The sequence below is a fragment of the Podarcis raffonei genome, chromosome 3, assembly GCF_027172205.1.
Source record: "Podarcis raffonei isolate rPodRaf1 chromosome 3, rPodRaf1.pri, whole genome shotgun sequence".
Lineage (NCBI taxonomy): Eukaryota > Metazoa > Chordata > Lepidosauria > Squamata > Lacertidae > Podarcis > Podarcis raffonei.
The window spans coordinates 93,143,097-93,214,026 of record NC_070604.1 but is presented as its reverse complement, the minus strand read 5'-3'; the positions used below and the strand labels follow the sequence as shown (position 1 = coordinate 93,214,026).

The window sequence follows — 70,930 nt, the reverse complement described above, 5'->3', positions numbered from 1 at the left end:
TCTTCTTCTCAGACGTAGCTCCCTTTTCAGAATCAGCTGGCCGTTTCCGGCTCTCACTGCTCTCTGGCGAGACCATTGTGCTAGAAGATGCTTGCATGCCTGAAAAGGAGCAAAATCAGTCAACTCTTCCTTCTCCATTTAATCCCTGGCATTTCAAATCAAACACAGACAATGACATAATAAAAAAACAGGTATGAGAATTAAGAAATGAAAGCACAATTTCTATTTATCTCTAATTTCCCACTAAATCAGAGTTTCATTTAGCTTACTTTTCAGCTCTGACAATGTTATTTAAGGCATCACCAGTACGCAGTGCAGATGATAGCAAAATAGTGGTTAGTGTTGAATTTGAACCTGGGTGACCAGGGTTCAAATCCCCACTGAACCATTAATCTCACTGGATGATGCTGGGCCAATTACCATTTCTCAGCCTAACCTGCCCCAGAAGGTTGCTGCAATGATAAAATGGAGAGGGGGAGAACTGTGTACCTTGAATCCTTCGGAGAAAAGGTGGGATAGAAATATAACAAAATCAATAATTTGAAAATCCCCTTTGCTTTGCATTTTATTGCTCTTCCACAGAGTAATGGGGGGGGGGATGTTCCACTAAATTATCTCAGCAGCCTTTTAAAATTTATCGAAATCCAACTATCAAAATAAACACCAAGGAATTTCATTTTCAACAACCATTTTCCAAAACGAAATCTTAACAAGCCTATTCATATTTACGAGCATTCACTGTTGTTGTCATCACAAGGCAATGATATCATTGAACCAATCTGCATTCTGAGGTGCCATTCCAAGGCCCGCAGAGGACTGCCACAAATAAGAGGGTTCAATTTCACTTAGATGTTCACAGACCCCAGAGTTCAAACTCCTAAGGTTCTACAAACTGTTCTGTATGCCTGCAGGTTAAGTCTTGCAAGTCGCGATGATTCTGAAGCAGCTAATCCAGTGACAGCAAGGAGGACACCATGGCAATACGTGCATGGTCAGAGCCACTGTAACAGAGCAGCTCAGTCACTGAGAGGTAGTGATCATGAGAGGTCAGAGACTGGGAAGTGCACCTAGACTTGCCTTCAGCAGAACTCCACGAACTGGATGCTGATGCAGGCAGAAGAGGAAGGAGGCATGTTTCGGCAACCCCACATTCCACCCGCTGAAAATCTGCTTTGGAGGGTTGGGCAAACCCTTCCCCTCCCCTGGGACAGTGAGGGAGGTGGAATGGAAGCTACAGGAGAAGAGGAGAATCACTGACAATTCTCTTCTGCCCACAAGAGCATCCAGTAAGCTGAGTGAGAGACACCTTTGGATCATAGTCCCACCTATAACGGAAGAAAACTTTCTATTGAAGGAGAGAGCTGTCCACCCCAGAGGTTGAAAATTCAAGGCAAATACACAAACACACAGGCACACTGTTCAGCACCAGAGCATCATAATGACAGGCTATTTAGCTGCAACTAATTAAGGGCCCAATTGAGATATGTAATCCAGCATAACGACCAATGATGCTCTCTGTGCTACCTTTGAGAACGGAATCCTCCAGCCTTTCTGCCATCTCGTGACACTGCTGCTGGTAGTCTGGGTTTGTGAAAAAGTGTTTCGGCTCCGCAAGTTTGCGCTTCAGTCTTTCCACACGCCTTTGCTCCTTGTCCGCTTCACGTTCCGCTTGCTGCTTCACCCATTCGGCCATTCTGTTAAGAGAGAATAAGCCACATGACACTACACGCACTTTCATGTGTCCACTCTGCCATTGGCTTGATAGTTTCGGATCAAGCACTCTTTCCGCCTACTGCTGGGAGGAAAAGCTCTGGGTGGAACAGGACAGTAGATGAGTCTGCTGGATCAGACCAACAGCCCATCTAGTCCAGCACCCAGTTCTTGCAGTGGCTGGCCTGTGGGAAGCCTGCAAGCTGGACATGAGTCTGCCCACCCGCAATTAAGAATGTAAGGAGATCAGGCCAATGGTCCATGTAGTTCACCATCCTGTTCTCACAGTGGCCAACCAGATGATTGTGAGAAACCCGCAAGCAGGATTCAAGCACAAGAGCACTCTTTCCCTTCTGTGGTTTCCAGAAACTTTTATTGAGAAGCATTGCTGCCTCCAACTGTGGGGGAAGAGCACAGCCATCATGCCTAGTAGCCTTGCCTTCCATGAATTTGTCTAATCTTCATTCAAAGCCATCCAAGTTGGTGGCCACTACTGGGAATGAGTTCCTTAGTTTAACCGTGTTAAACAGTGAGTGTTAAAAACTCCCATCTTCCTACAAAACACAAGAAAAACATCTTCATGTGCTTCCTTCCAAAACACATAAAAAATTATTTTTGTCTTTATTAATTGATGGAGTTTGGCAGGGATCACTGTCAATGAGACACCAGAAAGGAAAATAAAAATCCTCCAGATGTTTACCGTATTTTTTCGCCCCATAGGACGCACCGGCCCATAGGACGCACCAAGTTTTTTGGGGGGGAAATAAAGGGGGGGAAAAATATTCCCCCCCCAGGCGCTTGTGGGGCCGGCAGCAGGGAGAAGCGCTCTTCTCCCCGCCGCCCTCCTGCAGACCAGGTCCGGGGACAGCGGGAAGACACGCTGCGCCTCCCAGCTGTCCCTGGAGCTTGCGGGGCTGGCGGCGGGGAGAAGCGCTCTTCTCGCCGCCGCCCGCCTGCAGACCACATCGGGAGACAGCAGGATGGCGGCGTTCCGCCTCCCCGCTGTCCCCCGACCTTGTGGGGCTGGCGCTGCGGCTCTCCTGAAGCCTGGAGAGCGAGAGGGGTTGGTGCGCACCGACCCCTCTCGCTCTCCAGGCTTCAGCGAAAGGCTGCATTCGCCCCATAGGACGCACACACATTTCCCCTTCATTTTTTGGGGGGGTAAAAGTGCGTCCTATAGGGCGAAAAATATGGTAACTACTGCAGAGAAGGCCAGGAAGGGTAAATACATGCCTTGTCCACGAAAGTTATTTTAAGCAGCATATTTCTAGTTTGCCCTTCACAAGAGCAGAAATATGTAAAATTAACAATTAAAACCAAAGTTCAAACCAGACCAATCAAACTTCAGCAGGAATAAAAATTCCACAATACTCATCTCAGGCTCACTCCAAGCATTTGTTCTGCACATGTGTTGCTCACCTCCTTATATATAACGTAATAAGGGCATCTGAAGGGGCTAACTGCTTTAACCAACCTTGTAAATAAGCACACAAAAGCTACTAGCCTGCAAAAAAATTTACTAGTCTGCATTTCTGTGGAGAGGAATTTTCTGTGAGAAATAAACGACTCACGCTTTTTCATGGTTAACATCTCGAAGTCTCCTTCCACTAAGATCTCTGCAAGCTTCTCGATTTGTTGTCTTCTCAATTTGAGCACCAAGCGCTCGGAGCATAGATCCAAAACCTAGGAGAGAATTACAAGCTGTCAGCAGCATAACGGTAAGAATAAGAGAACACTATAGCAAGATTATTTGGTAATGGAATGTTAAACTGCAAGGATGCCTACTCAAAATCAGCCTTTTCCAACCAGATGCGGAAGCTGATGGAAGGCGTAGTCCAAAACAGGTTGACACCAGGTTGGGAAAGGCTCATCAAGACTGTGATCTCACCTTTTTTGTATTTATATTTGTCTTCTTCCCACTGCTACATGCAGAAATTTAAGATAGAAAGTTTATTTTGCATCTATGTAGTTAAGAAAATGTTTTGCGCTTGCACAGAATTACTCTTAGCTCGGTTACACACAGGGAAGGTTAAACACTTTAGCGTTGGCAGAAAGCAGCTCATTCTGGGAAAACTTGAGAAACCAGGCTTGGTAGAAAACTAGACTTCATAGCTAAATTTCATAGCTCCTTGCAATGAAAGAAACATATTATAATTTCCACTTTCAGAGTTACATTGTATTCTAATTATTTAGCACAAAGTTGCAACCGTGAACCCACCTCCTTTCCCACCACACAGTCTTGGTTCCAGGCTGTAAACAGTTCCTTCTTGTAGCACATCTTCAGAATTAACAAGTCGACCATTACACTTTATATAGAAGTGATCTTCAGGAAGACCCTAAATACAAACAAGTCAGAAAGAATTAAACATATACTGTAGGTTGAAATGCTACAACAGTTGAATATGTAGTATCTGGCAATTAGATTATTTTCCAATCAAGTTATTTAAAACTGTATGCTGGTGAAAAGATGGGTAAGAGATCTGGTTCCTTCTCTGTGTAAAGATGCAATACTTAGCGAAGTAAATGTATACAAATATGTGCAGCACAGAACACAATATCAGTCACATCCCACTGAGTCACAAATTGCTAGTGCCCCTATTAAAATTTGGAAAGATTCTGTTAACTGAATGGTAATAGATAAGAGAAAAAGAAACTATGAATGCTTATAAGAAATGCTTCCAAGTCACAGAACTGTGAAACTCCGTTCACCTTAAAGTCCAGACTCTGTACACTTTCTAAATGAACTGTAAAACTATCTTTGGTCAAGAGGACTTTGGATTTAACAGGGGGACTTTAGTCTTCTTTTTATCATGTACCATTTTGTTATACTTTTAATGCTGTTACCTGCCCAAGCTCTTGGGAGGGGGCAAAACAACAACAACAGAAAACACATCTACCAAGTGTTGAATTATACACCTCAAAGAATTTCCCAAATCAGTTAACATCAGCCCCATTAAAAATCTCTTAACTGCCGTGAGACCTGAGAAAGCACCATGCTTTCGCTACGTAAGGAAAGGCACCAAATCCCTTCTCCTTGGCCCTCTACCCAGCTTTTAACGCAAAAGGGACTTATGTCCCTTGATGGCAGAAAGTGAGGAGGAATTAAAGAACCTTTTATTGAGGGTGAAAGAGAGCGCAAAATATGGTCTGAAGCTCAACATCAAAAAAACGAAGATCATGGCCACTGGTCCCATCACCTCCTGGCAAATAGAAGGGGAAGAAATGGAGGCAGTGAGATTTTACTTTCTTGGGCTCCATGATCACTGCAGATGGTGACAGCAGTCACGAAATCAAAAGACGCCTGCTTCTTGGGAGAAAAGCAATGATAAACCTAGACAGCATCTTAAAAAGCAGAGACATCACCTTGCCAACAAAGGTCCGTATAGTAAAAGCTATGGTTTTCCCAATAGTGATGTTTGGAAGTGAGAGCTGGACCATAAAGAAGGCTGATCGCCGAAGAATTAATGCTTTTGAATTATGGTGCTGGAGGAGACTCTTGAGAGTCCCATGGACTGCAAGAAGATCAAACCTCTCCATTCTTAAGGAAATCAGCCCTGAGTGCTCCCTGGAAGGACAGATCCTGAAGCTGAGGCTCCAATACTTTGGCCACCTCATGAGAAGAGAAGACTCCCTGGAAAAGACCCTGATGTTGGGAAAGATGGAGGGCACAAGGAGAAGGGACGACAGAGGACGAGATGGTTGGATAGTGTTCTCGAGGCTACCAGCATGAGTTTAACTAAACTGTGGGAGGCAGTGGAAGACAGAGGTGCCTGGCGTGCTCTGGTCCATGGGGTCACGAAGAGTCGGACACGACTAAACGACTAAACAACAACAAGTTGGGTAGCCCCTTGCCTCCAGGTGCGTTTGGGACTACAACTACCACCACCCCCAACAACTAATCATGCTAACTGGGGGTGGGGGGTGGCGAGGGCAGTCTAACAATTCCAGCGGGGCGCCCCCAGCTCCCGCGCCCCCAACCACAAGCAACCCCGAGGGATCTCATCCCGCCCTTCACACAGGGACCAAATCCCACCCACTTCTTTCACACGAGCCCATTTTTTTTACCTGTACCCGGCAACGAGCGCGGAGTAAACCACAAACCGATCGATCTTCGGCCGGCAGAGGTACCGGCTGCGCTCCAGAAGCCAGCAAGTCCCGCACCCACAACGCCATTTTCGCCTTTCCTCAAGCAACACCTTCCCACACGTCGCTCCTTCAGTTTCCCGGAAAAGACGCGCGGCCGCTGGCGCGCGTCAGTGACGTAATGGACGCAAAACAGGAAGTCGGGCACTGGAAGTTCCCTGGCCAGCAGCAGCAGAGTTTCCTTGCAGCCCCTTCCCTCCCACGTGACACGGAGGGTGGGTCTGGGAGGGATGCCTGGTGGAGGCAGATAAAGCGGGTGGGGGCTGGGTGGCAGGCTTGGAATTGGCAGGCTGTCAGGGGAAGGAGCAGGAGGCGGCGGCGGGAGCTTGCTTCATGGCGGCGCTTCAAGTGATTTACCCCTTTGGAGCGAGAGCAGGATACAACCCGCCTTGGTTTTTCGTTCCCTTTTGGCTGCCTCTCCGCTCATCGGCCTTCTGTCCGCACTTACAGTATTTCCAATAACCCAGAAGCTTTGCACGCTCTGCGGTGCGTGGAAATGCATCCGCGCTGCTTTCCCACCACGATGAGGGGGCGGGAGGGGAAGCCCCCCTGTTGTTACAGGAGTGTGCACTTCCTTTTGAAAAATGACGAGTCTTAGGCGGGGTGCGGGGGGAGCTGAGTGGGAAATGTTGCAACCTGGGGTGCATAGCAACATTTGCAACTCTCCTTCCCCTTATTTCGCTAGGCTTGGTATATTTTTAAAACCCGCAAAGGCGAGCTCGCCTTTCCTCCTCCTCTCTCCCCCCACCCCCGCGCTCCTCTTCTCTCTTCCGCACGGTTTATTGTGTTCGCAAACGCCATATTCCCTGGCAATGCCAGCTTGGGAGCAACGATCTGGAGAGCTCCGGGGCAACGATCTGTGTCCTCTCCTCCCCCCCCCCCCCGGCTCTCCAGGTGGTAGCATAGTAAATGCGACTGCCCATGTTACCGTGCCAGTGGCAACAGCAACGAGGCAGGAGTGGCTGTGCCCGTTTCGGAGGCGATGCGCAGCCCTCGGTCTCGCTACAGCTACCGCCTCACTGCCGGCCTTTCCTGAAAAGACTTGTGCAAGCGGCGAGGAAGGGAGGGAGGAACTAAGGCAGGGGAAATTAAGACTTGAATTACACAAGACTCCAGCAACACCACCAAGCTCCTTCAAAGCCATCCCTTTTCTACAAAGATGCAGAACATAAGTATGTGCAAGAGCTCTCTCGCTCTCCCAGCTACAGGCGCGCGCGCGCGTGCACACACACACACACACACACACACAGCGCCTGGGTCTTCAGCTTGTAAAACAAGTATGGCGCAAATCTGAACAGATCTTTTTGAAAGGGGAGTGGGAACAGCCTGAAGATATGGCAGCAACCCCGAGTGGACCTCCATAATGAGTGCTTATGTCGAGGTGTGGCTCGATGTTTCATGTATGGCTCACGCTGTAGTTGAAAGCCAACCAACCTCAAAACAATGAAGGCAGTGTTGATTCAATGCAAGGAAAAGGCCCTGTTGCACTACTAACTCAAAACGCACTTCTCTCCAGCCAGTCTAAGGATGCACATAAATGTCACCATGCATTGTATAAGAGATTCACATTCTAATGCCAAGAAAACAGCATTTTGAATCCATCCCAACGTGTCAATGTCCACTCAAATGGGAATCATGAAAGTGTAGCTTTGGATAAGGACTCTGCATAACTTGATCTGCTATTACTGTACAGAGAAACTGAGGTTGTCACTATCCAGCATAGCGTGAAGGATGGTTTTGATAATAGAGATCTAATTATATGGTCTAGCAAGAAGGGTGGTAAAGCAGTTATAGTTTGAGTTTGAGACCTTGGAGATGATAATTCAATTCTAAATAAAGGCAGCATTGTGCAAGTATATGTGGGAGATAGTCCTGTGAACTGGAATCCCTGGTTCCTAACCTCAAAAATGTAAAAGCTATTGGGGGTCTCCAGTGTGACAAGATGCATATGCTCAGGAGCTCCTTCTGCTATTTTCATATTCTGAGGGATGATTTAGGATTTCATAACAGGGGCTGGGGTCTACCTTCTAGGCATTTTCACTGATGTAAATGTTGACGTTGAAGTTACTTCCATGGGATGCTATCATGTTGGCTGTAAAATCAGTTGGTATGTGTTTTATTGCCCCCCACTCCTCAAAAAGTTCAGTTAAAAAATTGATGATGAAATATTTAATTGAATCTAAAACCTAATTATGACAATAAATGTGCAAACAAAACAAAAAACCTCCCATTTCAATCCATAAACATTTATTCTCCCCTCTCAGCCCATCTGACTGTCTTATGAGACTATGGCTTCATGAACAATGTTTAATAAAATGCTAGCTTCTAAACACAATCCAATGTGCTTGTTCTTACCCTTAGTACCCTGCATGCCTTGGGACCTGGATATCTTAAGGACCTCCTCTGCCCATGTGTACCCCCACATGTTATCCATTCAACACTGACAGTCCTGCTCCATGTGCCCCCCCCACCAACTGAAGCTTGGCAGTGATACCTAGGAGCAAGACTTCTTCAGTTGTTGCACCAACTTTATCCAGTGCCCTCCCCAGTAAGTGCCAAATGGGCCCCAACACTGTGTGCTTTCAGATGCCTGACAAAATACATTATTTATTAATACCTTTGGGATCAGTTCAGTTGATTCTAAACCGCTCTACTCCACCCCAAGTTTATTTAGGACTATTAGACCCACCTACTAGCCAGAGTCCTCTGGTGGCTTCCAATATATTTAAAATACAGTAAAATAGACAAGAGTTACAATGGGTGGTATTCAACAATGTTTTATTCAGAGTAGAACCACTGAAATTAATGACCTAACTTAGAAATGTTCATTAATTTAAAAGGGTTTACTCTGAGTAAAACTTAGTTTAATAGCACCCTGTGTGTATAATCACAAAAAGGCGGCTGCTGATCTTTATCACAGCTTTTGGCTCTGCTGGCAGATGTAGGGGGTGCTGGGGGAGTAATTATGTTAGCATGCTCCCCCCCCCCACTGCCGCCCCAGTGCTCAGATATTCAAACTGCCACTCTAGAATTGAATCTCCTGGCCTGGAAATGGCTGCCAAAGGAGGCAGATGTTAGTCCTTGGCAGGCCAGGACTTCATTGCTGAGCTGCTGTCTCTTACAGTATATAGAGCTGGTACTCAGGAAACACTGAGGAAGCAAATAGCATAGAATCAGATTCGTTGATTTGGAAGAGACCCTGAGTGATATCTAGTCCAATGCGCTGCAATGCAAGGATCTCAACTAAAGCATCCATGACAGATGGCCATCCAAACTCTGCTTAAAAACCTTAATGAAGGAAAGTCCATCACCTTCTGAGGAGTCTGTTCCACTGTTGAACAGCTCCCACTGTCATAAAGTTATTCCTGATGTTTTGTTGGAATCTCCTTTCTTGTGAGTTGAAGCCATTGGTTCGAATCCTTGCCTCCAGAGCAGGAGAAAACAAGTTTGCTCCATCTTCCATGTAACAGCCCTTTAGATATTTGAACGTGGCTATCAAACCTCCTTTCAATCTCCTCTTTTCCAAGCTAAACAAACCCAGCTCCCTCAGCTGTTCATCATAAGGTTTCTCAGATTGTGGTGCCCAGAACTGGATGCTACTTGTCCTTTATTTCTAGGAAGACAAGAAACTATTAGGGTGCACTCTTTGGGTCTGATCAGTCAACCAGCTACAAATCCATCTAACAGTTACCTCATCCAGCTCACATGTTACCAGCTTCTCTGCAAGAATATCATGGGGACTTGGTTAAATGTCTTGCTGAAATCAAGACACACTACGTCCACAGCATTCCCCTGATCCACCAAGCTTGTAACACTATAAAAAATATATATGAAATGAGATTCATCTGGCATTAGTTGTTTCTGAGAAACACACGCTGGGTCTTAGTAATCACAGCATTATTTTCTAAGTGCTCACAGACCAACCATTTAATTATCTGTTCTAAAACATTTCCTGGTGCTGACATCAAGCTGTTGGTAGCTCCCTGGGTCTTCTTCTTTCCCTTTTTTGAAGAAGGGAACAATATTCATTCACCTCCAGTTTGCAGGGACCTCACCTGTTCTCCAGTAATTCTCAAATTTATACAGAGGCTCTGATATTACATCAGCAATCTCATTTAGTACCCAAGGGCACAACTCATCAGGCCTTAGGCCTAGAGATTTGAATTCATTTAAAGTAGCTACGTCTTCCACCTCTTTTAATAGCTTGGGCTTCAAGTCCCTCCTTGCATCGTTTATTCTGTTCTCACCAGGTTGGCCACTGCTTTCCATTTGGGTGAGAGAGAGAGGCAAAGTAGGTGATAAACAGTTCTCTACCTTCTCTCTGTCACCCATCAGCATTTCTCAGTCTTCTCCCCACAGAGGACCTACTACAGTCGTACCTTGGAAGTTGACTTCCAAAACGACTTCCAAAATGTTCGACAACCAAATCATGGCTTCTGATTGGCTGCAGAAAGCTCCTGCAGCTAATCAGAAGCCGTGAAAGCCCCGTCAGATGTTCAGGTTCCAAACGAACGTTCACAAACCAGAACAATCATTTCCAAGTTTGTGGCATTCAGAAGCCAAAACGTCCACGTTCCAGGGCATTCGGGATCTAAGGTACGACTGTGCTGTACTTGCTTATTCTTCATCTTACTTTGAACATAGCTGAGGAAACTGTTAAATTATTTTTAACCTGAGCTAATTCTGAGCTTTGGCCTGCCTGACCTTCCCCCTGCAACTGTTGGCTACTTGTGTGTACTCTTCCTTCATGATTTCCCCTTCCTTCCATTTTTTATATATGTCCTTAAATACTGGCTATGTCCGGGAAATTCTGGACGTATGGCAACCATATTGTACCTACATGGATCAGAAGGAAAGGATTGTATTCAGTGGACTTAGAAGACTTTGCAACTTCCCCCCTAGTCCAACGATGAGAAAGGTCAGGCTCATGCGACCTCTACTAATTGCTAATATGCCACCCAGTCTAATTCAGGGTGTTGAGATTAGCCTATAAAACTCCATAATGAACTAGAACCTAAACACATGCAGGAAAACCTCTGCCTATATCAATCTGCTTCAGCTCCAACCTGCTGCGAACACATTTATTGTCTCTTGTCCTTTCACTTGAAGATACATATGGCACCTTCACTAGTGGGTTTTCATCACTGACTTGCCTTTTCAAACAGGCCTTGCCCGGGGGGGGGGGGGATTGAGTGCAGTTGTTTGATTAGACCAATTAAAATTGAAGTGTTCTGGATGACATGCAATGAGGTCCACTCACTCAACAGAAATTCAGCTGCACGACAGTACCTCCAATTTCTTTTATCCCCCCTTCAGCCCTCTCACACACCCCAAATTTGCTTGAGAATGTCTCCCAACCCTCTGGAACAGATTTAGGAGTCATGGGATGTTGCAGAGCTGGAGAGTAAACCACTATTGCGTGTACATATGCTTGCTTGCGCTACATTGGATCTCACCTTTCATTTGCTGTAGGAATGCAGATGTTGTGACTGGTGTAATTATTTTATGACTGTTTTGATTGTTTTAATATAAATATTGTAGATCACCCAGTGATCTTGACAAAAATAGAGGTTACACAATGAAAAAAACAGATCAGGTTTAAAAGAAACTAGATGGAAGAAATTAATACGTGGAACTCACTGCCACTGGTTCAGAAAAGAACACATGTATGAATCATAGGAAAAACAGTTACTGGTTAAACATATCTGCACACATCTGAAAAAAATATTTGAAATTTTTAATTCTTCCTTGATTTGGAGGAAAGACCCAAAGGTAGGTGTGTAACCACCAGGTTCTATGTGGGGTTAGGCACAACTAACTGCATAGGAAATAATCCTCACTGAACTAAACATGCAAGGATCAGATTGCACTATCCTAGCCTGTTTTTGCATTTGAACTCGTTGTTCATGTTTATTCTACCATCACGTGGGTTTATTTATTTTCCCCTGCGGCGCTTAAATACATTGTATTGCAATCAGCCCCGCACATCTGGAACAGGCAGCTGTCACTATTTCTGGTGGTGACAGATCTGTCTCTGAGGCTGCGCTGGCTGACTTGACTTCTGGAGGCCAGTGCACAAAAGGAAACTCCTTTTCTCAATTATTAATAGCTCAAAAGAAAGAGGCCGCATCGCCGCAGAAGAAGCAACTTCCACCCTGGGAAGATTTCTCTGCTAGAAATGGAGGTGAAATCTTTTGGTGATGGGTCCTTTCCCGCTCCTGCAAAACGAGCCAGCTTCTCGCTCTTTGCTGGGAAACCTAATAACAGCGTTCAGGTTGCAGGCCGTATGCAACCTCACACTGTACAGCCTGAGTTTCAAGGGCAAAACTCAAGTGAACGCTCGCCTGGCCGCGAGTCTGTCAGCCATGGCCTCTCCCCGCTGTGTGGCAAAGCGGCAGCTCGCTGCAGAGCTAACAAGGCGCCTGCGCGGGAGCAGCAGCCGTAGGCCCGGAGCAGCCATGAAACGGGAAGCTCCGCCCAAGCTGATAGCCATATATGGCAACTAGGCCCTCGGGGGTGACGTCATGGGCTCGCTGAACTCTAATATGGGGCAGGTTTTCTCCTGAATGACTGGCTGCCAGGCAGTCGGGAAAGACGCCTCTAGGAGCTTTTGACAGCTTCGCTGCAGAGGTCAGCCAAGGGGAGGAAACGAGGGGCCTGCAGCCTGGGAGAGAAGTCTGCCTGCGGAAGGGGGATCTCGACTAGAGGCACCCCCTCGATGGCTGCAAAGGAAAATCACGTTGCTTGACAATAGGAGGAAAGGAGCTCCACTCACAGGCAGCCTGAGAGCTGTAGCGGGATGTCCTCCCACAGGAATCGTTCTATTTTTAAATCTCACTCTTTACTACAGCTTTACTATGAGCATAAAAAGCAGAGCAGGGACTGCAGCAAGCAAGTCTAAGACCGCCGTTCTCCTCCTAAGCATAATCAAATTTCGCTGAAATCAGTGGGCTTTCTAAGTAGATCAGGATGGAAGGCATACTGTTTTTACAAAGTGGGTTTCCATCATCACTAACAAAAAGCTACCGAGGAATGTGGAATGCAAAAGGAAAAAGGCTAACAAACAGCTCTGGCTGACACAACTGTAATTAGGCTTGTCTGTGCAGAGGGCCTTCAAGAAGCTGCAGCTCTCTTTTATTCTGGTGCATTTAAACCATTAGCCTCAAGTGCAAAGATGTTAATTCATGCTGCCCCCCCCCAATTTATTTATTTTTTACAGTCATCAACTTGCACACCTTTTCAATGAATGCATTTATGATCAATTTCAAAGAAGAAATGATTGGTGTGTTTAGAGATAACATTTATTATGTCATAAACTCTTGTGGTCTACAGACCACTTCCTCGGATGCAAAAATGCTTTTACTGTAATAAATAACAATGCAATCCTCTACATATTTACTCAGAAGCAAGTCTCTTGTAGTTTAATAGAGTTTACGCCCTTGTACCTACACTCTTGTGTGTTAAAGACTGCAGTTTAAAACTGCAATTGCACAATCCTTAGACATGTCTACTCAGAGGTAAGTCCTATTAAGTCCAACAGGGATTTCTCCTGGGAAAGTTAGGATTATAACCAAACTCTATAAGGACTACAGAATTTTGTTTTGTTTTGCTGCAACAGACTAACAGGACTACCTGTTTAGATGTTAGTCAGGAGACGTTATCTTAAGTACCTTTGAAATATTTTTACATGTAAACACTATAAATTTTATTTGGTTTAGTAGAAGAGAAGACTCCCTGGAAAAGACCCTGATGTTGGGAAAGATTGAGGGCACAAGGAGAAGGGGACAACAGAGGATGAGATGGTTGGACGGTGTTCTCGAAGCTACAAACATGAGTCTGACCAAACTGCGGGAGGCAGTGGAAGACAGGAGTGCCTGGCATGCTCTGGTCCATGGGGTTACGAAGAGTCGGACACGACTAAACAAACAAACAAAAATGGTGGAATAGACAGGGCATCTCTAAGGTTACTTACAGTTGTCTACCTCCCTTTCTAGCTCCAAACTCTGAAGGAGGGCTGGAGCTCATCCCTGACATGCTCCTCCACCTCTGAGGCACTTGGAACACCTCCACAGCACAGCGCTGCACAGGCTAGTCCTCCTAATCTTGGAGTTGGGAAGCTGGGACATTCCTGTCATCACACCACATTTCGGACGTGCTCCAAGCATCTCCACAGTCCAGCATGACATAAATGATCCCCATCCTGAGCACTGTTTGTGGACTCCTTGTCCTTACAAGTGTTCAGTAGCACCTTTCACTGAAGGGTTGCAGTAGTCCATGCATTATAATGTGCATTCTTAGATTAATTCTTTAAAGCTGTATTACCTGAGAATACATTTTTCTATCTTAAGCTGCTATGACATCATGCTAGGTGACAAAAATGTAATTAATTCAAGTGTGTTGATAGGCTTCTGCTCTCTGACATTAAAGTGTACAGGAACTTTGTGTTACACTACTGCAGATTGAAGGATGGAAGGATATATGGCTTTTACATCAATATTATTGCAAGTCAACTGAATCTTTTCCAGTCAGGAATCAGTTTTTCAGCCTTTTTTATTAACCATTTCTGGATAACTCGTCAATGTGCCTTAGAAATTCCACATCATTTATCTCCACAACAGCCCTGTAAGCCAGTTGAAATTGAGGAAAATGAAACTTTCCCAGGACCACAGAGCTAAGTACTGTTGATATTTGAATGTGGGTCTCTCACACCTCAAAACAACAATGCAATACACTGACCACCACTGTCTTGATGGAAAACAGCATTCTTGCCTTAACCAGGTCAAACTGTTGGTCCATCTACCTCAGAATGGTCAATTCTGACAGGCAATGGTTCTCCAGTTTTGAGCAGAGATATTTCAAATCACCTGTTACCTAATCCTTTTATTTTAAATAGGAGATGAAGCCTTAGATTAGCAGTACCCGGAGGTCCAGCGGTCCGCCAACCCCGTGGCCAGAGGGGAAAAACAATTCCAGAGACTTCTTGGTCAGAGAAAAGAGATTTATTGAGATCTGCGCAGAGGCAGCCAGTGGAGTCCTCTCCAAAGACTGGCTACGCCCAATTTCACATTTGCAAACTTTCTTATACCTTGAAAACACCCTTCCCTCCCCCAAGCTTCCCCAAAACCTTCTCCAATCAGCTGGCAAGTTTTAGCTTACTTCCTTATATGGCATATGGCTATCTAAACGCCCCTCCTTCCCTTGTTCGTGTGTTCTTCTCTTGCATTACTGCATCAGAGAGCATGTGCAGAGAGTACTGCAGTTTCTACTTAGCTGAGAGAAAAAACAGGAAATGGGCTTCCCTGCTAGCCAGCAGAAAGAGGAAGTAGCTCCCAGCTTGCAAAGCCGCTGCTCGCTGTCTGCTAGCCGGCAGAAAGAGGAAGTGGGCCTCTTCCCAATTCAGCAAAGCAGGATAATATGCAATTTTAACAGAGCAATTTAGAAAAGAATTTATCAGAGCAGAACAATTTACTTAAATATAAAATACAGGGAATACCTTCCCTGTCCCTTCATTCCCTCCTCTTCTTTTGGGACAACCTATCTCCTAGGTTCGTCCTGGTCTCTCGGGTTTATAATCCTGGGGAAGAGCAATAAGGGCCATGATTCTTTTTGCATCACACCTTGTAAGCATTGCACGAAGCAGGATATACAGAAGCAAAAAAAAAAAAAAAGCAGAAGGATTAACAGCGGCCCTGCTAATAATACCACAATATGCCTGAGCCAACTGCCATGAGGCAGCCAGGAATATAACCAACCCCATAGATCACCTCCTGTAGTTTTCAGCGGGTTCCTGGCTATCATTGTTTCCATGTGATCAATGGTGGCTGAAATGCTGACATTATTATCTGGGACATATCTATTTTATTGCTGAAGGGCCCACTGATACTCGTGCTCTATCAGCTGCCTTGCTTTTTGGGAGGTTGTGTCCCACCTCTCTGAGGAGGAGCCTATTATCTTAACCAATTTTCCCACCTGTCCTTGTGGATGCTTAATACTCTCATGATTTCCTCCCAACATACTGTATCCGAAAGGGGCTTCTCCCTCTACATACATTAACATATACCCACAGGAATATATATCCACCCTTGCAGAGGCCTGACACACAGAGTGACTATATCAAAGAGTTCTGGCGGTGCCTTAAAATTTGCTGGGAAAAAAGTCTCTACGTTGGGGACGCTGCCCGCGGGCGTCCCTCCCATCCACTTGTCCAGCAGGGCGGTTGTCTGGCGCTCTTCTGGAGATGGTTAGCTTCAGAGGATCATCAGGATTTGGTGTAACTGTCCAATCTAAAATAGCCTTCTTCACTTAAGTGTGGTGGACCCAAGGGGTGAGGTAACAGCAGTGGGCCTGGGTCCACCTGTTAAGAAAGAGACAAAATCTCGGGAGAGTTACTGCACATAATTATCAAACTGCACATTTTGACTAGCATGGGGGGTTATTGCAAAACTGAGTGGACAAAGGCTGGTCCATTGTCAGATCCTATTGACCTAGGTAGTCCATAGCGGGGAATGATCTCCCTAAGCAGGCACCTGGTTACTTCAAATGCCTTTTCAGTTCTGGTGGGCCAGGCTTCAACCCATCCTGTATACGTGCAGATCGCCACAAGCAGGTAGCGGTATAGTCCACAGCGGGGCAATTCAGTGAAATCCACAACAAGGTCTTCCATGGGTGCAGTTCCACTATGCTGAATCCCCGGGGGAGCCAAGGGTCCGGTTCTGGGATTATTCTTTTGACATAGCGGGCACTTCCTGGAAATCTGGGCTGCCAGTTGATAAAGGTGGGCTATGTAGAAGCACTGCTTCAGCTGTCTGGTTGTGGCATCTGGTCCCATGTGGGTGGACTCATGGTATCTCTGAGTAATCTGCCGAGAAAGGGACTCTGGAATCCATATTCTGTCATCATGAGTAAGGTACCATCCTTCTTTGGACATGGTCAGCCCCTGGGCATCTGCAGTGTCCCTCTCCTTTTGGTGTATATTGGCTTATCAGCGGTGTTCAAGATCCTTCCAGGGACCAGTGCTCCAATAACTGACGCGGGAGCTGGTTCTCAGGCTGCTTCCTTGGCCACCCTGTCTGCTAGTCGGTTTCCTCTGGCCACTTCTCCTAGTCCAGTTTTGTGTCCATAACAATGGATAACTGCCACTGCCTTGGGCTCCCATACAGCATCCAGAAGGTTCAATAAGGCTTGTGGGTGGGCCACCTGGTTTCCTCTGGAGGTAAGCAAACCTCTTTCCTTCCATAAGGCTCCATGGGCATGTAAAGTCAGAAAGGCATACTTAGAGTATAAATGTTTATCTTCTGTCCCTTTGCTAGGGTCAGGGCTCTGGTGAGCGCTGTTATTTATGCCAGCCGGGCCGACGTTCCAGGCGGGAGTGGCTGCACTTCGATCACTTGGTCTTCCAAGGCTACCACTGCATAGCCTGCCTTCCGCTGTCCAGCCTTAACAAAGCTGCTTCCATCCACAAACCATGAAGGCCAGTGGGGGTTTGCTTCATCTTTGAGGTCAGGCCTGCTAAAATATTCTTCATCATCTTTGCTTGGGAGAGGAAATAGGTACCCTTCATGTCAAGCAGAGCTGGGACTGCATGCGGGGTCACACAAACAGTGTCTTGGCCAAAAATAAATTTGTCTGCTTTGTTCAGTAGGGTGGCTACTGCCACAACTGCTCTCATGCACGGCGGTAAGCCTTGTTCTGTAGGCGTCAGGCGCTCAGATAGGTATGCCACTGGCTGTTGCCAGCTTCCCAATTTTTGGCACAAAACGCCTTTCGCCGTCCCTTGGTCCTCATCCACGAATAGAATAAAGGGTTTCTCAGGGTTTGGGATGCCAAGCGCTGGGGCTTGCTGCAGTGCCCTCTTCAAATTCACGAAGGCTTGCTGTTGTTCTGTGCCTCAAACAAAGGGGTCTCTCTCAGTTCCTCTGGTTGACTCATGTAGAGGCTTGGCAATGATGCTGTAATTAAATATCCATATCCTACAAAATCCTGCAGACCCCAGAAAGCCACGGAGTTCTCTGCAGTTCTTTGGCTCTGGTATCAGGATAATAGCCTGCTTCCTTTCTTCACTGGTAACAAAGGGGTGTTTCACTGTGATTGGCATTGCCTCAAGATCCTATGTTGGAGCAGTCGCTCTAGATGCACCCACACTCCTTCAGTCGCCCTTCGTGGGATGGGATACTTATTTACTGCAACAGGATTGACAAATGGCTTGGGCTTCACAATTATTGGTGGGATATTCTTTGCCATTCCTGGGGGGTTGCCTTCAGCCCATACCGTGGGGTTCACTTGTTCCAGAATACTGGCGGGGATGGGTCCCTCCTCTTCTTTTACCATCATGAGGCGCCAGTACTCCCTCAGGGGTGCCTCCACAACCAGTTCCCCAAGTGGCATAGTGGACATTGTGGCTTCTCCCGATGGCTTAAAGGTAATTTGGGCTTGCAACTTTACCAACAAATCTCTTCCTAATAATAGAATAGGGCATTCTCTCTTCCAGTGCCCTTCCTGTCGGCAGATGGCGCACTGATTCCTCCCCAGACGGCTTCGCCCTCCTCCCCGGGCATTTCCTCTTTTCTGAGGGGTGGGGGCGGCTGCCTGTAATGTCATCAACTTCCTTGTTTGATACTTCTCCTTTTTTCTCTGGGCCTCCTCATCTCTCTGATTGTAAGTGGTTTGAGCTATTTCTAACATCCATTGCAGCCCATGGTCGATGCACCCCTCAGGCTTCTGGATTTTTTTTCTTTTGGCGAATATCGGACGCTGCCTGAGCTACAAAGGCAGCCTTTATAATGGGGCGTTGGCAATATCATCTGGGTTCTCCTCAAAGGTAGGGTTCTAATTTCTCCAATTGCACACATCAGCACTTGAAAAAGGCACATGTTGGACTGTATAAGTGCGTGGTGGTGCTTCCCCACCCTGTCCTGAGGGGGGGGCCTGGTGGGTCATACACTCTGCGTAGAGGCATCATTGCAGTCCCACCTTTTTCTGTGCCTTATGGGACTTATGGAGGGACGCCCTGGTTGCTGCTTCTATTCATTCCTTCTGCCATTTCTTCCCTTGTGTTGGGGAACATCCTGCTGTTGCCAACAAATGGGAACTAACATCCACTTCTTTCGCATAGGGTTGTACATACTGTTGCAATCTCAATGTCCACCTTTTTTCCTTTCTTTGCTAACTCAATTAGTCCCTTCATAAACTCCTCATCATTCTCTTCCTCTTTGCTCTCTAATTCATCAACCTTGGAGGGTTCTGGCTGAGGGCCGGCTCCTCCCTGGTCCTGGGGCCCTGGGCCTGGGGGATTCGCTAGAGGGGCAGTTGGTGGAGCATAGGGTGGCGGCGGTTTAATGACTTCCCCCTCTTCTCCTTCCTCTCCTTCCGGCTCTGATATCACCGGAGGCTTTTCTGACTTCCCTGCCGGTCAGACTGCACAAATTGTATTTTGTGGGGCGTCGCCTCGGCAGGCTTTCAGCCACGGTGGATTCTTTTCTACATTGATTTTCCAGGTAGGAATATAAGGGATCTGGTCTGGGTGGACGTTCAAGATATTTTGATATAGTGGGTTGATTAGTTGCAAATTAAATCTGCCCTCCGAGGGCCAATTAGTTCCTTGGGTGGGCCAATCAACCTCACATAATGTCCTCATCCTCTCTCTTCTCAATTTGAACCCAATCATCATGCTTCGTAGCTGCTTTCCAGTTGGTTAAAAAGCATTTCAGAGGACTACGTTGGCTTGCCCCAGACCCCATTTTTTTTTTTTTTCCAGATACTCCGCTCCTAACCGGGCTTAAGATCCTTTCACACACCAACCACTACAGACTGTGACTTGGCAAACTCGCGTTGCCAAGAAATGCACAGCCCTGCAATCGCTCGGCCAAGGGGACGCTAAGCCCCGGCCCACACTTGACAATTCAGCCACTGGAGTATCTGACATGCAACATACAAAACACACCCTAATATAATTCCAACATGCAACACACAAAACACACCAAAATAATTTTCCCTCTGTTTCCCCTTTCCCCAACCTTACTGGCGGCACTCTACTGCCACCTCTGTTTCCCCTTTTCCCTTTTCCCGTCCCTGTCTGGCGGGGCGGCACCTTATTGCCACGGCCAGTTCCTTTGTTCCTTTTCTGGCGGCACTCTACTGCTCACAGCCAGACCCTTTATCCCTTTTCTGGCGGCACTCTACTGCTCACAGCCAGGGGAAGCTGATCAGGCTTCCTACCACGCCCTTTCCCTTGGGCTTACCTGTTCCGCTGCGGACCCCTCCTTCGGCCGTCCTCTTTTCTCTCTCGACTGGGTGTCTCGGCTCAGGCACAGCGTGGCGATCTCCCCCTACGAACTGGCAGGGTGCGCGCTGGAGATTGCGAGCCCTGGTCCTGGTTGCTCACCCGGTCGAGTCTGGCCCCTCGGTCCACCTTTCGTGGGGTGGGGACCCATCCCGGACACGAGCCCCCAAAATGAAGCCTTAGATTAGCAGTACCCGGAGGTCCAGCGGTCCGCCAACCCCGTGGCCAGAGGGGAAAAACAATTCCAGAGACTTCTTGGTCAGAGAAAAGAGATTTATTGAGATCTGCGCAGAGGCAGCCAGTGGAGTCCTCTCCAAAGACTGGCTACGCCCAATTTCACATTTGCAAACTTTCTTATACCTTGAAAACACCCTTCCCTCCCCCAAGCTTCCCCAAAACCTTCTCCAATCAGCTGGCAAGTTTTAGCTTACTTCCTTATATGGCATATGGCTATCTAAACGCCCCTCCTTCCCTTGTTCGTGTGTTCTTCTCTTGCGTTACTGCATCAGAGAGCATGTGCAGAGAGTACTGCAGTTTCTACTTAGCTGAGAGAAAAAACAGGAAATGGGCTTCCCTGCTAGCCAGCAGAAAGAGGAAGTAGCTCCCAGCTTGCAAAGCCGCTGCTCGCTGTCTGCTAGCCGGCAGAAAGAGGAAGTGGGCCTCTTCCCAATTCAGCAAAGCAGGATAATATGCAATTTTAACAGAGCAATTTAGAAAAGAATTTATCAGAGCAGAACAATTTACTTAAATATAAAATACAGGGAATACCTTCCCTGTCCCTTCAGAGATGCCAAGAATTAAACCTGGGACCTTCTGCCAATAAGACAGGGGTCAACCATCTTTTTGTGTGCGCCAGTGAGTTGTGGCATAACACAAAATGGCTGCCATGGAGCATGCCATAGCACAAAATGGCTGCCACATGGGCACAGCATAGCACAAAATGGCTGCTGTAGATGTGTAACATAGCACAAAAAGGCTGTCAGATCTAAAAGAGTAGAAAGGGACAGGCCCACAAAATGGTACATGTATGCATCAGTGTGGGTGAAATTATCTACATCAGCCATTACTACACTCACTAACAGAGAGAAGCTCTTTGCACCTCTCCATTATTCAGAAGGTGAGTGGGTGTTCAGTACTGGAATCACATGAAATGTTTAAGGGAGGTGTTCAGTGTAGGAGAGACCCAGTCAGTGGAAACAGAAACAGAGCTGGAAGAGCAAACATCCTCGCATACATTGTGGATTTTTGAAGGGGTATTTACTGAGGCCTTTTGAAGGTGCCATGGGAGGTAGTGGCAGGCACACTGGTGCCTAAGGGCACCACGTTGGCGATTCCTTGAAGGTATCTGCTCTACTACTGAACTAGTCTAACCGAGGTGTGCTGACTCTGGAAAAATATTGGGGTGGAGGGGCTGACATCGTGCACAACATCACACCCAGATATTGTGTGTGACACTCAGATGTCTGATGCGACAGTGTTGCGTGTTACGTCCAGGCGTCGCACGGCAGCTTGGCTTCCATAACCAGCAACTCCTCCGTCTCCTCCTGCCACTGCCATGGGCCATGGGCTGCGTCCCCTCCACAACAGCAGCAGGAGGAGCCACCACATTCCTGGCTTGTGCAATTGCGCAAAGCCTCAACATCGTGCACAACAGTGTTGTGTTTGGGCATTGCACCCAGACAAAAATTGAGGGGGCCCAGCCCCCCTGCTAACAAATATGGGAGGGGCTCAAAGGGGTTCAGCCCCTAGGAGTCAGCACCCCTGGTCTAACCTCATCAATGGACATAGGCCTGAGACATTCTTTATATGAAGTTAACATATACACAAGTAATAGTAGTTCAAGGATTGAATGGCAAAATGATCTATAGAATGGATACATAGTTAACATTTTGCATTGCAATGTAGTTTTATTGCTATGAACAGGGCTGGTTCCCGGTTTGAGGAAACCCAAGCGGGCTGCCTTTTGGGTCCCCAGCGGCACTATCCTGGTGGCTTACCTTGAAAAGCAGGATACCTATGTCTGCTACCACTTTTCTCAGTGCCTCTCTAGTGAGAGTCTGGCAGTTTGGCTTACTAAGGCAGGGACAGAGTCGGGCAGCAGTTTACCCTGGAACTGCTGAGCTGAAACAGCTGCAATATCACCATCTTTATTACCCTATGGATGGTAACTGTCCAGCTTGGGGGGGGCGGAACTAATTTAAACAAATTAAAAGAAATGATGGCACTAACCCTGAATGGGTTCCAGCATTTGCTCCTCTGTGCTGGGTACTGACATGGGGCTGGACTACAAAACTGTATGTGGTTTCGTTCAGTGGATATGCTGGGTTCAGATCTCATTTGAATTACCTCTCAGCAATCTGTTCCATTGGATGGAGTCCTATTTTGATCTCCACTTTTTAGATCTGGGGTAAGGAACCTTATTCTGGTCAAAGGTGGCATTCTTTTTGTTCAGAGGCTATGTGCCAGTGGTGGGACAGATGAAAAAGTGGTAGAGCAAAAGCTATGACTCTTACCTTTGTACAGAGTAGACTACATTCAACCCCCCCCCAAAAGGCAAGTAAGAGACATTATCAAGGATAGATTCCAGTCAAGCACATGAGGGTGGTTTGAAAACAAGGCCAGTGAGGGATGTGGTCGTATGTGGTCTAGGAAGGGGGCACAGCCCTGTAAGAGTCCTATGGACTAGAAGGGCCTGTGGGGGCCACATTCAGCTTGTGGGCCTGAGGTTCTGAACTCCTGCTTTAGATGCTTTTACTTGTGGCTTCTTTCCTATATTGAGGAAACTTCTGGGTGTCCTTGGGCAAGTCATATTATCTCACCCTGACTTGCCTTATCTTGCCTGTAAAATCATAGTAGCAATAGTAATGGTTCTGCATTTCACATAATTTTTGTGAAGATTAGCAAGGATAACATGCCAATGAGTCACTACCAACAATATACAAATAGTATTATTTTTCTCCCACAGCATTTATAAACTGTTTAGTATTTTTTTTTAAATCTCAGCAGTGAAATATAAATGTGGAGGATGTTTCACTTTTGGTTTTGTTTTTTAGCTCAGGGTTTCTGAGAAGAGAGATTACACTCACACCCTGAAAGCAGACTCTGAAAGTCTGGCTCTGCTGACTGGCCAAAATAATAGTCAGGCATCTGATATTTACAGCCAGTCCAGGCAATCTGGAGGGTTCATATTGTCTGCCAATCACAAGAACTGATGTTGCACAAACCTCTTCCCTTCTCTACCTTCTCTCATAGTAGTTTATGGTAATTTACTAGCCTCAGACACAAAGATACTATTGCCTGCCATGGCAATCTCTAAGCAGTGCAAGATTCCAGGGGTTCCAGGCAATTACCTAGGACTCATGTTTCCTTTTGGAATGTGGCCCAGCAGAGACTGTGGTGTCTTTATGATATATGGTTTATTTACAAATATATACAACTTGAGCCTACAGTGGAGGGGTTCACCGCATTAACACCCAAGGGTCTTGCTTGTCTCTAGCTGCCGCCTTGGATTCAAACAGAAATCAAACACTGCTCTCAAATATTGTTCTGACTCTCTCTCTAGCTTGCTGCTTTTTTTTTAGGTGATACCACTCCAACTTTCAACTCTAAACTCTGGCTTTGTCCTTCTAACTAACTGAGGGCTTTGCGAGCTGACTGGGGGAAGGGACCCATCCATTTGTCATCTCACACAGAGCTCCTTTCCTTTGTCTCTCTTAATGGCTGTCACCTCAACACAGAAGAGAAGAAGAGGAGTTTGGATTTGATATCCCGCTTTATCACTACCCTAAGGAGTCTCAAAGCGGCTAACATTCTCTTTTCCCTTCCTCCCCCACAACAAACACTCTGGCTTATATTTTAACACTTTCTGCTTCCAGGGTTTAGAAGGGTCTTGCATACAGCCTACTTCCTTCTCCATAAACTCAGCATACCAGTCCCAGACTCAGACACCGCATTGCAGTCTCTGATATAATATATTCAAACTCAGGCAACAGAAAAATAATATTTTTATTGTAGAGTATTTTGACAAATTTACACTGCTCTACCAGCTAGGCCTCATCCAGGCTGTTTCTTTCCAGTAGTGTTAGCTTGCTTTTTGTTTTGGTTGACTGTGTGTCAGAGCAGGAAGAATTGGCAAATCCAATGTACAGCAGACTTGGAGAAGAAAACAATTGACAAAATAAGTATCCACCCCTCTTTGTTTTTGCTCTCCCTTGACAGAGGTTCCTGAATTTAATTATAGCTCACAGAGAAGTATTCTGCTGAATTACTGAAACTCTCAATAAGGACTAGATTCTAATTTTCCTAATTAGCATCTGAGCATTTGGAAAACTCGCCAACATCCTCAGCCTAAAAATGAACATACAGGCTGCAATGAGTCTAGTGGTTATTTCTAAGAGCTGCCAACCAAGTCTATGAATATAAAAAATGTGTAGGAAATGAGAGGGCAAGCATCACATGGCCTTGTAATATGCTTCCTGGAACAGAGCTTGACACCATTTGTAATCATCTGAAGTTTGCAAAACAGAGCTAATGATGTGGTGACCAAGATGATAGCTGAAGAGCCTGAAGTAAAATAAAGCAAACATTAAAAGAAAATCATTGTTTTACAAATGGGATGAGGACTGGTTTGTAAACTCATTATTTGTAATGCCAAGTTGAATTTATAGTAACTGGGAGTAATTCCCAGGATACTGAAACCTCACCTCCATCTGCATGGTATTGGCTCACCTAGAACACTTACATATCGTAAGTGGGCAGCAACTAAGCAGGAATGCAGAAGACACTTCAAAGTAGGGAATAGTTTAAGGCTTAAAACCTGTAAGACTGGAACCTTGATTCTGAGTTAAGTGTATGTCCTGTCAATCAGGATCTGGAAAAAGCCTTTTAGCTCAACATTAAAAGACTGAACAATCCCTGAATATGTAGTTGGTAGAGTGTTGTGTTTGGACCAGGGTGACCTGGGTTTCAAAATCTTATGCTCATCCATGAGACTCTGAGTCAGTTCTTCCACTTTTCAGCCTAACCTACCTCACAGGGTTGTTGTGAGAATAAAATGGAATAATTGCCTTGGAGGGAAGGCAGGATACACATATGCTTAGTAAATAATGAGTCATTGACAATGCTCTTTACAAAGCAGACAGGTTCTCAAGAGTGACAGAACCACTCTCTGTGACTCCCCATTGCACCATCAAGGGAAATGCAGGAAAAGGGTGTGACTAACAAAAACTTGTCTTTTGCATGCCATTACTTTCTGTTGTTGGTCAGCAGGCCAGGGATCAGACTAGTTTCGCTAAAAGTTAAAGAAAGGGCAAACTTCACCAGGACTCACTTTGGGGCAAGTCACATTAAAAAGAAAGGGGCAGGGCTTGTGTAGGATCATGGATGAGCTCTTGAACAACTATAGGGCTGTTAGAAAGGTTATTTTAAACAGGGAACAGCAACAGTGCCCCACTGTTTTTTGAACATTTGCACTATGGTATGCACTATGCATCCCTAAAGCTTAGAGAGGTCCATGATTATAGAATCATAGAATAATTAGAGTTGGGTGGTCTATAAATCTTTATACATAAAAAAGCCAGCTAAGCATTTGGCTACACTGTGCCATTTGTTTACTTTAAAAATACAGTAGCATTACTAAAATGCTTTCAGGGCCTCATTAGGCAGTGGTGGCGGGTGCCCAATGGGGCTGGTAGGATGGAATGTAGGGAGGTCAACAGTAGGCGGAGCCAGAGCCAATGACAGATGGAAGAGCTGATTAATTCTAATTTTATTCCACCCAGATCTTGGACTGCTTGTAAATAAAACAGCAGGTGAGATAGGTGGGGCAGTGCCCTATATGCTCTAATGGTCTACCCTCTACTGTAATTACGGTTGGAAGGCCCCCTGTGCCTACCTAATATCTTAATATCTGTACAAATCAGTTTTTAAGTGTTTTTACTATCATGTGTTCTCCCTCCCCTTCAAGGAACTCAAGGAATTCGTCATTCTGTGAGAGGCTGGTCTCTAGCAGAAAACATTCTGCATCTTTACAGAACTCGTCCTTAGCTTCCCTTTGGGTAACCAATGCTAATTAAACAGGTAAAGCCAGTTCTTATAGTAATAGCTTCATTACAGAGAAGAATCTCTTGCAGTGATTTTAACAGTGGTACTCCAGCACTGTTTCAAGATCTGTGTTTGCATAATGTCAAGGACCAGAAATATCATGGAAGAAACATGTCTGATAAACTCTTACAGCATGATTCTTTGTGCTGCCCAGCTGTGGCAATACACTGGTTTGTGGCAGTATAGCAATAGCAGCATCCTGTCTGAAGCAAGAGACACGCCAGTTCTGCTACATTGTCTGTCGGTTCTAATCCCATTATACTAGTGCATATCAGGTATAAGGTGCAGAGCTGACATAGTTGATTCAGAGTATAGCTACACATCAACTGAGCTAATAATTGCTACTATTCTCTTTAACAAGGAAATGATTTCATTAAAGGTTTGTTGCAACACTGCTAAAACAGCCAAACATAAGTCATCGTTGGATTTCCCCTTCAGGCCGATTTATTTCTTTAAGGGTCAGACATTTTATATTCAGATATCCTAAGAAGAGAGCCAGTGTGGTGTAGTGGTTAAGAGCGGTAGACTCGTAATCTGAGGAACCAGGTCCGCGTCTCCGCTCCTCCACATGCAGCTGCTGGGTGACCTTGGTCTAGTCACACTTCTCTGAAGTCTCTCAGCCCCACTCACCTCACAGAGTGTTTGTCATGGGGAGGAAGGGAAAGGAGAATGTTAGCCGCTTTGAGACTCCTTAGGGTAGTGATAAAGCGGGATATCAAATCCAAACTTCTCCTCCTCCTCCTCTTCTTCTTCTTCTTTTTCTTCTTCTTCTTTCATAGGAAACTGAGACAACAATGGGTTGTATCCAATGTTAGTCATAGACTAGATCCATTCAGATAAATTGACATGATTAAATCAAATGGTCCATTAATGCCGAAGTTTCACTTTCTGTAGGAGGCAACCCAATAAAGATCATGACTCTTAAAAATGAACCACTTTGCTCCTACATTATTATTTATGCATGATAATTAATGTTCACCTATTGTTGAACCAAAAAAGGGACGCGGGTGGCGCTGTGGTCTAAACCAGTGAACCTCTTGGGCTTGCCGATTAGTAGGTCGGCAGTTCGAATCCCCATGACGGGATGAGCTCCTGTTGCTTGGTCCCAGCTCCTGCCAACCTAGCAGTTCAAAAGCACGCCAACAAGTGCAAGTAGATAAATAGGTACCGCTCCGGTGGGAAGGTAAATGGCGTTTCTGTGCACTGCTCTGGTGTCGGTGTTCCATTGCGCCAGAAGCGGCTTAGTCATGCTGGCCACATGACCCGGAAAAACTGTCTGCGGACAAAGTCCAGCTCTCTTGGCCTGTAAAGAGAGACGAGCGCCTCAACCCCAGAGTTGTCCGCGACTGGACTTAACTGTCAGAGGTCCTTTACCTTTACCGTTGAACCAGTTTCCTGGATATCATAAGGTGCGGACAAGTTTTAATAAAAATGTAGCAAGTAAAAGTAAGCCAGAAAAGTAGGAGTTCTGTGTCAGAAAAAATATGAACTGGATCTGCTTGTTTCTTTTTACTGTTTTAAGAGTCTTTAAACACAAAATAAAAGTGTGAGATTTCCACACACAGAGAAAATCCATTAGACTTGAGGCCAGGGTTATTTAGTTCCTGCCATGGACTGTTCCCTACTACTTGCCATTATGCACTGTAACCTAATGTTAGGATGAGAATCTTGTGTACTCTCACTCCCATTTCCCTTCACCCTGACTAGTTATCAGGGATGTTGGGAGTTGTGGTCCAACAATATCTGAATTGTGGATAGAGTTGATTCTTAGGGAGGTATTCAACCAAGTTTACTCAGCATAGGCCGACTAAAATTAATGAACATGGCTGTGTACATACTATACCTTTAAAGAACATTCAAAGCACATTCTCCACCCCACCACCGAATTCTGGTCACTTTAGTTTGTCAAGAGTTCCTGTGAATTATAACTCTGTGAGGGGAATGGCAGCCTGTCCCGCTTCGTCGCTTGAGGTGAAATGGAAAAGTGCTGCCCCAGCACCACCACCCCACCTAAGCCTCTCACCAAACAGCAATGACAGTGGCAGGTTCTGGTGAGATCTCACAGAGCACACAGTATCTCGTGAGATATTGCTGGAAGCCACCACCGCTTCTCTGCCAGTGGCGGTGGGGCAGGCAGGCAAGGCGCCCATAGAGGCACTTTGTTTTGGGGTTCCGCCACTGAAGTGTCTGTCTCAGCACACCTCTTAGGCTGAAAACTATGGATTCTCACCCAAATGCATTTAAGGAGTTCATATCCTAGCTGGATAAGGAACCATGCACAGAGTTGGGTGCTAAGAGGCCATCTGCCATTAATCCAGATGTCAGGGCTGCAAAGTCCCATTAGAAAACCCAGCCTGCTGTCTGGGAGACAAAGTGGGGAAATGTGGATTCAGATCTGCTCCCTTCCCAATCGTTAAAAAAACCCTCTGATTTTAGCAACCCCCACCTTTCTAACATAGCTCCATGAGTGATGGAACAACTGCAGCTACATAAGTACACAACTGGATAAGGATGGTAGTGTAGAAATTTTTTCAAGGTTCAAAAGCATTGCAAAAATTATTTTTGTATCCTACAATATAATTCAGGAGTTTTGAGGGTTGGCACAGTTGGACACCTGCTGAGGGTCCGCACTCCAGAAGGCCCCCCCACAACAACGGCTTCTTGGATTTGTTCCTCTTCACCTCTGCTTCTTGTTGTGGCTCCGGGGGAATGAACAAGTAAACAACAGCTGTGGTGAGGAAGAGTGACTGTCTAGACCAGGCATAGGCTAACTTGGCCGTCCAGATGTTTTGGGACTACAACTCCCATCATGCCCTGACCACTAGTCCTGTTAGCTAGGGATGATGGGAGTTGTAGTCCCAAAACACCTGGAGGACGAATTTGCCTGGTCTAGAAAGTCAGCAGTAGCAATGATGAGGCAAAAGAGCAGCACCTCGCAACAGTGGCAGAAAAGAGGCCAATGTACTGAGAAAGGAGGCTCCACCCTAAATCCACAGGCACAACCTACCATTGTTTCTCATTGCTTCTCTTCAGCGCATGTATATGTATGTGTATATGTATATATACCGCACTCTGAAAAGGTCATCCATCAGGGCGAACAATTGCATTCAATCCCATTGGCCTGAACTGACTGGAAAGGATCTGTGTTGTCCAAGAATGCTTACATCTGAGTATTACAATTCTGTTACTGTACAGAATGTGAAAGTACTTCATAATTCTAGACTTGCTACCTTCTTTATATATCTTCATTCTGATGCAAGCAGTTCAAAGTGCAGACCAAGACTGTTATAAAAGTTGAAGAGCGGAAGAAAGGTGATATGGGATGCAACTGCTTCTTTCTGTGGAGCTATTCCTTTCCTCCACAAGATCCTTGTAGCCACTGGGTAATATAAATATCAGGAATTAGGTAATGCTGCTTCAGGCAGAATTAACTACTCCCTCATGATTTGCAACTCTCAAAAAGAAGTTGGGACAGTCACAAAGTGAAAAGCTGTTCAGAAGCTAGTTGTGCATGTTAGTATGTTAATGACAGGGAATCATATTTTTTAATATTTATACACTCATACGGGCCCCCAAAGCAGCTCACAACATAATAAAACAAGCACAATAAAATCAGTTTACAAACAACCTTACTAAAGTTTGCAGCAACATATACAAAACAGTGGCAGCAGAAAACCCACATCTAAACAAAACTGTAATAACAATCTTTCTGAAGCAAGGGAGGTAAGGGACTAAATAAACTTAATGAGGGCTCAGTTGGTTGAGCATGAGACATCTCTGGGTTGTGGGTTGGACAAAAGATTCCTGCATTGCAAAGGGCTGGACTAGATGAACCTTTTGGTCCCTTCCAACTCTACAATTCTCTGATTCTATGAGTTCCAGAAGTAAGATGCCACCACAGAGAATGTATCCTTATCCATGTACACCTCAGATGGTGGAGGGATGCAAAGCAGAGCCTCCTTAAAAGATCTTAAGCAGTCATGCAGGAGCAGGTGGTCCTTCAAATAAAACTGGCCCATGCAAGCTGGCAGGATTTTGGAAGTGGTGGATCATCTGCCACTTCACTCCCACGCTCACAATCCTCCACTGGTTTGGTGCTAGTATAGAAGCAGACCTGACTTCAGGTCAAGTGGAAGCTTTTTTGTGGCAGGAAGGAAACATTAAAAACTTCCCTAAACAGGGCTGCCTTCAGATGTCTTTTAAAAGTGAGATGCCGCATTTTTCGCTCTATAACACGCACTCAACCATAACACGCACATAGTTTTTAGAGGAGGAAGATCCGTAGGCATGCCACCCGTAGGCATTTCCTCCATAACACGCAGACATTTCCCCTTACTTTCTAGGAGGAAAAAAGTGAGTGTTATGGTGCAAAAAATACAGTAGTTGTTTATTACCTTGACATCTGATGGGAGGGCGTTCCACAGGGCGGGTCCCACTACCAACAAGGCCCTTTGCCTGGTTCCCCATAACTTCACCGCCAGAAGGCCCTTGGAGCTGGACCTCAGTGTCCAGGCTGAATGATGGGGTGGAGATGCTCCCTCAGGTATACTGGGCCGAGGCCGTTTAGGGCTTTAAAGGTCAGCTCGGAAACATACTGGGAGCCAATGTAGGTCTTTCAAGACTGGTGTTATGGGGTCTTGGCGGCTGCTCCCAGTCACCAATAAATGCCATCCCTTGACCAATCTGACATTAACTATCAGAACTATGGAATGAGATAATCTCAGGTACACTGAACCATATCATTTACACAACATGCATCTTCAATAGCCTCAGAAAGCTATTGGGGCCTACAACATGCTGCTTTTATTGGTGAAGGGTGCTCTTGCTGAAAACCCTGCTCCATTATATTCTGAGGCACCTAAACATTCATGAAAAGCCATCTCATGGAAGACTCACACCAATTTTCTAGTGATGTCAGGAAGGTATAAGAGGAGGAAAATCATAGCCTTTTACTATGATAAAGTCAGGGCCCCTTCAAATATCCTTTTTATTGCACATTCAAGATGATATGTGCTCCTGATGGGATTTGAAAAGTTTTGGGATGGAACTATTGCTTCATTTCCAATCAGTGCATGTCCCATAGCTTCCTAATGAATTCATGCAACTTTTAATACCACAAATGTTCAGGATGGGATGGTGGTTTGTCCTGCTTCAGTTGTGCTGTAGTGCAAAACAGCCTTCCACACAGCAATAATGTGGTTACATTAGGAAAGCATTGCAGAACTAATAAAGTGGAATGATGTATTGATGGTCCGGTATAAATCAACCACTTATGCCCTATTACTGAGTTTATGACAAGTTGCAGAGCACGCCCACACACAAAAACACTAGTCTGGAGGGGCACTTAGTGAAAAGTGTTCCGGACCATCTGGAGTTTTCATCCTATGACTGCAGCTTCTGAGTTGAGAGGCACCTGTTGCATAGAAGAATGTGTATGAGAGATTAGAAGGGGAGGATTGGGGGACCACAGACAAGGGTCACCCGAACCGAAGGCCAGCCTTGGCTCGAGATTTCACAAATCTTAATAGCAATATATAGTGTCTGTCAGAAAACAGAAATTGTGGAATGAAGTTTTTATTCCTTTAAGCTAGCTCTCATTCTTTAAATCTGGGCATTACAAATCTCTCTCTGTGTGTATGGTCCAGAAGTTCCAGTACAGTCAAACCTCAATTTTTGAAAGTCTCAGCTGCTGAATGTTTTGTAAGCTGAACACCGAAAACCCAGAAGTGAATGCTTCCGTTTTCGAATGCGCCTTGGAAGGTGAATGGCTTCTGTGGCACATTTTTCTTTTTTCCACATTGACTTTGCAGCCAGACCTTTGATCCTTGATTTTTGAACGTCGAACAGATTTCCGGAATGGATTATGTTCGAAAACTGACATTCCACTGTATTGTGGTTTTTACAGATGAGGATAAAAAGAGTATGCTGCCAGTCACTGAAGCCACCTAAGCTGGTGGAGCTAGTGGTTTAAGCTTGAATGTGAATATTCTGAGGAAGGCAAGCTGTAGAATTACTCGAGGAGCAAAACATTGAAGTTGGACTTCATGAGGGCCAGTTCACCAACTCCAAACACCTCACTTTCTGCTCACCACTTGTTGACTCGAACTGTAATCTGCGCATTGCATAAAAATCCACTGCAAGTGCTGCAATGATGTCAGTCCTCTGACAAAAGAAATCACACTTTTAAAGGCCTTAAACTTTTTAACACCCCCACCCCCTTTATCGTACTCCACCTCATTCATTGCAATCAGGCTCCAATCCCTCTCTCCTCACCAATGAGTTCCCCTCCACCCACCTCATCCAGCAGCCTCAAACTCATGGAAAGTCCCTTTGGTGTTGGATCTCAGTCGTTCAACGGTAGTACTCCTCGCCCCCGAGTTTGAGGCTTCATCAAGCGGTGGGCGTGTGAAGCGCCTCAAGCAGAGGAGTGAAACTCCTAGGGACCGATGTCCCTTCACCCCCGTAATAAAATATTTTAGGGAATCCCCCCCTCGCAGTTGATGGGCATTGCCATTCAAATGGTGTCCGTGTGCCACGTCTTGCGATCGATTAGGTGGGACGGGGCTTACCTTGTGCCCCCTATATTTCATTCAGGTTGGCACCCCTGGCCTCCAGAGTTTCACAGGCTTGGGCCACCCTAAGCTGGAGGCGGGGCTGAGAGTTCAGTCCAGGAGCAGCGAGGGGCCCCCAAGCCATCCCCTAATGCCCGAAGCAACGCAGAGAGACCGTTGGCCCTGACCTCGCGCCGCCGGATCCTGGCGGTTAGGGGTCTCCTCCCGCTGGACCGTTGGGCGCTGACCTGGGGCCTCGTGCTCCCCTCTGGCAGGGGAAGGAAGCCAGGAGGGCCAAGGGGGGATTCCCTGCTTCGCTCCCTCGCTTGCTCTCCGTCTGCGGCGCGCGCGGCGTGTCTTTTGTGTTTGTACACACAGAGGCGGCCGCGGGAAGCCGAGAGTGGGCAGGGAGGAAGCCGCGCGGGCGTGGCCTCGCCTGCCCTCCATTGTGCGCCATTGGCTGCCCTCCTCGGCGGGGGCGGGGCCTGGGCGGTGCTAAGCGGCGGAGACGGCCCTCCCGAGTCAGCCATCTTTCAATTGTGCTCTCAGCCGCCGTCGCCCGCAGCAGCTTTAGCGCCTCCTCGCTCTTCCTCGCCTGCTCGGCAGCCGCGCTCAGCCTCAGCGGACGGGGGTAAGTCGTCAGCTTCGCTCCCTCCCGCGGCGGCGGCGCCCCCCGCTCACGCCAGCTTAGCCAGGGACCCCTCCGGGCTGCCCCCCGAACCTCTCCGGCAAACTTCTGGGAAGAGCTGCGGTTGGGGGGCAGGCGAGTCCCCAGCGCAGCCGAGGAGACGGCTCCTTCGCGCAGGGCCCCCCCAGCCCCACTTCGCGCGGCTCCTGCCCCCCTCCAGCGCCCTCCCCGCACCCCGGACCCCCACCATCCTCCTCCCCAGCCCCTCACCTGCCCCCTCGGCCCCTCGTCGCCCCGCATCGGACCTGGAAGCGGCTGCAAACTGGAGCCAGTTGCCAGCCCGGGGAAACTCTCCTGCCTGCCTGCCTTCCCTGGCTCCCCACAGTTGTTGCTCAGCTTCACCATCTTGTCTCTTTTCTCTGGTCACCGACCATATTTTTTTTCTCCCTATTGCATAAAAACAATAAAAAGGGGAGAAATGTGCCCAGGAAACGATCCAAACCCAGCGCGATTTGGGGGGATTCTCGGTCCAAACTTTTCCTCTCCCCGGTAGCCCGTCGGACCCCACATAGTTTGGAGCTGCTGGGGGATTTTTTTCCGGGGGGTTGTTATTGTGTTGCTATTTTATTTTTTTATTTTTTCCCCCTCCCCGTCTCTCTCTTTCTCTCCCTGCAATAGGGAGTCTAAGGCTGCATTTCGTGATTGTTTCCATTTTGTTGGGGATGAGTTTGCCAGCGAGAGGCGCTTGGGAGCGAGGCAGCCTCAGCACTGGCAATTGGGCAGGCGGGAGCAGCACCGAAAAACCTGACCCCCCAAAAGTTCGTTGCTTTCTTGCACTTAAAATCTGACGTGATATTTCCCCCCCTTCCTTTTGTGGAATAAAACCTGGCTCGTCTACGGCTTCCATTTGTTTTTCCTTGGCGCGCACGGCAGGGCGAGGGGAACGGTGGCTGCTTTGCAGGAGAACACTTTAAGGCTTGGGAGTCCCCCTGTTTTCTTTTCTGTTTTTAAACGTATTTTTGTTTTTGTTTTTTGCTCAATGCAAGCCATAAATCAGCTGCACGTCCCCCGGCGTTTTCGGCAATTATTGGCACTTTTTCTGAGCCCACGGGAGGGGGTTAGGAACCGCTTGTGTTGTGTTGGAATCACCCCTCTCTCATCTTTTTGACTGCTGCTGCATCGCTCCAGTTTTTTGCCCTGGGCAAGGGCTGCATTTTAGCAGGCTACTACAATCTTAGGCATTTATTTTACTGTTAAATAAATTACACCCCCCCCCCCTTTGACCATTTTACCATCCAATCCAGCACTTGCAAGGGAAAGGATTTCTTTATGTGGCAAGCTCGCAGGCGGGGAAGTCTGCTGCTTGGCTTGCTACCGGAGGTGTGGATCCGCAGCTTTTTAATCGCTTAAGGTTTTGGAGGTCCTTAACATCCGAGGCATTGTTGTTGTCTTTGTAAAGGCAGTTTTAAAAACAAATAAATCTGCATTTTCGGAAACCCTTCCCCCCCCCCTCTGGTGGCTGCTGTGTGGCGGTATAGTGATCGCGTGGGTGATTTCTTACCGATAGGTGTAAGGAAGAGAAGTTCGCGGGAACATGGCTCGTACCAAGCAAACTGCCCGTAAATCCACCGGTGGGAAGGCGCCCAGGAAGCAACTGGCGACAAAAGCCGCTCGCAAGAGCGCGCCCTCTACTGGTGGGGTCAAGAAACCTCATCGCTACAGGTATAGAAATGACCGCGAACAAAAGTATTGTGATGTTATAGTCCCTAAACAACGCGGAAATGTTTATCGGATCGCAACTTTTTGCTTTGGGGATTTTTTTTAAAATCTTTCACGTTGAATCGGATTATACTGGCATGGTCTCTGTTGTTTCTTCTCTTGACGAAAAAGAAAAATTTCAACATAAAAATATTTTATATTGAACATTTCCTCCGAAAAAAGCTGTAAGATCGCCTTTGATAGTAATATATCAATTGTATTGATTAAATGGATTTTAAAAATAAAATCTGAAAATCACAATATTAAGTTTTAAAAAACAAATCTGGTTCTGTCGTGTTTAGGATGTAGTAATAGGGCTTGCTGATTAATGGAGGTGTTGGAAGAAGCCTGCTTTATTTAAAACTTGCCGAGCCTGATAATTTTTCATTTATTTAAATTAGTTTAGCTCCTCAGCTGTTACTGTAAAACTGATATAATTTGTTCATTGTACCACTAGAGGGCAGTAGCTGCCTCCAGATAAGCAGGTAAATAGCAGGCTTTACACTTTTAAATGTTGTTTTTAAGACTGTGTATACACAAATGAATAAATTGTAATTACTGATATTCTTCTAGTAGCCATTTTTCTTATCAATTTCATAATATTTACATTGCATAAAGAGGACATAAAGAAAAATGAGTACTGAGAAGAGACTAATAGTTTCTAGCATTCTGTTTTGGACTGTTCTTTTTAGCTGAAACCTATTTGACTTATTTTAGCATGTCACTACTTAATTTTGTAGAAGTTGGTCTTGCACAAAATGTTCTTGTATGCTCATGTCTCTTGAATGGAACAGTTATTCAAACTTTCATTTCTCTCTGGAATTTTGTATGCTCTATTTTTTGGAGATGAAGACAAAAAGCTTATTTGTCTTGTTTCTTCTTCTTTGTTTGATCATTTAAAGGCCAGGTACTGTGGCTCTTCGTGAAATCAGGCGTTATCAGAAGTCGACCGAACTTCTGATCCGCAAACTTCCTTTTCAGCGCCTGGTGCGTGAAATTGCTCAGGACTTCAAAACAGATCTGCGTTTCCAGAGCGCAGCTATTGGTGCTTTGCAGGTAAAAATCATATTGTATCTTACTAGCTGCCCTTAACCCCCCAATTGGCAAGATGCCCCTTAACAGAACTGATAATGCATGTCTGAACAATATAATTTCAGGTGAGTACTTATCAGTGTTGTCCACCCCATAACCTTATATATGAACTTTGTTTTCAATTAGCCATTTTGTGTCCCAAATTGTTTCTAAGTTACAATTATTTAGCTTTTAAAAAGAGACATGGGGAAAGGTGCTTAGAGGTAAACTCTTCCTACTAAAGTAATTCAGCTGACTTTTAAAAATATATACATGAGACTTAATTTACAACTGTCTCAGACAGAACACATGTGGGTATAGCTTTACCATCACAAATGACATGAAAAGCCCTTTCTAGAGTGCAGCCATTAACAGCACTGTGCCGTTAGTACGTGAGGGAGTATGTGATTGGTTACTTCCATACGCTCATCTTATTGGTTGAGCTGTTTCTATGGTTAGTCAAAACTTCACGCAATTGGTGGGTTTCACAAGTAAGCATCCATGTGTTTGTAGGTGTGCAGATAACTACCAGCATTTGGGAGAACTAAAGTAATTCACCTCCTTGAGGAAGATCTTAAAACTTGAAATGTTGGAACATAAGGATTTCAAAAATAGATCTCCTAAAGTAACTGCAAATGAATCCACTATTTCTTTCCACCACCCTTCAAGATTCATTTTTTAATTTTTACTCTGCACAAAGGTTGACCAAATCATTTCTGAGATTTCTCAGGAATATGATCTACGTTACGCTGCATCAGAATACTTAGCAGATTCTGCCTTTGTCAAACCTCCAAGTAACTTCCACACACCTTTCCTCTTTCCACACGTCATTAGGAAGAGCAAGGGGTACCTGTTAGGATGTGGTTGGGATACACCTGGTATGTGAGATGTACTTTTTGAGCCCTTCTATAAGATAAACCATTGAAGACAGAATGCTGCACTGGAAGGACCTTGGTCTGATCCGGCAAGACAATCTGTATTTTCTACAACAAAACACAAAGCTTGCATTAGTGTGTTAGATGTGGTGATTTCCAAATATGGAGATAGAACTCGTGCTGTTTTCAAGTTCTCTTTCTTGGTTTATTTCCACAAATTGCTGATGTGTAAGTAGATATATGTGAAGAGCATGACACTGCCAATTCTAGGCAGATCCAGTGTATTTTCCAAAAGCAGAAAGGCACATTATCCCTTTCCATGCAACACTTATGTTCACAAGAGTGATGTAAGCATGGCTAGGTTGTGGTGAGGACAACGACTTAACAAGGGAGAAGCAGCCCTTAGTTTGTAAGCGCTGCACTCAGGGGGCAGAGAGCATTTAATACTTTACAGACCTATTTGACATTCTCAGAAGCAGTTCCCAGACAGAACTGATTTATCAGTCATTGGACTCACATAAACCCAAATGTTTTGCAGCATGCTTTGCCTTCTCTGTGTGATGTAACATTGTCACCTCCTGCTCTAAAGGGACAGAGGTACAAGAAAGAAGTCCATTAGCCATCCTAAGATTAATGTCGGCATATCACAATGAAGATTTGTGTGTGAAACATGTACAGTTCTACACAACATATGCAGAATTCAAGCTAAAACAGGTGTCTAAAAAAATTCAGCACATTCTAGAATCTAGACTCCAGATGAAGCCCGCCTTATTTGTGGCCCATCAACTCTTAACACAACCCACCGTCATGCCGGTGCATGACACCCACTGTGTTTGCAGTCCCAGACTGATCACCAAAGAATAGGAATTTTATTGACGGCCGTATAGGGTCCACAGGCCGCACTTGTCTTGTGTACAGTCCTCCAGCCAGGGTGCTATAAGGTTTCTGGCTATCCATTGCCAGATTATGATTTTTAAAGCAAGACTGAATGGTTGAGAAATCAGAGTGCAACATGGACATCAAAGAAGTCGCTTTATTGTTGGTAAAAAGTAGCAGTGGTGCTGCTGCTTCATAAAATCCACAATACACCTACATTCCTTGGCCAGATCCTTGTCCAATCCTGACCTTATTTTAATCCCAGGATGAGCAGGCATTAGGCTTTAATTTTTATACCACAACCCTGAGACCTACCAGCCATAGCCAGGTGCATATAGTGGCTCAGGAGGGATAACATAATGAGAATTAAGGACAGCGTACCTCTGAGCGTATGCCTGGTCCATATTAAAAATCCACATCTATCTTCCTTTCTTTCAGTAGCCAAAATTAGGGTGGAGTGGGAAATACCTATTGTTGGTTTTGCTAGATAGTTGGGAGCCAGAAAACTTGACCTTCATACTGTAAATCCCCCAGAGATGTATCAGTAGATCCTGATCTCCCTACTGCCTTTCCTGTGAAGATGGATTTTTATACAGTGCTTGTGCAAGCAGAAAACAGCTTGCACAAACAGCCTTTCCTCTTGCCTCCATCCACCACCTGAAAATCTTCAGAAGGTTTTTTTCCCCCTTTAATTTGGGGGGTGGGGAGCATCTCCTGAACAGTGGGGCTTTCAGTCATGGCTGCTGTGGGAACATGCCCCAAATCAGGCAGAAAGAGTCCCTCTGCCTGATTTTGGATGATTCTCCACCCATTCCACTTCAGTCCTTAGAACATGGCCCCCCTTATTCAGGAGGGCCCCCAACCCTCTGAAGAGGGTTTTTGGAAGATACAAGTAGGAGGACGGGAATATCTGTTGCGTAAAGAGCATTATGCTCATGTAACTACTCGAAACAATCCTTTAACTGTTGTTGCCCCTGTGGAAGAGTTAACTTGCTACAAACCGCCTTAGTGGTGAATCAGGATCCAGTAGGGGCTTTTGTTTTGTAAGCTACAAGAACAGAATGCTTTGGAGAAGATAATACATACATTAATTATGATGGTTAATGCCCAATCCAGGTGTGGAATCAATCAGAGACAGGATTTTATAGTTGGGTGTATCAGAACTCTAGGGCTACAATACCTTGTTTTCTGTTTACCAACATTTATCTACCACTTGATTTTAACACAACCTCTAAATGATTTACAAGGAACATCATGTAATTAAAACATGGAACACACATTTAAAATCAGCAGTAAACTAACGAGATTAAAGCATGCCAAGATCTATGTGTGGATAGGCTTTTTGGCAGGTGCCAAAAAGGATACAGCAAAGGTATCTGATGTCAGACGTCAATAGTCAGAAAGCGCCAAATTAAAGGTGCTATCGCACCAAAAGATGTATTTTCCCCTCCCAATTGCATAAGACAATTTAGAAGAGAGACATAGCGAAAGTGTGCCAATGTTTGTAATTACTTGGGGGTCTGTGCACTTTGGTTAAAACATTCAAATTATTTTCTTCTCTCAACAGGAGGCAAGTGAGGCCTACCTGGTTGGCCTGTTTGAAGACACCAACCTGTGTGCTATTCACGCCAAACGTGTCACAATCATGCCAAAAGATATCCAGCTAGCACGCCGCATACGTGGAGAGCGTGCCTAAATTCTTCTAAGATGGATTTGTCATTCTCAAAACAAAATAAATCTCTTCTTCCTGTTATTGGTAGTAATGAACGTTAGATATTTTTTTCCATGGGGTTAAAAGGTACCTAAGTATATGGTTGCAAAAATGAAAAAAAAAATAGAGGACAGAATCGGGTATTGGCAAGCTCTTTTTCATTTTCATTTGTGTGTGGATTTTTAATATAAACGTGGGGACATATAATGCATTATTGCTATCAAAAACCATTTCAGTGAACATATTTCAGCAGTTCAACTTTATAACAATTATAAATATGCCAGTCAAACTTTTCTGGACAATGCCAGCATTTGGATTTTTTTAAAAAATAGGTAAATTTCTTATTGATGGCAACTATATGGTGTCTGTAACATTTTTATCATACAGTAGATTCCATCCATTCGCTATACTTTTCTAACTAAGTTGTCCTACATGCAAGTACATGTTTTTAATGTTGTCTGTCTTCTGTGCTGTTCCTGTAAGTTTGCTATTAAAATACATGAAATAACATTTGTTTTTTGCCTTTAATTTTTAACCCTGCCACATTGACTGCTAGTTTCTGTAAGTCAGCACCAATAGAAATTCAAGAAACACGCATCTCTTGCACTACTTCCAAACTAAATGTAGGAAAGTGTGCATTTCTGACTCGTATTGAGAATTGGAGCCATATCAAAATTTATATGTGGTGGGGAAGCACACATGGATGTAGTTACCAGTTCACACATGTGCGCATCCACTTCAATAACAGCAGTAGCACTTTCAATGAACAAAGCTTCCCTTCCAGCCAATTCATGTGAATTGATCTTTTGGTCTGATCTTTCAGTTTACAAGTATATAAAAGCAGCACAGTTACTACATGAATTGGCCACCACCAGAAGGAATGAGTGTCTCACATCTCCTAGGTGGTGTGTGCCTGCAGCTTATGGTGTGGAAATTAGAAATCTGTGGTCATGACCCTCTGGTTTGAAATTACTATTTTTCTATCTTCACTTTAATCCTATGGGGGGAGGGAGGGAATCAGCTTCCTTCACAGACTGAAAAAGTCCCTAAATGTAGCTGTGTGTGAATCTTGACTACTGAGTTGGAGCTTCCATTTTGAGTGTTCTCGACCCCTTGCCTGCCTTCTTGCTGTTTCCAGCCATTTTCCAGAGCGCATTCTGTGGTACCTCGGGTTAAGAACTTAATTCGTTCTGGAGGTCCATTCTTAACCTGAAACCGTTCTTAACCTGAGATACCACTTTAGCTAATGGGGCCCGCCGTGCCGCCGCCACGTGATTTCTTTTCTCATCCTGAAGTAAAGTTCTTAACCTGAGGTACTATTTCTGGGTTAGCGGAGTCTATAACCTGAAGCGTCTGTAACCTGAAGTACCACTGTACTCTAGCTAGTTAGGTCAGTTTTTCAGATTCAGCAGATGTTCCGTTTTCTGTGATTCTTCCTTACAATCATGCTGCATACTTGCACAAATCAAATTGCACTTCCGTCCTACAGAAACTAATATACAGTTGTACCTTGGAAGTCGAACGGAATCCGTTCTGGAAGTCTGTTCGACTCCCAAAACGTTCGGAAACCAAAGCACTGCTTCTGACTGGCTGCAGGAAGCAAACGAACAGGCACTTCTGGGTTTGCGGCGTCAGGGAGCCAAAATGTTCAAGAACTAAGCTGTTTGAAAACCAAGGTACGACTGTATACTCTTCCCTTGCCCCCAACACGGTTACACTAATGCAGACCTGGTTTATGGGTCACCCTGGGGGAATGCTCACAGTTCATGGGCCCCCCCTGCAAATAGTTACCCAATTCTATATGCCCCATATATGGAGTGGGAGAAATACATTTTTCACTTTTAAAATTCCTAAATCTAATCTCATGCATAGTTTAGAATATTGAAAGAATCAAAACAATTCATATTCGGTGAAGGTTTTGCTTGACTTTAATTTAATACAAATTCGTTTGGACCCTATTTTCAACAGTCAATCAAGTCACAGTGGATAGAAAAATAAACCTTGAAAGGGAGAGGTTCTAAGAGCAGCACACCAGAAAAGACTGGATTTGAAGCAAGTGGGTTATTAGATTTAAGATCTTTTTTTAATGCCATCATAATGGGTGAAGGAACATTCACAATAATGTTTGTTAAATAATTAAATGGCTTTCTTTTAAAAGGAAAGAAGTTCAATGTAATTTTATCTCAAAAAAGCAGAAAACTTGGTTGTTGGTACTGCCAATCAATATAAGGGCAGTTATAATGGAACTTGACCTGTGTTGGTTTGTGGAAGGAGACAGTAATACAAAGAACAGAAAGTACTTGGCCAGCACGCAGCAGAGTATTAATTTATGCATTATGTAGCATGGGAGTCAATTCACTTTGTAATTGTTGGCATCCCTCTGTCTCGAGAGACAATGGAGTGAACCCCCAGGGGTGAAGTCAAACAACTGTGTTAGCAGCACCTTAACCCCCCCACCTTTGTTTTGGGCCAGAGGTGAGGATCCTGTGGCCCTTTGGATGACATCAGCTCCAGCCATCAGGGCTAATGATCAAGGATGTTGGGATTTGTAGGCCTCTAATGTTTAAAAGGTTGCAAGTTACCCATTCCTGGTTAAGGACATGAAGTTCAGACAGTTTAAATCAGTAGCCATACAAAATTCAGCATGTTCTGTCAGTGTGGAAGCTATAGCTCTGTGACACAAAGTAATACAAATCTCATAAACTATTTAATTGATTCAAAATGTGAATTGCATTGATTTTAGTTGGTGTGTGTGTGTGTGTGTGTGAGAGAGAGAGAGAGAGAGAGAGAGAGAGAGAGAGAGAGAGAGAGATGTTTGAATATGTAAAGGTAAAGGACCCCTGGAGAGTTGTCCAGTCAAAGGCGACTATGGGGTTGCGGAGCTCGTCTCGCTTTCAGGCCGAGGGAGCTGGCGTTTGTCCACAGACAGCTTTCCGAGTTATGTGGCCAGCATGACTAAACCGCTTCTGGCACAACGGAACAACGTGGTGGAAACCAGAGCGCATGGAAACGCCGTTTACCTATTTATCTACTTGCACTGATGTGCTTTCGAACTGCTAGCTTGGCAGGAGCTGGGACAGAGCAACGGGAGCTCACTCCGTTGCGGGGATTCGAATCGCTGACCATCTGATCAGCAAGCCCAAGAGGCTCAGTGGTTTAGACCACAGCGCCACCCGCGTCACTTTTTTAATATGTCCACTCTTCTGTCAGGTGCCACTGGATAACAGGCCACCTTCAACTAAATAGTTGGTCTAGAAGTAGCCAGTGCTGATAACACACTTGGATAACACACTTTAATCAGCTCAAGGGTTGGGGGAACTCAGAAAGATTTTTTTTTGGGGGGGAGAAGGTTCAAAAGCACAAGGATAAGCCTTTCATTGAGAGAATCTTAGTGCTGCGTTGATTACAACCCATCGTCAGTAATATGGACTTACCTATCAGGGGTGTGAGGGAACAGAGTTGACTGCTAGAGGGCAAGCAGCCTAGCCTTGGGTGATTCTGAGGTTTCTTCTGGCTTTAGTAGGTTTGTGATTATGCTGTGAGAAATTACTAACTGCAGATTTGTAAGATAAGTTGCACACATGCACCGAAGGTATGAGACGGCAGGGAATGGAAGAGAAATGGGGATGTGCACCAACTAGAACAAGAAAGGAAGGGGCAACTCCCTATGCAGGGAAATGGGGGGAATCTATCTGTGTGTGACAGTGATGTGAGTGGCTTCCAGATAATTTCACCAGATAGCAGCTGTCTAATGAGATGGGCATTAAATGGAATGTCAGGGAGGAGAGCAAGCTCTTGGAATAGGTTAAATTCTCCTCTGCAAAAAATGCAATATCCACTGGTATCCAGGCGATTGCCAGATGGTATCTGAGCATCTGCAGGGGATAGTGATTACATAGCAAGAGGAGAAAAGGGAGGGTGAGGGGCAGGAAAGTAGGGTGAAAACACAACAAAAAGATATTTCAGAAAGGCTTCTGTGCCACCCTGGGAGGCTTCTCTTTTTATTTTGGGAATTTCCCTTCCACCCCTTAAAAAAAAGAAAGTCATTCAGGTGAGAAAAAAGTAACAGACCAAATATACATCATCATAAAAGCATAATACTAAAGCAATTGTAAAACAGCTATTTTAAAAGCAGCTGAAACCATTTTAGACGGCTGAGGAGATTCCGCCCCCCCCTCTTTAAGCTTTTATGTAATACTGAAAGGAGAACAGTGCTGGCACTAGCCAAGTCTCCTTGGGGAGGGAATTCCAAAGGTGGAGGCCACCACTGGGAAACTTGCTCTTTTAGGCACCACCACCTGCCTTGCCTAAATCCAGAAAGCCTTGATAGATAATTTCATTCCAGGGGCAGGTTAGTGTGGCAGCAGGCCTTTATTATTTCACGTGCTCAAATCCATTGCCATATACGTCTTTAAGTGTGAGCACCAGCATTTTGAATCAGAGCACAAAGTAATGAAGCTCTCCAAGTAAGGATGTTGCCAGTGCAACTTTTAGTAAAAATATATAACAAATAGGTCAGATTCATGTGCTTTTTCATACAGCAGCAAGTTGAGGGGGAGTGACCTAGCTAAGCCTGGCAGAACATCTTACTCTATGATCTTAACCCCATCATGAATTAATTAGAGTTGAGCACGCTGGTTATAGGAGACTCGATATCCCATAATGTGCATCTGATTTAGGCCGATGTTTGCTAGCCTACCAGATATGTGCACATGTGATTGCTTCCACATAGTCCAGGAATCTTCTTAGTTTAACAGAGGGTCATGGGGAGGGGGGTCAAAAGAAAAAAACAAGGGACACCCTAGAGTATGACTAACGACCTTACCCTGTTTGTTGATTGATAGCTACATGGTCATTTAAAGCCAGGATGATCACAGATATTTTTTAAAAAACCAAAACCCTGTTTTTACACCAACAATCACTACCTAAGTGTCCCCACCACATCCACTATTCTCATTCCCTTTATTTTTATATTCAGAGTCCCATTGCTTATTTATCCAAAATGGCACCATCCACTTACTGGATGGCAGTATCATAAGACTTTTGGGGAGCCCAGGGTTTTCAGAAGTACAAAAATATTTAGAAGAAAAACTCAAGTATGTGGGTAGAAAGGAGGAGACGGGGAGAGAATCAAAGCAGCCCAGTGATGACTGAGCATGCTCAGCGGCCACAGACTCACAGGGGGGTGGGGGGTGGAATCCAAAATTTGGCACATGGAAAATGGAACAAAGTGGCTGGAATATTGGAGATCCCAGCATTCCACATTGCAACCTTTTGTTGCCAGTCCCACTTACATCTTGTTGTAGACTCTTTTCTACCTGCAATATAACATTAATTTACCCAATACTCATCCTTCCTGCACTGGATTCTGAAGCAGGTGTCCTGACTGGCACAGTTGTTTTTATTTCACCTACACAGGCATGGTTTAATAGAATGTCTTGATATAACCACAAGCCTGAAACTCAGACATGTTCTGCATCTGGGTAGGTAGTTATAGGAGAAATGATGGAAAGGAAGTGATTGCATATTTTCACACAACAACAGATACTGCAAAAATGGGATCTCCAAAAGATCTCACAAGATAAAATGGGAATAATGATTTATGAGGGAAAGAAACCAGTATATCAGTACATCAGTATTTATTTAAAACATTTCCCCTCTTCTAAAAGGATTCTAAGTACATAGGAACAGTTGGGGTGATGTATAGATTATTAAGTACTGTGGGGGGGGGGGAGCGGATAGCATATTCATATTGCCAAGCCATGTAGAGTTCAGCACCTTGTGAAACAGTCATGACTGACTCTTCCAGAGCACAATTCAACCCAGATTTAATGTGCTGCAAACTGAGCATGTGGTGAAGGAATCCTACAGCCACGAGCTACCTGCTTAAATTCTGCTGTTTGAAGTCTGGAAGGAATGTCAGGCAGCACTAATGTGGACACTCACTGGCACATGTACACCCTCCATTATTGTTTCTACAAACATGGGAGTGCCCTTATCTCCAGCACTGCCTTTGATCAGAATGTGGGACCGAACCGAGAGCTGGTGTAGATGCAATTAGTAAAGAGAACATGGATGGTTGTCTACTGCAAAGTGAAGCGAGCCAGCAAAGCTGATTCTGCCCACAGTTCTTAGTCACAACCCCTCTCTAAATGCATGAGTGCCTGGCAGCTGTGACCTTGTCAAACAGCTTGTGAAAGGGGTCTTCCCAGACGAGCGCATGAGCTGGATGTGGGGAACTGAGCGGCTGTCACGTGAGTGCTGTGAGCAGTCTTGCCACCGAGCGAGGCAAGAGGTCCCATCTGGAAGCAGAACTCAGGACAGATTAGGGAGAAAAGCTGCGTGACAATCCACGTCCCCGGCTGGAGCAACTTCAAACAATTTCCATGTGCCAATTCATTTGAGACTTTTCAATCTGGTGTCTGTGTGCTGTATGTTTCAGAGGACAGTCCTCTGTTTCGGGCATCTCCTCTTTCAGGGGTGGGTGACCAAATACAGCCGTCTAGGCCTCTGGTCTCTTTGGACATGAGACTTAGCAAGCACACAGGCCACATGCTTGCAGTCTATCCTACTATGGCGACTTGGTTTTACATTAGAATAATTAATTATAAGTTTGCATCTAGGTGTGTGCATTATCCTGTGCGACCTTTATGCAAATCTGTGCCCTCTTTTGTGGTTATGTGTAAGAGGCCGCCCTGCTATACTTATGGAGACAGGCTGAGCACACTGGAATCCCAAAGATGCGCCCCCCCCCGCCCCCAAGTCTCTACAGTACAGTGGTACCTCGGGCTACAGATACTTCAGGTTACATACGCTTCAGGTTACAGACTCCGCTAACCCAGAAATAGTACCTCGGGTTAAGAACTTTGCTTCAGGATGAGAACAGAAATCGTGCAGCAGCGGCACAGCAGCAGCAGGAGGCCCCATTAGGTAAAGTGGTGCTTCAGGTTAAGAACACTTTCAGATTAAGAACGGACCTCCAGAATGAATTAAGTTCTTAACCCGAGGTACCACTGTATTTGGTTGACTGCTGTTGCTTGAGTGTTGTCACCCTGTGATTTGCATGGCTGCCACCAGATGGCACCATAAGAGAAAAGGAGGGAGGGGGGAAGTGTAGGAAAAAGGAGTAAGGTGAAAATGCAGGGTGCATTGTGGTGCTGCAGGATAGAAGAAATTTTAGCAATTGGGAGGTGGGAAGGAGGTAGTAAATGCATGAGGTGGGGAGATCTCAGGGATTACATAAGCATCTGTGCCCAAAGGAGGATATGCAAAATGAAGCAAGGTGGAGACAAGACTATGGGGTGAAGGGGAAAATAGGGTGTACAAAGAGGGTTGCAGAATAGAAGGGATGGTGGCCAGTGGTGTAGCGTGGGGGGTGCAGGGGGGGCCGGCCGCACCGGGTGCAACATCTGGGGGTTAGGGTTAGGGGGGCGCAAATTACTTGCCTTTCCCCGGGTGCTGACAACCCACGCTACGCCACTGATGGTGGCTTCAGAATGCGGGGGAGGGGGGGAATAAAAAAGGGGCTTAGTAGTTGCAATGTGTGGGATGAGGAACATCCAGAAGGTTGGTCCGTGTGCAAGTGGTTGGTTTTATTGTATATACAACGATTGTCTATGTTTTTGGACGGTGCCATGGCCTCTGGCTAGTGCAGTTAAGTTTATGATGGTGGTGGCGGTGTACAAGTGGGGTGGCAGAAAAGAAGGGGAAGGAACAGACACGGTAATGAGGGTGAAGGTGGAAACAGGGGTGCAAGCAGGGCTGAACAATAGAAGAGAGACATTGCTTCAGAAATGCGGCTGGGAAGGTTGAAGAGGGGCTTAGTAGCTGCATGGTGTGGGAAAGAGTTGGTCAGCAGAGCGAGTGGGGGAGCAGAGCCCCCCAAGTTTGTTATATCTCTTGGGAATGCTCTTGCTTTGGATTTCCTGCTTTGAGCAGGAAGTTGGGCTGAGTGTTCTACAAGCCCCAACTCTATGGTTCGATGAGTCTGATGGCCTGCTGGTCCAGGCGCCATCTTCAAATACCTGGAGGGCTGTCCCATGGAAGATGGAGGAAGCTTGTTTCTGCTGTTCCAGAGGCTAGGACCTGAACCAATGGATTCCAATTACCAGAAAGGAGATTCTGACTAAACATCAGAAATAACTAGCAGTTCATCTGTGGAATGGACTCCCTAGGAAGGAGGTGGACTCTCCTTTGCTAGAGGTTTTTAAGCAGAGGCTGAATGACCATCGGTCAGGGCTCATTTAGCTGTGATTTCTGCAGGGGGGTGGGACCAGTTGACCCATCACAAAGAGCAAATCGGTCGAAAAAGCATCATTAATTTAATTCCAAGGAGAGAAGAAATATTTGAGGGGAAGGGAGGACTATCGCCCTTCTCTCACCTCCAAGGAAACAGCAACCCATTGAGTGATATATCCAAAGTCAAGAAGAAAATTGGTGGGAAAGCTAGGTACTTGCTATATATCTCTACGAAGTTGCAGCCAGCTGCTATTTATCTGCAAGATCTGTTTAGGAGAATAATTTAAGGCTCAGCTCTTCTGTGAAAACAGATGTTGAGGTGGCGTGAGGAAGTGCAACTCTCTGAAAATGGTCAAAATTGGATGAGGAACGGCTAACTTTCCTGATACAAAAACGATGTTTGCTGAAAAACCGATTGAACGGCAAGACGTCAACATAGATGGCTGTAATGCTGGTGAGTTTCAGGCAGCGATATTGTTACATCTGGAACGTGATTGGGAAGTGGGGGATGGGATGGAAAGCTGGAGACGCATGTTTTTGAGTCTCATGCGGAATAAATCTGCCACTCAGGAGAAAAGCTTTAATCCAGAGATCTGACATTAAGGTCGTTCCCTCGCCCTGACTCTGCCCTTCCATCAATAGCACAATACTGAACATAATACACGTCCTTAGCAAAAAATGGTTTTGCAGCTGCACCAAGCTAAAGGCCTGCAGTTCACAGCAGTGTGGCATTGACAGGGGTGATTAAAAAAAAAGTTCAAAGAGGGTAGTGACACCCACTAAGTTCACAGTAGAAGGCATCAGGCACTGCTTGCCTTAGTGTCATAGTGCTGAACTTCTACATCTTCCCTTCATTCCAGAGCAGCTCACAGGCAGATTGGGGTCATGTTTGGTATTGTTCCTTTCAAATATGGGCTTTCCTTGACATGGAAGCAATGCAGAGGAGGACACGAAATGCCTGGCCAACTTTGGCCAGCCTTTGCTAGCCTGATGCCCTCCAGATTGTTTCGGACTACAACTCCCACCAGCCCCTTCCTTCACAGATATCAGAAAAAGTTTTCAGAGAAGGGAAACCAAAATGATCCAAGGGGATGGGGCAACTTCCCTAGGAGGAAAGGTTAGGACATAATGGAGCTTTTTAGTTTGGAGAAGAGGTGAGTAAGCAGAGACTTGATAGAGTTGTGTTAGGTTATGAATGGTGTGGTATATCTCATAATTCTAAAAATACTAGAATGCTAGATATTCAAGAAAGCTGAATTTTGGAAGATTCGGGACAAAAGAAAGAAAGAAAGTAATAATTGTGGATGGGGAAAATGCTGTTGCACTAATGCCCTGCATGTAGGCTTCCTCTAGCCTAGACCATTTTTAAAACAGAGTGGTAGTTTAGATGGGCCTTTGGCCTGATCCAGTACAGTGGTACGTCAGGTTACAGACGCTTCAGGTTACAGACTCCGCTAACCCACGAATAGTACCTCAGGTTAAGAACTTTGCTTCAGGATAAGAACAGAAATCGTGCAGCAGCAGCGCGGCAGCAGCGGGAGGCCCCATTAGCTAAAGTGGTATCTCAGGTTAAGAACAGTTTCAGGTTAAGAACGGACCTCCAGAACGAATTAAGTTCTTAACCTGAGGTACCACTGTACACTCTTCTTATGTTCTTCAATAAGACTTAAATGAAACCAAGTTTTAACAACGTACAAGTGATTGATATATTTGTAAAATATATTACTGGATAAATGTATTTTGTTCTTTGTGAAGAACTCATTATGATGAGTTATAAACGAACTTGCATTTCATATTTGAGATGCTTCTCAGTTAAGGTATTTGCAACTGAACTCAAGCATTCAGATTTTGCCCACTCTATATATTCCTGTAGAATAATGTTGCTATAGTGATTAATCTTCCTAGAATAAATGAATAAGACATCTTCTCAACTGCACTGACACTGTATAGTTGCTTGCCTCTCACTACCTTGAATGCCCATTGTGGAAATTCTTCTACTTTCCCTTAAAAAGCCTTTTACTTCATGACTTCAAGGATTTTCATACTGAAAGTCATCTGAACTCTATAACACCAGTCACTGAAAGCCAAGACTTTACATTATGTGTTGTAGATCGCCACCTGCTGGCATGATGTCGACATTGCTACTAATATTGAGTTTTGCTTGGCAATCTATTTTTTAATTTATTTTTTGGCAGGGGAATATACAGTCAGCTTCTCATCTTTGCTCAGTTTTGTGAAGCGGAATTGTATTTGAAAGTTTTTGATACATCTGCAGTGGCTTTTAGTTGGAGAGACAAGGGGATTTAGTGATTAAAACAATAGTGTTACTTTGGGTGAAAATAAATGTCTTGAAGTAGACAGCAAATATTTCATCACTAATCTAGCACAGTGTTTCCCAACCAGGGGCCATGTAGGCCTCCAGGATATTCCAAGGGGGCCACAGGTGAAAAATGCATAAATAGGGGGGCACAGCATGAGGCTAGGGGGCCACAGAGAGAAGTGAAGGGGGGAAATTGCTGTAAGGTGACTGAGGGTCAGGCAGCAGGCCAATGGCAGCCCCACTCTAGCCTTTTGGACTGAATCTGTAGGTTTCCCCCTCTGTGTCAAATTTGTTGTTGTTTAGTTGTTTAGTCGTTTAGCCAGGCACTTCCGTCTTCCACTGCCTCCTGCAGTTTGGTCAAACTCAGGCTGGTAGCTTCGAGAACACTATCCAACCATCTCGTCCTCTGTCATCCCCTTCTCCTTGTGCCTTCCATCTTTCCCAGCATCAGTGTCTTTTCCAGGGAGTCTTCTCTTCTCATGAGATGGCCAAAGTATTGGAGCCTCAACTTCACGATCTGTCCTTCCAGTGAGCACTCAGGGCTGATTTCCTTAAGAATGGAGAGGTTTGATCTTCTTGCAGTCCATGGGACTCTCAAGAGTCTCCTCCAGCACCATAATTCAAAAGCATCAATTCTTCGGCGATCAGCCTTCTTTATGGTCCAGCTCTCACTTCCATACATCACTACTGGGAAAACCATGGCTTTAACTATATAGACCTTTGTTGGCAAGGTGATGTCTCTGCTTTTTAAGATACTCTGTGTCAAATAACTTGGGTCAAATAAGTGTTGTTTACTTTTTATAATACATGTTAGATGGATCTCCCTCAGGAGGTTCTGGACTCTCCTTCCTTGGAGGTTTCTAAGCAGAGGTTGGGTGGACATCTGTCCATGATTCTACGTTTTTCTGCATCAACAATATTTCATTATGTTCCTATCATTTGATGTAATTGTATTTTGTATATTTACAAACACATTTAAATAGCTACCTTTCTACCAATAGGATGGGGGGCATGGGCGTAGCCAGGATTTTTGTTAGGGGGTGCAGACTTTTGTGACAGTCTCTTGTGACAGAGCGTTCCACCAAGTCGGGGCCAGTACTGAAAAGGCCCTGGTCCTAGTTGAGACCAATCTAACCATCTTGCAACTTGGGACCTCCAAAGTGTTGTCATTTGTGGACCTTAAGATCCTCTGTGGGGCATACCAGGAGAGGCGGTCTCATAGGTACATGGGTCCTAGGCTGCATAGGGCTTTAAAGGTCAAACCCAGCACCTTAAACCTTAAATGTCCTTGAGGAGGCAATGTGTCTTTGGTTCCCTTGCCTTTCCTTCCTATGTTCTCCATCCCAGCTGTCCATCATCAGTTTGTAACATATGCTGTGAGTGGTGATGCTGGAGGCAGAGGGATGTGCAATCTGCATAGCAGGAACTGTTTTAATAAATGGGGAGCGAAGGGAAGGTACCTGTCTTTGCAGTGTCCCAAACTTGTTTATTTTGCTCATTTCTGTCTTAGCGTACAGGTTGATGGCCCCCTGGTGAAAGATGTGCATTCTGGCATGATATAAACTATTGGGGCTCAGAGGTCAGAAATTGTGCCTCCCCACATACTGGAGTCGCAATGTAGTTTTGTTACTATTAATTTTTATTATTCGCCAAGTGTTCACAGCCTCATTTCATCATCTCAAGGAATTACGATAATTCCCTCCCACCTCCCCACCCTTGGATCTATAGCAGTGACACAATTTCAGGAAGTGGTGGCTTTTAATATTACATTCCTGGCAATATGGTTAAGATCTATGCGTGGGAAATGTCTGCTTTCAATAATGCCAAGAGATTCAACAGCTGAGTTTAATTAATGTATGGAACCTAAGAAAGCTATTGGATAAGTCACAATCTGCACTATACATCTAAAGCTGTATCACTTTAAATGGTCATGGCTTCCCCACTCCCAAGTAATTATGGGGAATGTAGTTTGCTAAGGGTACTGAGAGTTGGTAAGGTAAAGGTAAAGGGACCCCTGACCATTAGGTCCAGTCGCGGACGACTCTGGGGTTGCGGCGCTCATCTCGCTTTATTGGCCGAGGGAGCCAGCGTACAGCTTCCGGGTCATGTGGCCAGCATGACTAAGCCACTTCTGGCGAACCAGAACAGCGCACAGAAACGCTGTTTACCTTCCCGCCGGAGTGGTACCTATTTACCTACTTGCACTTTGACATGCTTTCGAACTGCTAGGTTGGCAGGAGCAGGGACCGAGCAACGGAAGCTCACCCCGTTGCGGGGATTCGAACCACCAACCTTCTGATCAGCAAGTCCTAGGCTCTGTGGTTTAACCCACAGCGCCACTCACATCCCACTGAGAGTTGGTAGGAGACCCCTAATCTGCAACTCTGACAATATCTGTAGGGTGCCAATTTGGTGAAGCTGTTTTTAAAATTGTGCTTTAATGTTGTGAAGGGCAGTGAATGACTGACTGACTGACTGACTGACTGAATGAATGAATGCAGTGGCTCTCCAGCATCTTAGAAACAGGATCCCTTTTGCATCATCTGCTAGTTCATACCCTCCAACATTTCTCCGATGACAATAGGGACGTCCCATTCTATAATGATAATTTTACTATTTATACCCCACACATCTTACTGGGTTGCCCTAGTCACTCTGGGCAGCTTCCAACATATATAAAACATAATTAAACATTAAACATTTTTTAAAAAAACCTTCCCTATACAAGATTGCCTTCAGATGGCTTGGTCATTGGATAACGCCATACCCTCCAACATTTTTCCAATGAAAATAGGGACATCCTAAGGAAAAGAGGGACATTCCAGGATCAAATCAGAAACCTGTAATGGTAAAGAATGTGTGTTGTTTCTGTGGTTATTTTTTTTAATGTGAAGAAAATGTGTCTAGCAAAACCAAATGAAAAACAGATTAGAAAATGATTAATAAGGGCCAAGATATAGCCTAACAGTTATATATATTATGATGGCTATATCTGGGGCAGCAGAAGGTAGATAAGAATGTCCTGGTAAATCTCGCGTTGGTTTGAAGTAGATCAGCAAGGATTTCTGACTCCCCAATTAATTATCAGTGACAATGGTGTGTACTCAGCAACAACAATTCTTCTATATTAGTAAATGTCCCATAGGCAGGAACAGACTACGCTACCATTTCAGAGCCTGCTTAAACGTTCCTGTTTAGCCAGACATTCCTGGCTTGATAACATCTTGATAACAAATGCTTCTGATAACTCTGTAAATTGTATTACATCAGCAACTGGTGTGTTCTGTGTTTTATAGTTTTCTACGTGGTTCATTTATTTCATTATTACTGACCACCTAGAGATATTTTAACATACAAAGCATTCTTACAAAATTCCCTAGAGAAAAATATAAATAACAGACTCTAAATGCCAAAGCAATTAAGTTAGCTGAAACCAGGGTTTCTTCATAATTATGACAGGTATGCAATCAGCTGCAATAAGAACAACACAAAGATCAATTTCTTGATGGACTCTGAAAATCGTAATTTGTTTCAGGTCTAGCAATAATTAGCACTGGGCGAGGAGGGGGTAGCTATGCCTCTGTAAGCTCTAATAATAAATTTAGTGCCTGTGTGCTTTTCTAACGAGCCCTGTTTTAAAAGCCTTTAGCTGCAGGCCAGTTAATAAAACGGAAATGCAGATTCTGTTGGGGAAGATGAGGAGAAGAAAGGGTCCTTTTTCATTCAGGACGTGGAGGGAGCACAAAGGCAAGCTGAAGTGAAAGGGAAATTGGGCTCCCGGATTAACTGCAGGAGAGCTGTGTGAGTGTGTGCGCGTCTGCACAGTGTTTGAACTTCAAGTGCCAAGAAAAACAGGGCACAACCTCTCCGGGGCCTGTAGAAGCAAAGCAGCTCCCTGCCCAGCAGGCCTTCAGCCTTTCCACATTGTATGTGTTAAGGGGAGTGGGGAGAGAAAGGATAATCCCCCTAACCAGGTTATAATGTCAGGTCAGCTGCTGAAGCAGAAGATAACCACACCTCCAGCCAAAGTGTTCATCCCACATGCCTTGCTTCTGCCACGTCTCTAAAATACAGAGTCTTTAACATCAGCAGTCAGGAGCGCTTCAGCCGTGTTTTTGAGTCTGTTTGAAACTTAAAACCTCAATTTCTTAATAGGGCTATGTTTAAAACTTGTTTGAGTCTCTGCCCTGTTTTTGAGTCTGTTTGAAACTTCAAACCTTAATTTTGAATTACTATTGCTTGGTCCTCTTTAACAGGGCTTTGTTTAAATCTTGTCATTGAGGTTTTCATACCTTTCTTTAACATCAGCAGCCAAGAGCGCCTCAGCCCTGTTTTTGAGTTTGTTTGAAACCTCAAACCTCATTTTTTTATCACTACTGGATTCTCTTAAATAGGGCTATGTTTAAAACTTGTCATTGAGGTTTTCATACCGTTTTCAAAAACTCGAGGAAGCATTTTCAGTCCTGCTCTTGAACTTCTTTGATATCACTTAAAATCTTATAATTTATTATTTATTTATTTCCTTCTGAGGAAACTGATTAGTTCAGTGAAACGAGTTTTGTAGCTGGCATCTCATAAAGTCTTTGTTTAATTCTAGTTTATTTTTTGATTATTGTTATTCTATAGTCGATTACTTCTCGTTTCAGGGATTTTCACAGTAATTTTTTGTTTTGTTTTGGGTAAACGTCTCTAAAATACGGCTGTTAGAGCATCTCACAATATTAGGAATGTTTTATTAATACAAACACGAATCAGGAGCTGCTGTTGCAATACGCCTAGCTTTAAGATCCCATCACCTTATTATGTAAGTCATCCACGAGGCTCAGTGGTTTAGAGGCTCAGTGCCACCCACGTCCCCCTCTTGGGCTTGCCAATCAGAAGGTCGGCGGTTCGAATCCCTGCGACCGAGCTCCCGTTGCTGTGTCCCAGCTCCTGCCAGCCTAGCAGTTTGAAAGTATGCCAGTGCAAGTAGATAAATAGGTACTAAAAACGGCGTTTCTGTGCGCTCTGGTTTCCGTCATGGTGTTCCGTTGTGCCAGAAGCAGTTTAGTTATGCTGGCCACATGACCCAGAAAGCTGTCTGTGGACAAACGCTGGCTCCCTCGGCCTGAAAGTGAGATGAGCACCGCAACCCCATAGTCGCCTTTGACTGAACTTAACCATCTGGTGGTCCTTTACCTTTTTTATTCTTATTCTACAAGTGCTTAAGAGCAGCCTTTTCAGATCTGGAATCCAAACATTTATTTGAAGACCTACATAAACAGCAATCCAAACTATGGGAACCTGGCACACAACATGTCCATTGGTCTAATTTTTGATGAATCTTAAGTTCATCTAATATATGGGGCTTGGGTTGTAGGTTTCTTTAAAAAACCCCAACAAACCCTAAATAGATGTGTGGTTATCATGCTACTGTTGCACCCCATATGAGGGCTGACTCTAAGCTGTTGTGCATCCTGATTCACCGGTTGAAAGTCATTCTTTTAGAGCATGCAAAGTGCTTCACAATGCTACATATTCCTTCCTATTACCATATTGATTCCATCCATCCATTCATTCATTTAATATTAACATTTTAGCTCCCTTTCTAATTTCCTTCAACACCCCACAGAGAATCCAGCATATGGGGAGGGACTGCAACTCAGCTATAGAGCATCTGCTTTGCATGCAGAAGGTGCCAAGTTCAATCTCTGGCATCCTGGGCAGGTCCAAGACATTTTGGCACCTGAGGCAAACCACAGAATAGTTCCCCACTCCCTACTAGGGAAGAAGGGCTGAGTGAAGGTCTACATCAAGGGGGAAGGAATAAAGATCTACAGTGGGATCTTCCACCCGAGGCAGTTGCCTCACCTTGTCTCTTGGGAGGACCAGCACAGCTGGCGTCTCCAGGTAGGACTGGAAAAGTCCCTTGTCTGAAATCCTGGAAAACTGCTGCCTCTTCATATAAGCAATACTGAGTTAGATGGCTCCATCTTATAAGCCAGAGTTTCCCAAACTTTGGTCTCCAGCTGTTTTTGGACCACAATTCCCATCATCCCTGACCACTGGTCCTGCTAGCTAGGGATGATGGGAGTTGTAGTCCAAAACCAGCTGGGGACCTAAGTTTGGGAAACCCTGTTCTAAGCGGTTCCCACTCCTTATTACATCATTGCATTCAAAATATTTTTTTCTTTGCCACCAAATGGTAAGTGTGTTGAACAGCAGTCGGCTTCTGTAAATTAAGGCCACTATACATATGGGGTAAATTGGGAAAGGGTCACATGCTGGGAAGAATCAGCTGGAGAGAGAGAAAGAGAGAGACTTCCAAGCACACTTGGCCATTTTTAGCCCAACGGTTCCCTTAGCCACCAACTGTTCTTGCGTGGCTTGATTCAGATGAGAGAGAAGATGGAGTCGTTTGCCAGCTTTACATTATTATGTAACTTTAATCTCTGCAAAGCTGAATGGAATGAATACATTTTAGCCCTCGGCGTGTTTCGTTAAGTAGTGGAGGGGGGGTATATGGAAGGGGGGAGAACAAGACACAAGAAAGCAACAAAATGAGAAGCAACCCAGATGGAGGGAGACATGTTTCAGAACTTCAATACCGGCAAAAACTTTAGGACAAGCACAAATGTGTTTGCAAGAGAATTAAACCTGGTACTGTACCGTACGATGCGTAAGAATTTCTCTTCCGTTTTTTAAAATTGTGAACCTGAAACATAGTTCTGCATGGGAAAACTACTCTTCCCCCACCAAGGTTGAGACAGAGAGGGTTCTTGCCAGCACATTCAGTTTGCAGTAACCTCTTGAATAGACGGCTGCTTGTGTGTTCTGCTTGCGTTTGCCTCGGAAAGCAACCCAGAAGCTGTGGCCAGTGAAGATTCCCTGCAGCTCAATTTCCCAGGCAAGGCTGAACCACAAGGAGCATTTTACACCTATTCCATTTCAACTCCTATTAGCTTTCATTTTGAAGTGGAGATGCTATAAATCCCTCAATGGCCTGAGCCTTTCTGGATCTGGGGCACATTTGGTACGATAACCATCTCACAGAAGAAAATGATGCTCGGGATCTCCCCTGCCCCAATAGGCAACACACCTGCACCCCCCCAAAAAAACCATAAATGGTCACAAACAAAAAGTTTAATGTCTTTCTTTTTTAACTGGCAGAGGCAGGTGGTCTTGTTGAGGACCCATCGTAAGGGGGTCTACTTCTGCGTGAACCTCCTTGTTCTCAGAGATGCTTTCTTCCACAACATTGCTCAGAGGTGGGGAACATTGTACAGACCAAGGGCCACAATCCCTTCTGAGCATCCCTCTTTGGGCCACATGCTGTTGGCTGCTGGCATCAGAGGCAAAAAGCAGGCAGACCTTGGCGCAGTAGGCTGCTTTTCGCACATACACAGACTTCTCTATCCTCCATCAAGACAATCCTGGGGAGAGTCCTAAGGGCCAGATGGAAAGGCCTGGAGGGCCACATTCAGCCTCCAGCCCTGAGGTCCCCCGCCCAGTCCTTGCAAAGACCCTTGAGGGGTCAGTATTTTTTCTGCAGTGGCACCCACCCCCTAGAATGCTTTATCCTTCTGATGCCCTGAAGCTTCTCCCGCTTAATCTCTGGTCACATTTTGTCACCGAGCAAAATGAAGCCATTCCTTGGCAAACTATTTGATTTGGTGTTGCTGCTTTCGTGGTTGCTGGGAGTTTTGAGCTCCGTCTTAACGCCTAGCTTTGGAATTATTTTACCATTTCTGCCTTTTTCGTGAATTTTCCATTAGTATGTGGATTGCAACTCACTCGTGAGACCACCTGGTGGCTGAAGGCACAGGCCGCAACTTGCAATAGCATGTAAATCACCATCCCTCCCCCCTCCAGAAGCGCCTGGGAGCTACGTGCCTACTTATAATCCTTGCAGAAAGCATAATGTACACACAGCTGTTCCTTTCTACAGGCGTGGCCACAGTGCCTCTTGTCGCTCCCACTATTATTCTGCACCTCTTTTTCAGGATGTGGCCACTGTGGCTCAGCTTTTAAAAAAGAGAGTAAGTGGTGGCCCTCCGGATATTGCTAGACTACAACTCCCATCATCCCTGATCACCAGTCATGCTGGCATGGGCTGCTAAATGTGTAATTGCTGCACTGCTTCACCCTCCCAGAAAAGGTTCCATATTCCATGAAGTAATCTGAATTCTGGAAGCAGGAAAATGTTCACAACTGTAATACGCCATGCAAAGTTGATACTAGACGCATGTCTGCAAACTCATTTGCATGCTGATGAAACCACTAGTCCCCATCATCTCAGTAGAGGTCAAAATTTTGCTTCTGTAAACTCTCCGTGTTCCAAATCTTATTCTTCAAACTGTAGTGATGCTGGTAGTGCTAAGAAGAAGCCAAGCGGTTCCATATAAGCAATTTTAATTCAGATTAAATATATTATTCCAAGGTATTTCGAAAGCGCGCTTTTTCTGTACTAATCAACAGTCAGAGGCATTTTTCTGGAGTTTGGATACCCAAAGCTTGACAGTAAAAATTACTGCTTTTTACAAGAAAACATATACCGCTTCCCAACAGTTGTTAAATCATAATTTTGTATGGACAAAAAAGAAATCTAATGTGTTAAATGGAATTAGTGCCTTCCTCTATTATTATTTTTTAGAACCTTTAAATACAGCTTTAAAAAAGAAGCTACATCCTAACTCCATGTGTTTATGTACATGTGAGAATGAAACATGTTAGAGCAGAACTGATCTGAGTTGACTGGAGCAGCACTAACTAGACAAAAGCTTGTAAGGCAATGCTAAAATCAAATGAGCTGGAGCAACTTAGTGCTTTTTGGAGAACCACCTCCATAAGGTGAAATAAGGGGGGAGGGAACCTCAAATATAAATGTATGTACAAATATTCAAACATAAACCCCGCTGAATCCCAACAGACCCACTTCTAGTAGAATATATATGCTTGCAGCTAATCCATAGATATTTTGCTGCAAAACAAACTTTTTTGGGGGGGAGGGGTTTGCATTCCTCATGCATCACACACTTACACAAGTCATTTCCGAAATACCTGAACTCCACCTTGTTTCTCAGAAACATGGTTCTATACAAAAGTTACGTTGCTGCAAAGGCCCAAACCCCCGCCGACCTTCGTCACGGCTGAGCAAACACACAATTTTGCAGTTTCGCTCTAAACTCACTATGCAAATTAGAACAAAGCTACTTGTTTATCTGAAAGAACATCTTACATTTCTTTTCAACACGTAATTACCAACTAGGATTAAAGGGTGCTAGAATGAGTGCACAAATGCAACCTGAATAAAACTAAAATGAGTGTGTTCCTGGCAGTGATTTCCATAACATTAGTGCAACATTAATTCCTACAACAGTTCAGACATTCTTTAATTATGTAGATGCACAAAGTGCCAACTTGGGTTTACAAGAAGGGACCCAGACAAACTTGAAAAGCTGTGCAGATAACCGGTTCTAATTTGAAGCCTACCCATATGATTGCAAGAGATAAGTACAGCAACAGAATGTCTTGTACACATACCTGACTTCTCACCAACTCAACAATAAATTGCACACAAAGGGAAAACCCCTTTATTTGAATGTGATATGTACAGGAATGCTTCTGGAGGATTATCCAAATGTCAAGGTACTTATGATCCAGCTCAGAAGTCAAAATCCTGCACATAACTTGGTCTCAGGATCTGCAGCAGATATTGGGGAAACAAAGTCTCGTGTAGTTGGCGCCCTAAATTGTTACTTTTCTCCAAATTAAAAAATAGTAATTCCCTGATGTGTACATACAGACTTGTTCTTTGCTTGCACGCGCATACATACCTTCTATGTCTCATCCAGCAGCATGATGTTTGGCCAGAGAGGTGCCAGATAACTTCTTGAATGAGAACACAAGACAAATCAGTTTCTAAACTGCATCCACTAAAGGTTTCAAGTTTAATGGTGTAAAAATCTGGACATTCAAATACAGCTTTAAGAAACTTGCTTGCTACAGTGCAGATTGCATCTGGCTCCCCCTCCACACACACCCTCCACAAATAAGGCAGATACCCTCAAATGAACAACTAACAGATTTTTTTGTTTCAAATGGTCGATGCTTACTAGGGCAGCTAACATCATACCGACTGCCCCCAATGAAACATTTCCTCCTTTGTGTGTGTGTTTAAGAGTTTGAGGGTTTTTAAAAAGTCCATCTATGCCATTTTGCATGACCTTCTGTCTGAAAGCTCTGGCAAATAACCAGGTCACCAGAGAGGACCGGGGTGGGGTGGGGGGTAGATCCTAACCTCACTAGCTGCATTAACACTGAGCTGCAGAAGAAAGCTCAACTCCCAGTTTCCAAGTTCACACACACACACACACACACACGCCATACAGATATACATCAGACAGAGTAACAGAGTCAAAAAGTCCAGTATGCTTGACCGAAGTTCCAAACAAATATGACGTCCTCTGCCCAGCCTCCAACACGACATGATGATCTTTATCTAGTATAATAGACTCTGTAGTAAACTGTTTTTGACCTCCATAATGAATAGGAGTTGTCAAATTTAAGGAGATAGACCCCTCTTCCTGGGTACTGATGGCTGCCAGCATACACTTCTTCATGACAGTCCCGTCTGTACACAGGCACAATTTCATCTAGTTGAGGCTTGTTGGCATTCTTTTTGGCTTTTTCTTCACTACTAGCGTTTTCTAAGAAAAGAGTCAGAAACAAAGCATTAGTCACTAAATGCAGCAGGCCAAACAAACTCCACAGCCAATTCTTCATGGTCAGTGCGGATTAATCCGCAGGAAGCACAGCAAAGACACGAGCCACTTGTTTAATTTAACAAAAGCAAAACAGCCCATTTTCATTTGGGCTACAACTATCAAGAAAACAGTGATGACCAACTGTTCACAAGGAGGATTTTGAGCAAGATTACCAAGGCACAATGCTAACACATCAACATTTTGATAGAAGCAACTGAGGTTAATCCCCTCTTTCCCCTCTTGGGAAACCTTATCCTGAACAAGCTAGGCTTCTGTACTGCAGGCTTCGCCAACATGCCCTGAGAATGGAGGTGTTAGTTTTGTTCCATCACTTCATAGCTTATTTTTCCCTTCCAAATCACGCATTTCTACCAATATCAGGGAGCAATAAAATTATGCTCTAAAGGTCATGGCTTTGCATCTTCCTTTACTACTAAGAGGTACCATACCTTTGCATACATGGTGGACTTTTTGTAATAGTTGATGCTAAAGGGGAATTTTAAAAATTGCTCAGGTGACTTATCAGCAAACTCCTGGTTACTGATTCTAAGACCAACTTGATGTCAATAGGAACAGAGATCCTCAATCACTTGGACAGAACTGGTCCATCCTACAGCTTGTACAGATATAAATCATAGCCTGTTATTCCCACTAGGAAATAGCTGAAAATGGGCTACTATTTATTTCAACACTTTATTTGTAACTAAACTGGGGCATGAAGTACACAAGAGCTACTGTCAAAGCTAGCAAGTCAGCCAGCCCAAGTGTCATGTTATATGGAAGCTGATAAGATCCTAGCATGAAGTTGGAGTGAGCAAAAAAACAGGTGCACAGATCCAACATCCACAGATGTTCTTTCCTCCCACACTACAAGGACCAATACTTCCTAGTCAAAGGTTTAGAATCTAAGCAAGGTGCGGAGACAACAAAGCACAGCATCACTCAGTTGGATAATGGTCCCACAATGCAATCTTCCCCAGTTACAAGGAAGAGATGCAAAGATGCCAAACAGGCCCTTTGAGTGAGTAAAAGCTGAGGAAACAGAATATCTGCAAAGTCACACATAACCACAAAGGGTAAGAAAGAAAAGTTACTAGGCAATTACAAGACAGTAAAATCTGAAAGTGGGACTTGGAAGCAGATTAAGGGCCTACACACAAACCTGTATTCTTTGAGTTTAGAGCCAGGAGTGTCATGGCAACTTGAACAACTGAGCTCTAAGCACTGAGACTTCATGTTTGTCAGGGACATACATGAAAGTGTATTGCCATAACAACTTTCCAATTAATTTTAATTCTGCAGTGGTTTGGAAATTCCCTCCAAGTTGAGAGGTCTCCTGTTAAGGCTATACAGCAGGAGAACCACCATCATCCTGGAACCTTGCTGTCAATCAAGGCTGCATAAAAACACAGGGAAGGCCATTTAACTTACCTTAAATGGCTCCTACGAAAGATTTCTTTTCCTACACTAGCCAACCTGCAACATCCCAGGGTTTTCTGTCACTATGTCTCACTTGCCTGCACACACTGGACACCACCTTTCTAAATTCCAAGATGACAGAAAGTGTAATGCAAAGCCTGCTACAGCTTCTTTCAGGACTCAAAACCCCTACGAGGTATATAAAATAAAGATACCTTCCTCCTCTTCCTCGTCCTCACTGGATTCACTAACATGTACGCTGACTGCTGTGTTAGGGGAGTCTGTCCATTCAAAATATACCCCAAAACCAATGTCATAATTGTCTGTAGCAAACTCCCAGAAGAGATAAGAACCCTCTTCATGAGTTGGTACACGAACGGTCACGACTTCCCCTCTGCCAACCGTAATCACAGAGTCTGCATCCTGGCGGATCTTCTCTTTGAAGTCTGCAATCTGGGGTCGTGTCCACATGGATGGTGCTGCTATGACTGGAACAGATTCTTAAAAAAAAAAAGAGGGAAACAAACAAAAAATGTTCAGTTCAGACAGAGAATTGTGTTGCAGCATCCTATAAAACGCCTCCTGCAAATAAGGGGCAACATGGCAAGGCCTCCCTCCCAAAGAGGCTCCTTGCAGATTACTTTGAAGCCGAGGAAAATCAGCCTCATCTGGTCACCATCTCATAGCCTTTCTCCCTTGGAAGGCTGGTTTAACCAAGTTTGCTTTTGTATATTTCACCCTATACCACGTATGCTACCTTACAGCCCTGCAATAACGTGGACACAACAGGAAAGTGCAATACCCAAATTTTTCTTCCCATGCTTCTTAGTTAAGCAGTGGGAAACTGCTGGTTCACAGACGAGAGAGTGTGTTTTGCATGCCCATACTAAGTTGGGGTCATTAGTTGCCAAAGGCAGAATGCTACAAAAGATTCAGCCAGAAACATGGAAGTAGTTTCTTTCAGAGTAGAAGAATCTTTACTCTTACCTTTTGGTCCATTCTCCAGTGCTTCTTCTAAAGCATCAGTTTCCGGGTCTTTTTCAGGGCTGTCTGTATGTGCACTAGCCTGTCCATTAACTGATGGGATTTCCCCTATGTTAGGTGGGCTTGCTTTTGATACAGAAGTAACTGAAGTCCCCGCTGTGGCTGCTGCTTCCTGCTGCTTTTGCAAAGCTGCCTGCAAATTAAAAGCCAAAGCTAAACGTAAGGGCAATGAAAGATGCAGAGCACATTTTGGAAGTTTGCAGAGTGCTACTGGTGGGAAATATGCAGGTGGAAGTTGCACGGAATCTACTATTGTGTTTTAACCGAACAAAATGAGGCAGCCAGATTCCAGTAAGTCAGTTTGAAGGGGATAGGACACTGGCAGAGTTAAAACACTAGGCAGGAGCATGACTTGTCAGATTGTCTGAGGCATATGGGACTGAGAGATGAAGCATCAAACCCCCTGATGATGAGAGTAGCAGTGCTTAATGCTATGCAGAGTAGCAGACGCTGGATTTCCACTTGAGAACTGAGCCTGAGTGTTAACATAGCATAACAGTGATCCATTTCAATCTCTGAATGCTTTTTTTTTTTTTAAAAAGCAATCTCTCCAGTAGTTTTTATGTCCAAGGTGTTATGTGTTTATTTGCCTGAATTGCTTCTGAACAATGTATAGCTCAAGCTAGTCTTTGGAAAATGCCTATTTCACACTGAAGTCAACCAAACCTCATCTGGGATGTGGCTAACTTGTGGCGCATGGGCTGGATCGGGCCCCTCAAATCACATGAAGTAGCCCTCAAAGTCCCATAGCAAGATTTCTTGATCTGATCAGGAGATAAATGCTATCTCTCTCTGCTCTTTAGAGAGCAATCACTAAAGAGCAGACAGGGTGTTCTATTTCCTGATGGGTGCATAAAATCTCTCTAAACAGCAGTCAGAGGGGTATTTTATTTCTGATCTCACTACACTTTTCTAGGAGAGGGGTGGGCAGACTTCAGTCTTGCCAGATCTATTTTGCTTTTTACCAGAACACCAAGATTTACTAATCAGAACCAGGTGTGAAATTTGAATTAAAGAAGAGGGTGCATCTGAGAATATTCTGAGTTCTGAACATTGTTTTCTGTGAAAGAACCAGTTCAACAGTACTTTCACACAAAACTTTATTTTGTGAGGGAAGTTACTTTGCTGTTTGCTACTGTTTGGCAATTGGGAGTCAGTAACCCTTGCCAAACTACTGCAAATCACCCTAGAGATGCCTCAGAAAAGACCCCCACTCTAGTACAAGATACCTGCTTTCAAGATTTCTAGAAAGGTCTGAGTAATAAGGTCAGCACAGACAAATCAGTGTGTGTATGTTAATAGATTCTTAACCTTCTTCAGAAAGAATTCAGAAACACTAGATACATTTTTCAGAAATAATTTTATAGACCCGATACACCATTAGAATTTGTATTCCCACCTTCACCGTTAACTGCAATATAGACAAATGGTCTCACTGAAATCTCCAAAGTCAGCTGTACATCTATCATTCTATAAGCTGCACTGCCAAGATGGTGCAATATACCTGTTGCTGTGCCAGCTGGACCTGATAAAGTTGCTGCATGTACTGTTGATAGTGCTGTTCCTGAAGTTGCCGAATCAGGACCTGCTGCTGCTCGTAGTTGCCTGGGTACTGCTGGGCTGCATACTGCTGGAACTGAACAGCCGTCTGAGAGTTCAGTGCTGCCATGATCTGCTGTCTAGATAAGGGACAAAGTTACCCTGAAATACAACTCCGAAGGCCAGATTGAGGAGTAAAATTTTCAAACATAACACATTTGTTAGTGCAATTAAACTATGAAACACTTGGCATTTATTTCGGGAAACACAATAGCTGAGTAAACATGACACGGATGAGGGGAGTGCTAGGGGACACCAAATCATAAGGCAGAGCCTCGTTAGCTATGAAAGACTCCTTCCTACGCAATGCAAATCCACAGATCAAATTTTCTAAACATGGCTGGTTTCTAAACAAGATGGATTCTAAGGGGACTTACTGCCAGAATGCGCCTTCTGTCTAAAACTCACTTGGTGGTTCCAGCTTCTGTCAAAATGAAACTCCCTTGAGGTACTGCATTACAGTTATTTCAGGGCCCACTTCTGGAATAGACAACTCAACCATGAGAAAGTGTATCACTCCATAAGTGGTCCTATCCATCATTTGGAAAGTTCTCTTGTAACCAGCCAGATAAGGAATTTCTACTTCATAAGTAATCCAACCTACAACTTTCATTACTTTTTCAACGTGTGATTTTTCGTATAATTGGAGCCCTAATTAAATACTCATTTTTATAAGCAAATTGCCATGTAGGCAAGTAATATGCCCCTTTTAGGATTTAAGGGGAAGGAACAACTGGACTCATCACCGAGGAAATGCTCTGGCTATACTAGATGGGAATGTTAAGCTTCTGATAAAGTGTTTGGTTTAAACTACAAAGATATGGAGGCAGGGCAGATGTTTAAACCACTGGCGTAGGGTATATTGCACAGACAGCGGAATTTGATACAGGTTCAAATCCAATCAGCTGTAAAGCTTACTGTGTGGCCTTGGGCAAGTCACCACTCCCCCAGCCGTAGATTATTGTGAGAATAAAAGGGGATAACCCCATACACAGAGGTTATTTTCAGCAAGATGGGATGGAAGGGTGATAAATGAACAAGGAATGAGTCCTGCTGACTCCTTACTTCTGTTGCTCCATTCGGAGCCTCTCTTCTTCTATCCGCCGCCTCTCTTCCTCTTCTCTTCTCAGCCTCTCCTCTTCTTCTCGTCTGCGTTTCTCTTCCTCCTTTTGCAAACGCTCTCGTTCTTCTTCTTCACGTTGCCTACGTTCTTCCTCTTCCCTCCTGTAACAGCCATGTTTACCAGACATTTGGACACCAGGCAATAGGAATCCCGAGGAGCTGCTGTTTTACCCTCCCATTTAATGCAGTTTTCTGCTTCAGTTTTATCTTCTAGGCAGAAATTCGAAAAAGTTAAGCCTTTTCTCATGTCACACCCCCATGGCAGCTGTTTTGTGACTGGCACCCCCAAAATTCATTGTTGGTGACCCCTGTTCTAAACTCTTATAGAAAGGAACTGTTTCCATGCAATATGAAGGATGGCACCAGCATGTAAACAAAGGAACATGACTGACAGGAGGTACAGTGTAAGGCACAAAGTTCAACTTTTCAACCAGTATCCAAATCATATACTGATATCTTCCTAGAATTTCAGAAGTTAAACAGATGAGGCTCCTAATCTAAACCACATGTAAACGTTAGATAAGATTCACCCATAATGGGAGAAAAAGTAAAATATCTGGGTATCTGCATTTCCTGTAAAACTATTATTTTCAAGACAAGAAACTATCTGTCTTCAAAGCTAGGAAAAACTGCACTACAATTCACAGCTCCAGAAAAAGATTGTTAAAAAGCAATTAAAAACAGTTGAAGAACTGTATCAGAGATGGGGAATCTCCAGTCCACAGGCCAAATTATTTTTAACAAATTTATTTAATGCAGGTCCCAATTGGGTCCACAAGGCTGTCTTCCCCAAAACATGCCCACCACCCCACACCTGAAGTCATACATGACATCAGATGTGGAGCAAGTAGAGATGTGGTTGTAGTGAAACAACTGTGACCCTTAAAGTGCACTGATTGTTCTTTGGCAAGGGAGTCTTGCCATCAGAGCCAATCAGCTGATCGCCAGTTACATCAAGCGCCATGGGATCAGTAACAGAGTTCACAACTGCACTACAGAGTTCCATAGCAGAGTTGATCCCTGTCCAAACTGGGCTTGCTGTCAGCACTGACAGCAGGCCCAACTGGGATTGGTACTAACAGGAAGTCCAGAGCAAGGGTTGCTGTAAGCACAAATGTTCCTTTGTTTTACCAGTATGAATTCGGGTTGGTGATATAAAGGATGTTGCTCTGCAGACATGGCTGGAGCTGTACCCACAAAGGATAAATGTAACTTTGGGTCACCTTACATCATTGTGATACTCAGTGGTTGACAAGAATGGCCTACAGGGATCCAACTAAGTGACTGTTAGATATGAGAGCTGGAACACAAGCACACTTTATGAACTCCCACCCAATTTCAGAGAGGCACAAGAGCTTACCTTTTCTTTTCCTGTTCTTCTTTCTCTATTTTATGGGAGGTAACATATGTTGAGAAGAGATGGCAGCACCTATTTAGGAGCTTTACAAACTCTATCATGGAGTCTTGCTTTGCCATGTTTCCAAGGGCAGCCCATTCTTTCCTGCAGGTAGGAAGGCAAGTAACATTGCATTTTGTCTAGCAAGCAGCATGTATAAACACAGAATGAAAGCACTGATTTATCAAGTTGGGAGATAATACGGGAACTATGCTTGGCTTCTGAAATCCTGCACTCTGTGAACTGAATAGCAATCTCTCCTTAGTTTAGCCAAAGGGAAGAGAACCCAACAGAAAGTTGACACACAAGCTATATCTGCAGAGGGGATTGGAAAAAAGATTCCAGTCAAGTAAGCCCAAATGTCTATTCTACAGACAGATCCATAAAATTCAATAGCTTTTTACCTTCTGTCATTCCCCAGGACATCAAAGAACCCAACTTCAGGACATGTGTCTGGATTGTAAGGTCCCAGCAGAACCTGCTTATGCAGCGCCACAAGTCTGAGTTTTTCTTCGTATGTTGGATGAAATGCTTTGCCATCTTTTTCTGAAGATAAATGATAATATTGCTTTAAAAACAAATATGGCCAAAGTCTGTGTACCAGACCCTTGATCATCTTGGTCACCCTGCTCTGCACAATTCCAGCTTGTCAATATTCTTCTTAAATTGTGGTGCCCAGAACTGGACACAGTATCCCAGGTGTGGTCTGACCAAGGCAGAATAGAGCAGGACTATTTCTTCCCTGGATTGGGACACTAGACTTCTGTTAATGCAGCCTAGAATGGAATTATTATTATTATTATTATTATTATTATTATTATTATTATTATTATTATTATTATTTGCTGCTGCATCACACCGTTGACTCATGTTAAGCTTATGGCCCACTAAGACCCATAGATCCTTTTCACATATAATACTGGGCCAGTGCTATTTTTTCTAGAAAAAGAGGTGCAAGAACTCATCATGAACACCTCCCTTGTTCTCTTAAAATGGCAATGTGCCAACCTGAGAGGTGCCAGAACTGAGTTCCGGTGAGTTCTAGATGAAAAAAGCCCTGCTACTGACAATCCAGGTGTCCCCCATCTTATATTTGTGCAGCTGGTTCTTTCTGCCTAAATGTAGAATCTTGCATTTGTCCCTATTGAAATTCATTCTTTTAGGTTTGGCCCAGGTCTCCAATCTGTTAAGGCCATCTTGAATCCCAATTCTGGCATTGGCTACCCCTCCCAGTTTGATGAGCACCCCCTTGATACCTTCATCCATGTAATTTATAAAGACATTTAACAACAATGGGCCTAGGACAGAAACCTGTGAGGGAATAAGTCAACTCATAAGTCAACTCATTGGGATCTACTTCAGGTAAATATGCAGAAAATGTGGCTGCAAGGCTGAAATTCCTACCCTGACACATTTGCTAGTTAGCCTCACTGAGCTCCGTGGGAAGCCTTCAAAAGGAGTTGCCAAAAGCCTCAGTACACATAATAGTACCCTGTATCTTATGCTGTCTGTGATGAACAGAAGTGCTGTTTCACAACGACAAAAGAGAGTCATTATGGCGTAATAAAGCAGAACAGGGGGATCCTGGGTTCAAATTCCCAATCAGTCATGAAGCTCACAGGGTGACTCTCAGCCTATCCTACCTCACAGGATTGTTGCAACGATAAAAAATGGGGGGTGGTTATGTATGCCATCTTGAGCTTCTTGGAAGGATGGGATAAAAACATGATAAAAATAGAAAGAGAAGATTGACATTGTATAGACAGGGCCATAAAGAATGAGCTCTCGTCTTCTATAAAGGTTCTCTATATCACATTTTTGTTCTCTATAAAGGTACCTGTCTGCTGCTTTATGGTTTCCATTACTTAAACCCTGATTTTGACTATTGGCTAGACTTGAAGCTTGCCCAGAAGTTAATTCTTCATGTTATTTTATATTACACATTCCAGAATGTGATTTAGATAGTAAAATTACCAAAATGTTAGTGGAGCAAACAAGTGGTTTTTACTTTCAATTATTAAAAAGCAGCTTAATGAATTATTCACAAAAATGGCTGCTAATTCAGTTGCAGAGAGTCAGAGACGGGCAGACCTGAAAGGGCTTTATTAAAAGCTGCACAGCAAATAAATAATAAATAACAACCCATTCTGCAACTTTAACCTCGCTCTTCTGTACCAGGACCAAGAGAAATGCCACCCGTTAATTTCTGAAGTGTCCCACAATTATAAATTCAGCCTCAAAAGGTTGACCCCCCCTGGCAAGTGTACCCCAAATGAAACTGTTTACACTCCACCAGAAAAGAAAGAGCATGCTATAATTCAGTTTCAGTTCTATTTTAAACTCTAATCTGGGCTCAACTTTGAAACAGCAGTCAATCTCGCCCAGCTGTAAGAAAAACAAACTTTGGTTTTGATGAACGTTAAAACCAATGCTAGCACGTTTAATGATCCCCCAAAGTACATGCAGAAGCAAACGCTGGTAAAAATGGACCAAGACCACAAAACATGGATCAATAACGCAAACAACTGGCTTCCTATAGCTACCAGTTGGTCTCCTATAGCTACCATCTGAAATAATCAACCTAAATGAAACAGATATAATTCAAGGCCGGTGACAGATGCATGTCCTTCCTCAAGGGAGCCTCAAACTCACCACCACCAAAGGACAACTTTACAGACAGCCCTAGAGAGGGGTCCTCCCAGCTAACCCAGATGCCAACTCTGTACCTTACCCACTCAAGCAGCATTCTTACAAGACCTGATAACATTGCAGATTTATTCACCAGGGCAGCATTCACCACGCTCCAACTGCATCCTCCTGCACTGAGCAGGCCCCTTCCAGCAACAGGAGTACGCATCACAATATTATTAGTAGTGATGACACTAGCAATAATACAAGCAATAATGCTGTTCTTACCTTTTATAAATGATGCTCTACATGGAAGTGTCACAGGTAAACAGTGGAACCCAATGCATTGTATGATCTATTGCCCCTCAGTACAGTGGAACCTCGACTTACCTCTGCCTCTTCTCACAGACGTTCCAAGTTGCGACCGCGGCAAACCCGGACGCAAACACCGGGTTTGCCGTGATTCGTGCATGTGGCTTCTGCCATCTGCGCATGTGCACAAGCGGCTGCCACCATCTATGCATGCACAGAAGCGCGCTGCCGCCGAATGCGCATGTGCACAACAGCGCCTCTACTAGCGTCCAGTTTTGCCCAGCAGATGGGCCTCCGGAACGGATGATCATAAGCAGATGTTGTACTGTATTTACAGACTCCCTCTCTGCTCCCAAGAGAGACTACATTTTTTATCTTTATCAAAAGGTCACACGAACACATAT

The 70,930-nt window shown here is 44.6% G+C and overlaps 3 protein-coding genes and 1 long non-coding RNA gene across 6 annotated transcripts in view; 1 reads left to right on the top strand and 3 right to left on the bottom strand.

Moving 5' to 3' along the window:
• The window catches only part of SDE2 (SDE2 telomere maintenance homolog), an 8,724-nt gene extending 2,699 nt beyond the window's left edge, over positions 1-6,025 (bottom strand). Inside the window, exons 1-5 of the mRNA XM_053383035.1 lie at positions 5,776-6,025; positions 3,929-4,046; positions 3,282-3,393; positions 1,525-1,694; positions 1-99 (exon numbers count right to left, since the gene is read on the bottom strand). The exon at positions 1-99 is cut by the window's left edge and continues 10 nt beyond it. Of these exons, the coding sequence (XP_053239010.1) occupies positions 1-99; positions 1,525-1,694; positions 3,282-3,393; positions 3,929-4,046; positions 5,776-5,883 (607 nt within the window). The 5' untranslated portion in view covers positions 5,884-6,025. The remainder of the gene's footprint in view (positions 100-1,524; positions 1,695-3,281; positions 3,394-3,928; positions 4,047-5,775) is intronic.
• Positions 6,026-31,791: 25,766 nt separating this feature from the next.
• Positions 31,792-33,179, bottom strand: LOC128411064 (uncharacterized). Of its 2 annotated transcripts, none has more exons than XR_008329680.1 (2): positions 32,803-33,179; positions 31,792-32,395 (listed from the first exon to the last, which is right to left on the bottom strand). It is a non-coding gene; the product is annotated as an uncharacterized LOC128411064 (long non-coding RNA). The 2 variants fall into 2 exon arrangements; XR_008329682.1 differs by having other exon boundaries at positions 32,973-33,179.
• Positions 33,180-33,301: 122 nt separating this feature from the next.
• Positions 33,302-40,211, top strand: LOC128411063 (histone H3.3A). 2 transcript variants are annotated; one of them, XM_053383034.1, is made up of 5 exons: positions 33,308-33,415; positions 34,091-34,230; positions 34,980-35,134; positions 36,073-36,226; positions 39,560-40,211. In XM_053383034.1, exons 3-5 carry the CDS (start codon positions 35,007-35,009, stop codon positions 39,686-39,688), a joined length of 411 nt encoding a protein of 136 aa, XP_053239009.1. In that variant the 5' UTR covers positions 33,308-33,415; positions 34,091-34,230; positions 34,980-35,006; the 3' UTR covers positions 39,689-40,211. The 2 variants fall into 2 exon arrangements, with proteins under 2 accessions (XP_053239008.1, XP_053239009.1); XM_053383033.1 differs by lacking the exon at positions 34,091-34,230 and having other exon boundaries at positions 33,302-33,415.
• Positions 40,212-58,635: 18,424 nt separating this feature from the next.
• Positions 58,636-70,930, bottom strand: part of ACBD3 (acyl-CoA binding domain containing 3) — an 18,943-nt gene continuing 6,648 nt past the window's right edge. The window contains exons 2-8 of the mRNA XM_053383032.1: positions 67,991-68,132; positions 67,551-67,691; positions 66,134-66,292; positions 64,974-65,148; positions 63,413-63,602; positions 62,641-62,925; positions 58,636-60,949 (exon numbers count right to left, since the gene is read on the bottom strand). Coding sequence (XP_053239007.1) covers positions 60,738-60,949; positions 62,641-62,925; positions 63,413-63,602; positions 64,974-65,148; positions 66,134-66,292; positions 67,551-67,691; positions 67,991-68,132 — 1,304 coding nt within the window. The 3' untranslated portion in view covers positions 58,636-60,737. The remainder of the gene's footprint in view (positions 60,950-62,640; positions 62,926-63,412; positions 63,603-64,973; positions 65,149-66,133; positions 66,293-67,550; positions 67,692-67,990; positions 68,133-70,930) is intronic.

Excerpts from the sequence above, each read along its gene's own strand:
- LOC128411063 (XM_053383033.1), top strand. The coding sequence starts at position 35,007 with ATGGCTCGTACCAAGCAAACTGCCCGTAAATCCACCGGTGGGAAGGCG. Across the intron at positions 35,135-36,072 it reads AAGAAACCTCATCGCTACAG|GCCAGGTACTGTGGCTCTTC; the intron begins GTATAGAAATGA and ends GATCATTTAAAG. Across the intron at positions 36,227-39,559 it reads CAGCTATTGGTGCTTTGCAG|GAGGCAAGTGAGGCCTACCT; the intron begins GTAAAAATCATA and ends TTCTCTCAACAG.